This window comes from Psammomys obesus, unplaced genomic scaffold, assembly GCF_907164565.1.
Source record: "Psammomys obesus unplaced genomic scaffold, mPsaObe1.curated_primary_1811, whole genome shotgun sequence".
NCBI classification, from domain to species: domain Eukaryota; kingdom Metazoa; phylum Chordata; class Mammalia; order Rodentia; family Muridae; genus Psammomys; species Psammomys obesus.
The window spans coordinates 208,905-280,993 of NW_026596445.1; positions in this window are offsets into that span (position 1 = coordinate 208,905).

The window sequence follows — 72,089 nt, forward strand, 5'->3', positions numbered from 1 at the left end:
GCCTTGTATGGTGGAGACTTTCCACAATTACAGACTCCATAAAAGTAAACATAAAAGATCTTGAGGAGATCGTGAGCTATGTGCTTATAGTTGTTTTAGAGGCACACCCACTTAAATAATTCATTTATGGAGTCAGGAAAGAAGAAAAACTGGGACACAGGATTATTCTATGAAAATAGAATTTACAAAAAACTCAGCAAACATCCTGGTACTGTTTTTACTATGTAGGTAATTGGTTACTCAGCCAATTACCTACAGATAAAACAGTGGGAATAGGGCCAAATGTGGTTCTGGCTCCAGTTCTGAAACCCCTACCAGAATCTACTACCCTACCCCAGTGCATGCTTTCCCCAGGTTTAACACCTGTTCCTATAGTAACTCCCATATCAGATAAGTCTACTGAGGAGTCTCTTCTAGAACTTGTACAGCATACCTTTTTCACTCTTAACGAATCCAGACCTGAGTTAACTGACTCCTGTTGGCTTTGCTACAATAAAATACCTTCCTACTATGAAGAAATTTTAGGTAGTTTCTCCGTTTCATTAGATCACAGCTCATGTAGATGGCTGCAAACCACTCAAGTTCGCCTAACCCTACAGTGCATCCAAGGGCAGGGGACATGTATTGGTAAAATTCCTGCTTCACATAAACATTTCTGCAATGAAACCTTTAAGAGTATAAATGCCTCAGGAGCAGGACAATATGTAATTCCTCCAAACAATATTTGGTGGGCTTGCTCTGATGGCTTCACTTCCTACTTTTCTGTACATTTGTTGTATGACTCTTACTGTGTTCTAGTACAATTACTGCCAAGATTAACATATTATTCTTCTGACCAGTTTTCTTATCTTTGGGACCCAAAGCAGGATCAAGGCTTGCTACGCCCTAAAAGAGAGCCAGTTACTGCAGTTACACTGGCTGTTCTCCTGGGCTTGGGCCTGGCTGGAATTGGTACAGGAATTTCTTCTCTAGTTTTGCAGGACAGATATTATGGTCAGCTAAGATACTCAATTGACCAAGATATTGAAAGAATGAAAACTGCTATTTCCCACTTACAAAAATCTTTCACCTCTCTTTCAGAAGTAGTCTTACAAAACAGAAGAGGATTAGACCTTCTGTTTGCTCAACAGGGAGGGCTCTGTGCTGCTCTAAAAGAGGAATGCTGTTTTTACGTAGATCATTCAGGAGTAATAAGGATTCCATGAAAAAGGTCAGGGAAAGTTTGGAGCAAAGAAAACATCTGAGGGAACAAGAGCAAGGGTGATTTCAGACTTGGTTTAGAACTTCTCTTTGTCTTACTACCCTTTTACTCTCCATTTTACGACCCCCTAATAGGCTTACTTATTTTGCTTTCCCTTGGTCCAATACTGTTTAATAAGCTCATGGCTTTCCTTAAGCAGCAGATTGATGCCATTAAGGCAAAACCCATGCAGGTTCACTGCCACAGGCTGGAAATGGCAGCTGCAGGTCTCTTTGAAACCTCCCTTACAGAATACTGACTATCCCACTGAGCTTATCTGGTTAGCCAGTGAGGGGTAAGAGACTCCACAGTGGTCTTTTTCCCCACCCTTGCATCCTAAGACAGGAGCTCAGCCAATAGCTGCTGATGTATCCAATGACAGAATAATAAGGGTTAAAGATCCAGGATTCCAACCTAAGTCAGGCACGGTTCCCTTGGGATCACAACCTTAAAAAAATAAAAAAGGGGGACCTGTGTGGAGCCATAAAAATGGCTGCTTGATTCTAGCCTCCTTGGAATCCATGAAGCACAGCGTGCTTAGCATGACATGATGATTTTTCACCCCTGGACCACAGGTGTTCTTTGTTCTTTATATATGTGCTCAACTGTTTAGATTTGGCAGGTTATGGCATGAGAACTTGCCTCCTGCTTACTTGAAAACTTTCCTCCCGCGTTGAGAATATCCTGCTTTGTGGCTTTCACTGAAACTAGTTTCTGAAACTAGTTCCCTTCTCCTCGAATTGGTCATTCTTACCCCTTATAAGCTGTAACTTAAAGATTATTAAATGAGACTTGATCAGAATATTGTCTTGTCTCCATTCTTCACATCTCTTGTTGCATCCCATTCTCATCCCCTCTCTTAGGGTCTCCTTTGACTAACCTGTGGGACAGGTCAGAGTATTGGTAACACAATGAGAAAATCAGACTAACTTCTTTATCTGGATTTATGGCCAAAGAATTGTGAGGAAATTTAATATGTCTAAAGACAAGGACTCATATGCCAGATTGACTTCAAACTCACTATGTGGCAAAGGATTGCTTTGAACTTTTGATTCTCCTTCCTCTATGTCACAAGTATTTATATTACATGTATGCAACTATAGCTTACATACTACTTTAATAGGAACTATAACAAAACAAAGACAATTCATATAAGAGAAGAAATATAATTATTGAAATTGAAAACAATTTATATTCCACTTAAAAATTAACATATTTTTGAGATATATCAATTAATAGAAAAAAACAAAGACCAAGTATTTCTGAAGGTGCTTTAAATACCATTAAAGAGGTTATATATTGCCAAGTATGGATTTAATTTAATTTAATTTCATAATAATTTTGCACTTAGAGACTACTCTTTGCAGCCTGAAAATTAATAAATTAAAATTAAGTTACTTTAAAAAATTTAAAGGTAAACAGAAAGAACATTACCAAACTCATTCTATGAATCCACAGTCACCTTAATACCTAAACCACACAAAGACCGAAGAAAAAAAGAGAACTTCAGACCTATCTCTCTTATGAACATTGATGCAAAAATACTCAATAAAATACTTGCAAACTGAATCCAAGAACACATCAAAGATATCATCCACCATGACCAAGTAGGCTTCATCCCAGGCATGCAAGGGTGGTACAACATATGGAAATCCATCAATGTAATCCACCATATAAACACACTGAAGGACAAAAACCATGTGATCATCTCCTTAGATGCCAAAAAAGCATTTGATAAAATCCAACACCCATTCATATTTAAAGTCTTAGAGAGATCAGGGATACAAGGCACATACCTAAACATAGTAAAGGCAATATACAGCAAGCCTATGACTAACATCAAACTAAATGGAGAGACACTTAAATCAATCCCACTGAAATCAGGGACAAGGCAAGGCTGCTCATTCTCCCATATCTCTTCAACATAGTACTTGAAGTCCTAGCCAGAGCAATAAGACAACTAAAGAAGATCAAGGGGATACAAATCAGAAAGGAAGAGGTCAAAGACTCACTATCAACAGATGATATTATAGAATACATGAGAAAGCCCGAAAAATTCAACCAGAGAACTCCTTCAGCTGATAAACACCTTCAGCAAAGTGGATGGACACAAAGTCAACTCAAAAAAATCAGAAGCCCTCCTGTATACCAAAGACAAAAGGGCTCAGAAAAAAATCAGGGAAATGATACCCTTCACAATAGCCACTAATAACATAAAGTACCTTGGGGTGACTCTATGCAAGCAAGTGAAAGACCTGTTTGAAAAAAAAAAAAAAAACTTCAAGTCTCTGAAGAAAAAAATTGAAGAAGATATAAGAAGATAGAAAGATCTCCCTTGCTCATGGATTGGTAGAATTTACATGGTGAAAATGGTCATCCTGCCAAAAGCAATCTACAGATTCAAAGCCATTCCCATCAAAACACCAACACAATTCTTTACAGAACTTTAAAGAAAAGTTATCAGCTTCATATGGAGAAATAAAACCCCAGAATTTCTGAAAAGATCCTCTACAACAACAGATGGTCTGGAGGTCTCTCCATCCCTGATTTCAAGCTGTATTACAGAGAAATAGTAATAAAAACTGCATGGTATTGGCATAGAAATGGAAAGGAGGATAAATGGAACCAAATAGAAGACCCAGAAATAAACCCACAAACCTATGAATACTTCATTTTTGTCAAAGAAGCCAAAATCATACAATGGAAAAAAGACAGCATCTTCAACAAATGGTGTTGGTCCAACTGGATGTCTACATGCAGAAAATGCAAATAGATCCATATTTAACACCCTGAACAAAACTAAAGTCCAAGTAGATCAAAGACCTCAACATAAAAAGAGATACACTAAATCGGTTAGAAGAAAAAGTAGGGACAAGCCTAGAACTCACTGGCACAGGAGACAACTTCTAGAACAGAAGACCAACAGCACAGGTTCTAAGAGCAACAATCAATAAATGGGACCTCATGAAACTGAAAAGCTTCTCTAAAGCAAAAGACACTGTTGTCAGAAGTATCTTCACCAACCCTGTATCTGACAGAGGGCTGATATCCATAATATATAAAGAACTAAAGAAGTTTAAAAGCAATAAATCAAGTAATCCAATTAAAAAATGGAGTACGGAGCTAAACAGAGAATTCTCTGTAGATGAATATAGAGTGGCAGAGAAACACTTAAAGAGTTGCTAGGAGAGGAGGACCTCCTTTATCAGTGGACTTGGGGAGAGGCATGAGTGAAGAAGGGGCAGGGAGGGTGGGACTGGGAGGGGAGGAGGGAGGGGCTTATGTGGGGATACAAAGTGAATAAAGTGTAATTAACCACAGAGGGCCTCTGAAAGCCTCTGCCCTGCAGACTATCAAAGCAGATGCAGAGCCTGATGGCCAACTGTCAGGCAGAGTGAATGGAATTTTAAGCAAGAAGTGGGAAATAGTAAGAGCTGGAGAGGACAGGAACTCCACAAGGAGAGCAACAGAACAAGAAAATTTGAACACAGGGAACTTCCCAGAGACTCATACTCCAACCAAGGACTATTCGTGGAGATAACCTAGAACCCCTGCACAGATGTAGCCCATGGCAGATCAGTGTCCAAGTGGGTTACCTAGTAATGGGAAGAGAGACTGCCTCTGACATAATCTGATTGGCCTGCTCTTTGATCACCTCCCCCTGAGAGGGGAGCAGCCCTACCAGGCCACAGAAGAGGACAATGCAGCCACTTTTGATGAGAACTGATAGACTAAGATCAGAAAGGAGAGGAGAACCTCCCCTATCAGTGGACTTGGGGAGGGGCATGCATGCAGAAAGGGGAGGGAGGGTGGGATCGGGAGGGGAGGAAGGAGGGGCTTTTGGGGGGATACAAAATCAACAAAGTGTAATTAATAAAAAATAAAAAGTTAAAAAAATTAAATTAAATAAATAAAGAGATGCACAATGTCATTAGCCATCAGAGAGATTCAAATCCAAAGGACCCAGAGATTTCACCATATACCCATCACAATGGCTAAGATCAAAAACTCAAGTGACAACACATGCTAGAGAGGTTGTGAAGAAGGGGAACTCTCCTGCATTGTTGGTAGGAATGTAAACTTGTACAACCACTTTGGAAATCAATCTGGTGCTTTCTCAGACAATTAGGAATAGTGCTTCCTCGAGATTCAGCTATACCACTCCTAGGCATATATCCAAAAGATGTTCAAGTATACAACAAGGAAATTTGCTTAACCATGTTTGTAGCAGCTTTATTTGTATTAGCCAGAACGTGGAAACCGCGCAGATGTCCCTCAACGGAGGAATGGATACAAAAATTGTGGTACTTTTACATAATGGTATACTACTCAACAATTAAAAACAAGGAAATCATGGAATTTTACAGGCAAATGGTGAGATATAGTAAATATCATTCCGAGTGAGGTATCCCAGGAGCAGAAAGACACACGCGGTATATACTCACTTATAAATGGGTACTAGCCCTATAAGATAGGATAAATGTACTGAAATCTGCTCACCTAAAGAAGATAAACAAGAAAGAGGACCATTGTTAAGATGATCAACCCTCACTTAGAAAGACAAATGGGATGGACATTGGATGTAGGAAAAAACAAGTAACAGGACAGTAGCCTATCACTGTGGGCCTCTCAAAATCTTTACCTAGCAGTGTATAAAAGCAGATACTGAGACTCATAAGGAAACTTTAGGCAGAGTATAGGGAACCATATGAAAGAAGGGGGAGTTAGTATGACCTGGAGAGGACAGGAACACCACAAGGACCAAATATATCTGGGCACAGGTGTCTTTTATGAGACTGTTTCTCTAACCAAGGACCATGTAAGGATATAATCTAGAACCTCTGCTCGGAGATAGCCCATGGTAGCTCAGTATATAAGTGGGTACCCTAATAAGGGGAACAGGGACTATTTCTGACATGAACTCAATGTCTGACTCTTTGCCCCACCCTACCCCCGAGGGAGGAGCAGCCTTGCTAGGTCAGAGAGAAGGACATTGCAGCCAGTCTTGAAGATACCTTATAAGGTAATGTCAGATTGAAAGGAAGGAGGACTTGGAAAGGGGCAGGGAGGAGAAGAAGGAGGAAAGGTAGGATAGGATGGGACTGAGGGAGGGGGCTACGGCTGGGATATAAAGTAAATAACCTGTGATTAATATAAAAAATAAAAAAATACTTTAAAAGAAACAATAAATTATGAAAAAAATTAAGAACTTCAATAGTTCACAGAACTCAAGAAAATAAAAAGAAAAAGACATCATATACTGAGGTTAAAACTTCTGAAAATCATCTATCAATAAAGGAGTTGGCATAAAAACTAAAGATAAAACAAGCCACTAAATGGTATAATGAACAAATAATTGTGTCAGATATTTTAGAAAATTATACTGATGTGAACTAAATACATAATCCATAATTATTCATTAATCACATGAAAATGAATAAGTTATAAAATGGTATACACAGCGATTAGAATGCCAAGTGATGAAATTCAACATGATATGTCAAATACTAACAAGGTTCTGGGGTCTCTAGGTATCTCAATCAGTATTGCTGACCAGGAAAACTTATATGATCTGTCTGAAAACCTATTTGGTCATTTCATAATGTACCAATGACTGTTACTATATGACTGACCATGAAATACCCAAAATGAATTAAAGTATATATTAATTTAAAATATTTACAAATGCTTATTAAGTTGGTTTTAATTATCTAAATTGGAAAAATATTTTATATCCATCAGTAATTGATGACTATGAAAATGCATTTTTATGTATCTGTATATTAGTACAAAACACTAAATAATAATCCATAAAGAATTATTGATATCCAGAAAAACATGGTTTGCATTCCAAATCACTTTGCTTTTTTCTTTTTTTAAAAAAGTCAATTGTATATATAGAGAGCTCTAAAGTAATAAAATTAGTTGATAAGAAATTCCAGTAAGCAAGTTGGTGGTTATTAGAGGTTGAGAGCTAATATTGAAGAGTGCAATAGGGTTAATGGAAATATTTTTTGGAATAATGAATATACAAGCACACTATATTGATTGCTGTTACAGATTTGTGACTATAGACATGTCAGTGTTTCCCAATTATATACTTGATTTGTCAGTAGGTATTATATAACACAAACAACTCAATAAGACTTGAAATACATTTAATAGATATATTCAGGACTAGAGAAATAGTCATGAGTCAATGAGTAGAAATCTCTGTAATTTTGCTATTATTTAAAAAAAATTTAAAATTAAACCTATTTTGATTTTTCCTCTCCTTAAAGTCATTATATATCTTTTTCCTCTCCTTATCCAACTTTTAGTTTATTCACAAAAAGCAAACAAAAATTAATAAAACAAAACTTTCAAAACAAAAAAACTAAAAACCACCTAAGAAAATTTAAAAATGAAAACATCAAAACACCAAACTGTAACCAAATAAAGGCACATGTGTACCTGTGGAGAGTCACCCCTAGTTTTGGTAACTGCCTGGGCTGTCTTGTCATTCTCATGGGGTACCTTTGGCCAATAAGTCAATAAGATGTAACCCAATCCTAGTACTTGAAGCTTCATTTTGTGGCAAGAGATGGCTAGTTGGGACTCTGTCTCCTCCCATTTTCTTGAAATTTCATTTAGAGAAATTTAGGCATATATTTTTAGGAAGTTTCTACTGTATTATGTTTCCATAATACCCCACAAATGCTCCTAAATTTTAACTCTCTCTTCTAGTATTTTTCCCATTACTACCTCTCCTCTCCTCTCCTCTCCTCTCCTCTCCTCTCCTCTCCTCTCCTCTCCTCTCCTCTCCTCTCCTCTCCTTTCCTCTCCCCTCCCCTCTCTTCCCCTCCCCTCTCCTCTTTTCTCTCCTCTCCCTTCCCTCCCCACATGATCCTTCCATTCTATATAGTGCCATTATCTAGTCACAGCTATTTGTTCTATTTCTGTTCTCTAACAAAGTCTGTTACAACTAGTCCCTTGCTCTAGCCCATACTCAGTGGTTCTGTGGATTATAGTTTGGTTATCATTGACTTAACAGCTAGTATCTGCATATAAGTGAAAACATACCATATTCATTTTTCTAAGTCTGTGATACCTCACTGCACAAACATGTTTATTGCTGCTCTATTCATAATATCCAAAAGTTAGAAACAACTTAAATGCCCTTCAACAGAAGAAAGGATAAAGAAAATGTGGTACATTTATACAATGAAGTTTATTACTAAGCCATAAAAAAATTCACAAAATTTGCAGACAAATGGATGGAACTAAAATACTTGTAATTTTATCCCCAGAACTTAACTTTAAAAATAATGGTAAGCATAATGGAATACTTTTTTTAAGATTATATTATAATTAGATTTCTTCTTTTCTTTTCCTCCCTCTAATCTCTTCCATATATACACCCCTCCACATTCTATTTCAAATTCATCACCTCTTTTTTTTTCTAATTCTTATTGTATGCATAAATATATATTACATATATATGCATTCCTAGAAATAATAGGTTCAGCTTGTATGATATTAGGTCTTTGTATGTTTTTAGACTAACCATTTGACCCTGGACTTCAAACTGGTGTACTTTTTTTCTGGGGAAGAAGACCTCTTCAGATCACATCTTTTCTCAGTACTGTGGAGGCTGAAATTAGGTAGACAACAACTAATAAAATAGTATACCCAAGGAAGACCTTTGACTTCCAAAAATCTCTCTCTGTCTCTCTCTCTCTCTCAATCTCTCTCTGTCTCTATCTGTCTGTCTGTCTTTCTCTCTTTCTCTGAGATATTCCAGCTTTTCTCAGTGCTAGGGAGGCAGGAATGAGGTAGATCTTAGAGGGGGGGTAGAGGGAGAGGGAGAGAGAAGAGAGGTAAAAGATCTTACAAAGATAATATGAGCACTTATACAGGATTAAATACATGGAAAGGTACAAACCGGCTTATACACTTCTGTAGGTAATTTTTTATTTTCTAAATGACAATGTAAAATAAAGAACAATTCTGATATCTTATTATAAAATATTAATTTAATTACTTTTTGTTTTATCATAATTGCTATAATGATAAAACTAGCAATATAGGAATGTTGCCTGTATGTGCGCAAGTGTCTAAATTTTGTCTCTTCAGCAAGATTTTGTATCCTATAAGCTTTTTATGAATTAATAGTCACTTCTCTCATGCTATCACAGATTTGAATACTCATGACATGTGGGTTAAATTAATTGTATTTTAAAGTTTAACAGAATTTAATAAATTAAGTATTCAAACGCATTTTAAAATGAATGTATTATTTGTCATGAAATAATATGTTATATTAATCCTTTAAAAACACCATCCAAAAGATGATAATTTGTTAAAAAATAAATAAAGCCCCGCAGGGGGAGGTGATCAAAGAGCAGGCCAATCAGATTATGTCAGAGGCAGTCTCTCTTCCCATTAATATGTAACCCACTTGGACACTAAACTGTCATGAGCTACATCTGTGCAGGGGCTCTAGGTTATCTCCATGCATGGTACTTGGTTGGAGTATGAGTCTCTGGGAAGACCCCTGTGTTCAAATTTTCTGATTCTGTTGCTGTCCTTGTGGGGTTCCTGTCCTCTCCAGATCTTACTATTTCCCACTTCTTACTTAAGATTCCCTGCACGTTGCCCAACATTTGGCCATAAGTCTCAGCATCTGATTTGATAGTCGGCAGGGTAGAGCCTCTCAGGGACCCTCTGTGGCAGGTTTCTAGGTTGTTTCCTGTTTTCTTCTTCTTCTGATGTCCATCCTCTTTGCCTTTCAGGATAGAGATTGAGCGTTTTAGTCAGGGTCCTCTCTCTTGCTTAGTTTCTTTAGATGTACAGATTTTAGTAGGTTTATCCTATGTTATATGTCTATATGAATGAGTATATACAGTGTGTGTCTTTTTGCTTCTAAAACAGATCACTCAGGATGATATTTTCTAGGTCCCACCATATATCTGCAAATTTCATGAATTCCTTATTTTTCATTGCTGAGTAATACTCCATTGTGTAGATGTACCACAATTTCTGCCTCCATTCTTCAGTTGAGGGGCATCTGGGCTGTTTCCAGCTTCTGGCTATTACAAATAAAGCTGCTACAAACATGGTTGAGCAAATGTCCTTATTGTGCACTTGAGAATATTTTGGATATATGCCTAGGGGTGGTATGGCTGGATCTTGAGGAAGCGCTATTCCTCGTTTTCTGAGAAAGTGCCAGATTGATTTCCAAATTGGTTGTACAATTTTACATTCCCACCAGCAGTGGAGGAGGGTTCCCCTTTTTCCACAACTTCTCCAGCATATGTTGTCACTTGAGCTTTTCATCTTGGCCATTCTGATGGGTGTAAGGTGAAATCTCAGGGTCGTTTTGATTTGCATTTCCCTGATGGCTAATTGAGCATTTCTTTAAGTGTTTCTCTGCCATTCGATATTCCTCTACAGAGAGTTTTCTGTTTAGCTCTGTTCCCCATTTTTTAATTGGATTACTTGGTTTGCTCTTTTTCAGCTTCTTTAGTTCTTTATATATACTGGATATTAGCCCTCTGTCAGATAAAGAGTTGGTGATGATTTTTTCCCAATCTGTAGGCAGTCGCTTTGTTTTGATGACGGTGTCCTTTGCTTTACAGAAGCTTTTCAATTTCATGCGGTCCCATTTATTGATTGTTGCTCTTAGAGCCTGTGCTGTTGGTGTTCTGTTCAGGAAGTTGTCTCCTGTACCAATGAGTTCTAGGGTATTCCCCACTTTTTTTCTAACCGATTTAGTGTGTCTGTTTTTTTTTAATTTTTTTCTTTATTAATTACACTTTATTTACTTTGTATCCCCCCCGTGGTTCCCTCCCTCCTCCTGTCCCAATCCCTCCCTTCCTCCACCCGCTGCATGCATGCCCCTCCCCAAGTCCACTGATAAGGAAGAAATTTTTCTTCCTTCTTTCTGATCCTAGTCAATTAGGTCTTATCAGGAGTGGTTGTGTTGTCTTCTTCTGTCGCCTGGTAATGCTGCTTCCCCCTCAGGGGGAGGTAATTAAAGAGCAGGCCAATCAGTTCATGTCAGAGACAGTCCCTGTTCCTATTACAATGGAACCCACTTGGATACCGAACTGCCATCTGTGCAGGGTTCTTAGGTTATCTCCATGCATAGTCCTTTGGTTCGAATAGCAGTCTCAGGAAAGACCCCTGTGCTCAGTTTTTTTAGTTCTGTTGCTCTCTTTGTGGAGTTTCTGTCCTCTCCAGATCTTACTGTTTCCCACTTCTTTCCTAAGATTCCCTGCACTCTGCCCAAAGGTTGCCCATATGTCTCAGCATCTACATTGATACATACCAGGCCACAGAAGATGACGATGCAGCCATTCCTGATGTAATCTGATAGACTAAGATCAGAAGGAAGGACAGGAGGACCTCTCCTATCAGTGGACTTGGGGAGGGGCTTGTGTGAAGAATGGGGAGGGAGGATGGGACTGGCAGGGGAGGAGGGAGGGCCTTATGGGGGGAATACAAAGTGAATAAACTGTAATTAATAAAAATAAATAAATTTTGAAAAAAGAATATTTAATGAAGACAAAAATAAATAAAGCAAATTCATATTAGTTTGTCCACCTTTGAATTCTACTCTTATTATTACTACCCTGTCATAGAAAACAAGTAATATTTAGTATTGATATTCTTTTAGTAACGCTGCTGTTAATCCTAAACAGTTGTATACCCAAATCACCACACAAAAACTCGAATTTATTTAATTTAACCTAGATCACAATGCTGGGCAATAGTTACTCCATCCTAAACTTCCAAGCCTTCATAGTTTCTTATCATTTAGATTTCTCACATTATACTTGCTTTTAGTGAAATCCTACCTCTAGTACATTCTCCATATCGTTCCAAGACCTCTCCTCCAGCTCTGTTCTCCCAGCTCTCTCCTCTCCTGGCTTCACTCCTGCTGCTCTCTCCTCCTCTGCCTCCCACACCTTCCTCTCCTCTCTCTCCTCCCTCTCTTTCTGCTTCCTTTCCGTTGCTCAACATTGTGGCTGGTTGTTTTATTTTGGCCTGTTTACACAAAGTTGAGACAGGATGCTTAGAATGAGTATCACAGATACTCATTGAAACCAGAGAGTGGGGGAGAGAAATCAGCATTTGAATGAATAAGGGTAAGGTGTATACATTTCAAAAAAACATTATACCAACACTACCCTAATTTGGAAGGCAGGATCTTGCACATAATTCACCCTTCACATATACACTAAAGTAATATGAAAAAGGATACAGCTAGATATTGATAGAAGTTAACTAGAATTGTATGAGTTCACTTACATTTCTGGTATTCATTATTTAGAATGAGTATTTTATGGCAGCTTTTTCTAGTAATTGTCTTCTTGAAACCGTTATATAAAGCATAGATTCTGCTTGGTTTCAAGTGTTACTTTATAATAAAATATTTTGCATGAAATAGCAACTTGACATGAATATAACTCTATAACCTTCCATGAACCTTTGGCTCATAAAAAGGGATAAAAGCACTCTGTTCTATGTACCAGAATAAAACATTATTATTATTTTTTTTGATTAGTGGTCATGGTGGACTGTTTTATTAGTTAGTCCTCTACAAAAGATTTACTAAAAGTGGGCATAAACACTGTATTTCTGACACAAAATGGACCTTCACAATCATCATGGCAAAATGATGCCATAAATTAGAACTTGGAAAACATTCATATTTGTTTTCCGTTTCCAATGCCAGCCATTGTAAGTAAAATAAAAGAAAAATAAAATGTTTGAGTGTGCACTTGTAACAAGTACATGTACAATCAAGTTAAGCATTTTCATCATGGTGTGAGTAATATTTTGAATGGCAGAGGAGGATAAATTGTCTTTAATAAGAAGAGTTATAGAAACCTTTGGTATCTGAAAGTAATAGGAATCCAGTTTATAAGGTTCTGCCATCATGCTTAAATATGAAAAACATACACCATTCACTTTCGACAGAGGCAATGTCTTCAAAGGGTAAGCAAACTGTTCTTAGAAAAGAAAACATGGTATGAGAGTAGTTAGCAACTTTCATAGGACCATAATGCGGTATATTTATGCCATTAAAATTTCAAATTAATCCAATGTCAGTATAATCCCCATTATTATAGTCAATGTAGCTTTTAGCATATTATTACCATTTATATACTTCTTGTCATTTCTTTCCTTATTATTATATTCACCACAGACAAAAAGTGAACCCACAAAAATGTAAAATATAATTTTATCCATTTTACTCTTTATTAACAGGTGTTTTCAAATATTTAACCTAAAATGACCTATACACATATCAAATTCTCATGGGTGTTTCAAAATGTCTAATATCCTGGTTTCATTGAGGACAGCAATTTCTATTCTATGTTTCCAATACTACAACACTGATAAACATATTTCTAACAAATATGAATATAACTATTATGAAACCATGATGGCTTAAGGGTCAAAACATGTAAAATGTTGCTTTATTTGCATTATTTGAATTGAATGTTGTTATAGTTTGAATTACATAATTCATAATTGTATATATTGAATTCATTGAATTATAATTTTTGATATATATATATGTATATATCTGTTATTTCTCATGTTTTACCTTATACATATATAATGGTAATTTTGAATAGTGGTATCATATATCCTCTTTGCTCTTAGGATGCTGGAGACAAGAGTATCATAGAAGTCATTGTAGATTACCTAGGAAGATCTTGTCTGACAAAAAAGAAATGAAAGGTAAAACCCAATTATATGCAATATTAAAGTAAGATAAAATAAAAACCTTTTTTCTACATTTTTGTTGGGGCCTGAAGGTACTAGGAAAGGAAGGGCCTTACATAGCTCAGGCTTGCCTCAGACTCACTATGTAGATAAGGCTGGCTTTGAACTAACCACTCTCTTGTTTCTAACTCCAGAGTAGTAAGATTTCAGATGTCCAATACCATGAATAGAGGTGTTTCCATTTTTATTCTTTTCAGTTACTGTGATATATCCATTTACTAAGAAAATATTAGAAATGTAATGTTCTCAGTGATCAACTACTGTGAAGTTGTTAAAAAGGACACTAATGAAATGTGAAATCAAGCCATAGTTTTAAATCTCATATCAAGGAATTATAATTGTACTGCGCTCTGAGAAAAAAGAAAAGATTAGGCATCTTGTTTTACAATACATGATAACACACAGGGAATGAATTATTTAAATACTTACAGCTATTGAGACAAAATTTAGAGGAAGTTTAGGAGCTTGTGAAACTTACAGATAACAGGTACTTAGTTCTTTGGTGTGCTCAAACACTTTAAATTTACTTTTCCTTGTCTTATCAAAATCTGAAATGTTTAATTCATGTATTGTGCTACATAATGATAAATACAAGTAGTCATAATCTCTGAGATTTTATTTCTTTATAGAAATTATTCATATCTACAATTAATCTTCATTTGCATTTTCCATATTTGAAAATTTACCCACACATTAATGTTTATTTGCAATTACAAAGTCAATACATATGATAATTTCACTAATTTATAGACATGTAGAGAAGGGCAAAACATTTGAGTCAACTGATGTATATGATTATTTAAGGTTCAAAAAGTTAACCATCTGCCTTCTTGTTTTAAATATAATAAAAACAAATCACTGTTCCACATTCTATTAATGTAATTTTGGTTGGTGGTCATAAGCATATTGTTGAATTGTATGGTTATTACTGATACCATAATATAAAACATCTAATGTCCCCTGTGTAAGATGACTGCAATACACCTTAGAAAAATATTTGTCTTAGAAGAGATCAACTCCTCCGTTTTAGTTGCTGAGTAGTATTCCATTGTGTAAAAGTACCACAATTTCTGTATCCATTCCTCAACTGAGGGACATCTGGGTTGTTTCCAGGCTCTGGATATTACAAATAAAGCTGCTACAAACATGGTTGAGCAAATGTCCTTGTTGTGTACTTGAACATCTTTTGGATATATGCCTAGGAGTGCTATAGCTGGATCTTGAGGAAGCACTATTCGTAATTGTCTGAGAAAGTGCCAGATTGATTTCCAAAGTGGTTGTACAAGTTTACATTCCCACCAGCAATGGAGGAGGGTTCCCCTTTCTCCACAACCTCTCCAACATGTGTTGTCACTTGAGTTTTTGATCTTGGCCATTCTGATGGGTGTAAGGTGAAATCTCAGAGGCATTTTGATTTGAATCTCTCTGCTGCCTAAGGACGTTGAACATTTCTTTAAGTGTTTCTGTCATGAAATTTACAGGCAAATGTTGGGACCTAGAAAAGATCATCTTGAGTGAGGTATCTCAAAAGCATGGTATATACTCACTTATATAGATGTATAAGATAATATAAACGTACTGAAATCTATACACCTAAAGAAGATAAACAAGAAAGGGATCCAGGGTAAGATGATCAATCCTCACTTAGAAAGACCAATGGAATGGACATTGGATGTAGGAGCAAACAAGTAACAGGACAGGAGCCTACCACTGAGGGCCTCTGAAAGACTCTACCTAGCAGTGTATCAAAGTAGATACTAAGACTCATAACCAAACCTTCTGAAGAGTGCAGGGAATCATAAAAAAAGGGCTAGTTAATATGACCTGGAGAGGACAGGAGCTTCACAAGGACCAAATATATCTGGGCAGAGGGATCTTTTATGAGACTGTTTCTCCAAACAAGGACCATGTATGGATGTAACCTAGAACCTCTGCTCAGATGTAGCCCATGGTAGCTCAGTATACAATCGGGTACCCTAATAAGGGGAACAGGGACTGTTTCTGACATGAACTCAATGGCGGGCTCTTTGACCTCCTCTCCCCTCCCCCCGAGGGAGGAGCGGCCCTGCTAGGCCACATAGGAGGACTTTGCAGCCAGTCCTAAAGATACCTCATAAACCAGTATCAGATGAAAGGGGAGGAAGTCCTTCCCTATCAGTGGACTTGGAAAGGGGCAAGGAGGAGATGAGGGTGGGAGGGTGGGATTAGGAGAAAAAGAGGGAGTGGGATACAATAGGGATACAAAGTTAACAAACTAACTAATATTAAAGAAATATAAAAAATTGGAAATAAAAAAGAAGAGATCAACTCAGGCATGAGTTCTAGTGTTGCTAACCAAGAGCTTAATGCTAATAAATCAGCAATCTATGGTAAAACAAGTGTCTTAAAGAATAAATGCACATAAAATAAGTCCATGTGTTGATAAACTAATGGAAATTTAATCAGAGGCTTTCAAGCATATGAACCTATAGATCATTAACAAATAATAGTTTAATATTCATTAATTCTGGACTTTGTGGTAACTTTGTAAAGGATGACTATTTTGAAAAAAATTAACTGTCAACTCTTTGCACAGCACTTCCCTCTATATTAAGACTATTGGTTCACAACTAAGCTGTTTTCACATTGAACAGAAATTGCTTGAGCAATTAGAATGGTACATTTCTATTTAAGTGTACTAAATGACTCCTTCTTGCCTAGAGTTATGTGAGAACATACAAATACTGTTATATTGAGCAGTGACCTACTCAAAAAATAATATTTCAAGTTCAATGCATATCTATTGTCCTTTGTCAAAACTTGCCCCAAATATCGGAGCGTGGAAATTACAATGAATAGCATTTTCTTTATATGCATTTCCATTTACCACTTTAATTTAAGTGACCTTTACATATGTTCTAGATTCTCTACATACTTGTTTTTCTGCCTCAGCAAAAGAAGTCACACAGGCTATTTTAACATTTAGTGATGATTACTATGAATATTAGAATTTAAAATATTATTATATGAGGCTGTCAGTCTTTCTAAATTGAAAGTATATATTAATATAGAAGAAAACTCAAAACAATTATAATCCTTATGTGTATGAGACTGAAATGTGTACAGATAATTATTTTCATTATTTACTTGATGGCTACATGAAAATTCAACTTTTGGATTTTTAAAAAGTGGAGTAGTATTGTTGTATACACACATGTAAAAGACTTGCTGCCAAGAAAACTGTCAAAAGTTTGCTTCAGACATTGTATATATTTAATATATAAACAACTAAAACTTAGTTTTCTAGCTTTCACAGTTTCTAATGTTTTATATTGCTGGCATTCATTAGCTGATTGCTATTTATTTTTAGTGTCAAAATTCAGTGTTATATGTAGCCTCTAATTTTACATTTCAATTTATTTCTACATATATATGTAGATATATTTATAAATGTACATATATGTAGAAACAAATGAAATCATATATATATAGATAGAGAGAGAGAGAGAGAGAGAGAGAGAAAGTGAGAGTTAATGAACAGTTTGCAAGACTCTGTTTTATTGTCCTTTGTGGGTTCTAGAGATCAAACTAATGGCACCAGGCTTGGTGGTAACTATCTTAGTTCACCATCTCACTAGTACCAGAAGTTTTAAGTATGAGAATAAGTGCATTACCAATGACTTGAGGTATAAATATTGTAAAGAAACAAATGTTTTAATAATGCATTTGGCATCTAGAAATATCCAAACAAGTATTTTTGATGATCAATCCTCGTTTAGAATGACAGATGGGATGTGCATTGAACATATGACAGGAGTCTACTGAGCACATTGGAAAGACTCTAACTAGCAGTGTTTTCAAAGCAAAGACTCATGACCAAACTTTTGGCAGAGTACAGGGAATCATAAGAAAGAAGGGGAGTTAGTCTGATGAGGAAAGGATAGGAGCTTCACAAGGACCAAAGATATCTGGGCACAGGGTCTTTTCTGAGACTGACATTCAACCAAGGACCATGTATGGATATAACCTAGAAGCTCTGCTCAGATGTAGCCTGTGGTAGCTCAGTAACCAATTGATTTTCCATAGTGAGGGGAACAAGGACTATTTCTAACAGGAACTCAATGACTGGCTCTTTGACCTCCCCACCCCCCAAGGGAGGAGCAGTCCTGTTAGGCCACAGAGGAGAGCTTTGCAGCCAGTCCTGAAGATACCTGATAAAACAGGATCAGATGAATGGGGAGGAGGTCCCCCCTATCAGTGGACTTGGCAAGGGGCACGGTGGAGAGGAGGGAGGGAGGGAGGGACTGGGAGGGAATGAGGGATCAGGACACGGCTGGGGTACAGAGTTAATAAAATGTAACTGATAAGAAAAAAATAAAATACAAAAAAATAAAAAAAAGAAATATCCAAACAAAGGCAATAACTAATACAATATTACTATGTCCATTTGTTTAAAGACAGATGTCTTTAAAAATATCATAGGAAGATTATATGGAAAATAGGTATTATTAATAGAAAAGTACAATGAGCATAAATAATGTAATTAAAATCTCAAGTATATATATAAAAAAAAAACAAGAAAAAGCGGGGATAAAGGAGTGAAACAGAGAGTTCCCAAAACTTGTATGTACCTCATAATTCTGCCAGAACCAACTTTATCAAAAATGATTTTAAGTCCTCACTTTTTCATCTTTAAACTTTGAGAAAAGGTGTGTTACAAAATTCACAATTTGGGAGTTAAAAGTAACAAGAGAAATGACTTTTGGAAGTCCAAAAAATGATTTATACCCAAAAGCTAAATGTTGCCTAATTTTATTGTTAAAAAGCTAATATCTCTGTACAAGGCTAGTGAGTGTGTGTGTTTGCAAGTAAATGTATGTATGTATATGTGGTAAAGAAAAAATAGTTTGTCAAAAATAAAAACATCTGGTTAAACCAGAGGAATGGAATCAGGAAAAGCCTAACCTGAATATATATAGAATGTTATCGAGGTCAGAGTATATACAGAAAGTCAGAGGCCATATGAACTGTACTTGCTTTGGTTTCTCATGCCTGCAGTATGATTTGAAAAAGAACTGTAAAGTATGTTGAAAATTTGAGCATATTAGATTAATTCTGTTTGGTTTTCTTCATTTAAAATGATGGTGATTCTTCAATGCAAATTGTTTGTTTGTACTCTTTCAAGGGGGAAGAGGAATCCAGCTCCATGTTAGCCCAGGGTTATATTGACTATCCATTCAAGTAATTATTAACCATTACATGAAATATATGCCTGGCAGCCAGTTCCTAAATAGCTGAATTAATGCTGTTTCTTTCTGGCCTACAGGTTTGGTATGGCCAGAATAGACCAAGCACAGTTTTTAAATTTATCTATACTATTGTGTTCTATACTTGGTTCTAAAACTTACTTGATTACAGTGTTAGAACTTGGTTACAGAAACTGTAAATGTTTCACAGTACTATACTGTGGGAAGTGGCAACACCACCAGCAACACCTAATGGCTTTGTTTTTAAATAGGCCTCCACAGCATGTAGCAACACATGGCTCACCACCATGTTGATGTAGGGATAAAGAGTCTCTACATATGCTTTGATACACTGCTGGGTAGTCTTTCAGAGACCATCTGTGGTAGGCTCCTGTCCTCTTCCCTGTCTTGTCCCTCATTCGATTTCCATCCTATATGCCTTTCAGAGTGATCATGTTACCCAGGGTCCTTCTTTTTGCTCAGCTTCTTAAGGTGTATGGATTTTAGTATGATTATCCTATATGTCTAATATCCACTTATAAGTGCGTATATACCATGGGTGGTTTTTTTTTTTTGTTTGTTTTTTTGTTTTTTTTTTTTTTTGGTTCTGGGATACCTCACACAGGACGATCTTTTCTAGATCCCACCATTTGCCTGCAAATTTCAAGATATACCTTGTTTTTAATTGCTGAGTAGTATTCCATTGTGTAAAAGCACCACAATTTCTGTATCCACTCCTCAAATAAGGGGCATCTGGGTTGTTTCCTGGTTCTGGCTATTACAAATAAAACTACTGTGAACATGGCTGAGCAAATGTCCTGTTGTATACTTGTTTGGATATATGCCTAGGAGTGGTATAGCTGAATCATGAGGAAGCACTATTCTTAAATGTCTGAGGAAGCACCAGATTGATTTCCAAACTGGTTGTACAAGTTTACATTCCCACAAGCAATGAAGGGTGGTTACCTTTCTTCACATCCTTAACAGCATGTGTTGTCAAATTGAGTTTTTGATCATAGCCATTGTGATGGGAGTAAGGGGAAATACAAGAGTCATTTTGATTTGCATTTCCCTGATAGCTAGGGATGTTGAACATTTATTTAAGTGTTTCTCTGCCCATCACTATTCCTCTACTGAGAATTCTGTTTAGCTCTGTACCCCAATTTTTAATTGGATTATTCTATTTGTTGTTTATATATACTGGAGATTAGCCTTCTGTCAGATATAGGGTTGGTGAAGATCCTTTCCCAATCTGTAGGTAGTCATTTTGTTTTGACGACAGTGTCCTTTGCTTTACAGAAGATTTTCATTTTCATGAGGTTCCATTTATTGATTGTTGCTCTTAGAGCCTGTGTTGTTTGTGTTCTGTTCAGAAAGTTGTCTCCTGTGCCAATGACTTCAAGGCTCTTCCCCACTTTTTCTTCTAACAGGTTTAGTGTATCTGGTTTTATGTTGAGGTCTTTGATCCATTGGGACTTTAGTTTTGGGCAGGGTGATAACTATGGATCTATTTGCATTTTTCTGCATGTAGACATCCAGTAAGACCAGCACCATTTGTTGAGGATGCTGTCTTTTTTCACTGTTTTGTTTTGGCATCTTTGTCAAAAATCAGGTGTCTAAAAGTGTGTGGATTTATTTCTGGGTCTTTTATTCTATTACAGTGATCTAACATTCTGTTTCTATACCAGTACCATGCAGTTTTTATTACTTTTGATCTATAGTACAGCTTGAGATCAAGGATGTAGATATCTCCAGATGATCTTTTAGTGTAGAGGATTGTTTCAGTGATTCTGGGTTTCTTGGTATTACATATGAAGTTGAGAATTTTTCTTTCAAGATCCGTAAAGAATTGTGTTGCTAAATTGATGGGAATTGGATTGAATCTGTAGATTGCTTTTGGTAAGATAGCCATTTTTACTATGTTAATCCTGCCAAGTCATGAGCACAAGAGGTCTTTCCATCTTCCAATATCTTCTTCAGATTCTTTCTTCAGAGACTGGAAATTTTTTTCATACAAGTTTTTGACTTGTTTGGATAGGGTCACACCAAGGTACTTTATGTCTTTTGTGGCTATTGTGAAGGGTGTTGTTTCCTTAATTTTTTCTCAGCCCTTTTGTATACAGGAGGCTTACTGGGTTTTTTACTTAATTTTTATCCAGCCACTTTGTTGAAGGTTTTTGTCAGCTGTAGGAGTGTAGCAGTGGAAGTTTTGGGGTCACTCAGGTATACTATCATATCATCTGCAAATAGTGATACTTTGACTTCTTCTTTTCCAATTTGTATCCACTTGATCCCTTTTAATTGTATTATTGCTCTAGCAAGGACTTCCTGAGCTTCATTGAAGATATATGGAGAGAGTGGACAGCTTTGCCTTGTCCCTGATTTCAGTAGGATTTCTTTAATTTTCTCTCCGTTTAGTTTGATGTTGGCTATAGGCTTGCTGTATATTGTCTTTACTATGCTTAGATATGTGAGTTGTATCCCTGATCTCTCCAAGACTTTAAACATGAATGAATGTTGGATTTTGTCAAATGTTTTTTCAGCATCTAAGGAGATTATCATGTGTTTTTTTTCTTTCAGTTTGTTTATATGTTAGATAATATTAATGGATTTTCATCTATTGAACCACCCCTGCATACCTGGGATGAAGCCTAGTTGGTCATAGTGGATGATATCTTTAATGTGTTGTTGGATTCGGTTTGCAAGTATTTTTGCATCAATGCTCATAAGGGAGATAGGCCTGAAATTCTTTTTCTTTGTTGGGTCTTTGTGAGGCTTAGGTACCAAGGTGACTGTGGCTTCATAGAATGAGTTTGGTAGTTGTCCTTATGTTTCTATTTTGTGGACTAGTTTAAAGGTATTGGTGTTAGTTCTTCTTTGAAGTTCTGGTGGAATTCTGTGCTGAAACCATCTGTCTCTGGGCTTTTTTAGGATGGGAGACTGTTGATGAGAACTTCTATTTCTTTAGGAATATAGCACAATGTAATTGATTTATCTGGTCTTGATTCAGCATTGGTAAATGAATCAATCAAGAAAATTCTCGATTTTATTTAGATTTTCAAATTTTATGACGTTTAGACTTTTGAAGTAAGTCCTAATGATTGTTTGGATTTCCTCAGAGTCTGTTGTTATATCCCTTTTTCCATTTCTGATTTTGTTAATTTGGATAGTGTCTCTTTGCCTTTGAGTTAGTTGGGCTAAGGGTTTGTCTATCTTGTTGGTGTTCTCAAAGAACCAGCTCTTGGTTTCATTGATTCTTTGAATTTTTTTTATTTCTTTCTAATTGATTGTTTTCAGCACTGAGTTTGATTATTTCCAGTAGTATACTCCTCTTTGGTGTGTCTACTTCTTTTTTCTCTAGGGCTTTTAGGTGAGCCATTAAGTTGCTTGAATGAGATGTTTCGAATTTCTTCTTGAAGACACTTAGTGCTATGAACTTTCCTCTTAGTACTGCTTCCATTGTGTCCCATAAGTTTGGGTATGTTGTGCCTTCATTTTCTTTGAATTCTAGGAAAACTTTAATTTCTTTCTTTATTTCTTCCCTGACCCAGCTGTCACTGAGTAGTGAGTTGTTCAGTTTCCTTGCATGTGTAGGCTTTTTGCTTTTTCTGTTGTTTTTGAGGTCCAGATTTATGCCATGACGATCAGACAGTATACAAGGGATTATTTCAATCTTCTTGTATCTGTTGAGGCTCGCTTTGTGACCAACTATATGTTGTATTTTGGAGAAGTTTCCATGAGGTGTTGAGAAGGTAAATTCTTTTGTATTTGGGTGTAAGGTTCTGTAGATGTCTGTTAGGTCCATTTGTTTAATGACCTCTGTTAGAGTTATTGTTTCTTTGTTTAATTGTTTTTTGTTCACCTGTCCTTTGTTGAGAGTGGGTGTTGAATTCTCCCACTATTAATGTGTGGGGATCTATGTGTGATTTAAGTTTTATTAATGTTTCTTTTACAAATATGGGTGCCCTTGCATTTGGGGCATAGATGTTCAGGATTGTGATGTCTTCCTGGTGGAATTTTCCCTTGATGAGTATGAAGTGTCCTTCCCCATCTCTTTTTATTAAGTTTGGTTGGAAGTCTATTTTATTAGATATTAGAATGATAACTGCTGCTTGTTTTCTGGGTCCAATTTCTTAGAAATTTTTCTTCCATCCCTTTACTCTCAGGTAATGTCTACATTCGTGACTTAGGTGTGTTTCTTGTATGCAACGGATTGTTGGGTCTTGGTTATGCATCTGTTCTGGTAGTCTGTCTTTTTATTGGAGACTTGAGTCCATTGATGTTGAGAGTGTTTAATGACCAGTGGCTGTTAGATCCTTTTATATTGATGTTTGCTGTGGTAGTGTTTTTGTATAATTTTGGCTTCTTTGTCAACAAATCAGGTGTCCATAAGTGTGTGTTTATTTATGGGTCTTCTATTCTATTACAGTGACCTACCAGATGGTTTCTATGCAAGTACTATGCAGTTTTTATTATTGTTGCTCAATAGTACATCTTGAGATCAGGGATAGAGATAATTCCAGAAGATCTTTAATTGTAGAGGATTGTTTTTGAGATTTGGAATTTCTTGTTATTCCATATGAAGTTGAGAATTTTTCTTTCAAGGTCTGTAAAGAATTGTGTTGGTAATTTGATGGGGATTGCATTGCAATGGCTGATTACTTTTGGTAAGATGGCCATTTTTACTCTTTTAATCCTGTGAAGACATGAGCATGATAAATCTTTCCATCTTCTCTGACAAGAACTCAGTGGCTGCCTTTTTGATCACCTCTCCCTGAGTGGGTAATAGCCTTACCAGACCACAGAGGAAGATATTGCAGCCAGTCCTGAAGAAACCTGATAACCTAGGGTCCCATTGAAGAGGAAGACAACCTCCCCTATCAGTTTTTTGCGAGAGAGGTATTGGAGGAAAAGATGGAGGAAGTGTGGATTGGGAGGGCATGAGGGATGGTGTTAGTGCTTGGCTACAAAGTGAATAAATTATAATTAATAAAAAATAAATAAATTAAAACTAGATATGGTCTGAAAACAATTATCCAATGAATAATTCAGTATTAATGATTATCACATTCTATTTTACATGATGCAGTTTAGAGCAGATAACTAAAAAAGACAAAGACTAATCCAGATATGCTTGCCCTCAAGATTGTCAGAAATATGATAAATATGGCATCTAATGTATGTAAGTTTTATTATGACAGAGAGTCCCAAAACCCTGGCAGTAGCTCCTTAAGGTCTCTGAGAAGATTCAGACACAATGACAGATGACTTCAAAACTCTGGATTATGGTGTGCTAACCACTGAACAAGACTACCCAATTGGCCTACAGCTAAGACCCAGCCTAAACTGTGGACACCTGGAGAGTTACTGACTCACATTGTTAAAAGTGAGGCGAGGCCAATCTTTCCATGTTTGTTTTTTCCACAGAAACAGTCTCCCATCTTCTGTGCCTGATGGCTGGTCTGCCTCTGCTCATGATGCCATGAGACCCCAGGTGTCAGGGACAACAGCCTGGGTGGTAGACTGCCTAGTCAACTCTGTCATTTTGATTGATACATAGATTCATTTAGATTATGACTTATCCTTCTCAGGTCTCTGATCACATTTATGACTAAGCTAAGCTAATGAAAGCTTTGCAGTTAAAAAGCAGGCAATTAGATCCACTGCTACTTCATTGGTCAATTTATTAGCTAATTAGAACTGCTAGATATTAAATCTCTTTTTTTGATGGAACTTAGAGTAAAAATGTAATTAGGTTACATCCCTGAAGTCTGTTATATCTTTTTTTTTACATTTTTTATTTATTTTTATTATTAGTTAGATTTTATTAACTCTGTATCCCAGCTATATCCTGCTCCCTCATTCCCTCCCAATTCCACTATCCCACCCTCATCTCCTCCCTGACCCTTTCCAAGGCCACTGATAAGGGAGGACCTCCTCCCCTTTCATCTGTCCCCGTTTTATCAGGTATCTTCTGGACTGACTGCAAAGTTCTCCTCTGTGGCTTAGTAGGGCTGCTCCTCCCTTGGGAGTTGGGGAGGACAAAGAGCCGCCATTGAGTTCCTGTCAGAAATAGTCCCTGTTGCCTTACTAGGGAAACCCACTTGGTTACTGAACTACCACGGGCTACATCCAAGCAGAGGTTTAGGTTATATCCATGAAATTTTCAAGTAAATGTTGAGATCTAGAAAATATCATTCTGAGTGAGGTATCCCAGAAGCAGAAAGACACACATGGTATGTACTCATTTATATAGACCTATAAGATATGATAAAGATAATCAAATCTATACACCTAAAGAAGATAAACAAGAAGGAAACCCGGGGTAACATGATCAATCCTCACTTAGAAAGACAAATGAGATGGGCATTGGACATAGGAGAAAACAACTAACAGGACAGGAGCCTACCACAGAGGGCCTCTGAAAGACTCTACCTAGCAGTGTATCAAAGCAGATACTAAGACTCATAACCAAACCTTCAGCAGAGTGCAGGGAATCATATGAAAGAAGGGGGAGTTAATATGATATGGAGAAGATAGGAGCTCCACAGGACCAAATATATCTGGGCACAGGGGTCTTATATGAGACTGTTTCTCCAACCGAAGTATTAGATCTCTTATTTAGAAAGGCAAAGAGGTTTTCCTTGCTCAAAAGCTTCATGTCAATTGCCTGTGTCTTACAATGAATAACTAGATTAAAAGATATAACGTTTATGTAAGGTCTGACGATATAAAAGTATAACATATGAGGATCTAAAAAATTAGTTGAGGGTCTAGAAAAATGTTTCAATATTAATAAATAAAAGCTATAATGACTCCCACATCAGTGGACTTGAGGAGAATATAGGGGGAGAAAAGGGGGGAAAGGTGGGATTGGGAGAAGTTGAAGGAGGGTCCACAGCCAAGATACAAAGTACATAAATTGTAATAAATGGCATTAACCTTTGAGTCAGAATACTTAGGTCTATAAGTTAGGTGAGATAATGCCTGTAATTACAAAGTAAGATATGCTAATGGAAGATTAGAGAGCTGAAATGTTTGCTATTTCCTCCATGAAACCTATTGAATCAATAATAATACATCAAAATACAAAAAAAAAAAAGTTATAAAGAACAGCCTCTCTAAGAAAACTGATAAAAGATTGGAGGGTCTCAATAGGTATTTTAAGGTTGGTAAATGCAAGTTATACTGATACATAAATAATTTAAAACATATTTAAAATGGGAGATATTTCAAATTTCTCCCCCATGCTATTGTTTTGCTTATGTTGTTATAAGATTTCAGAAGTTCAGAGTTACAACAGTGATCATAAGAGTTCTGATAATCTGATAGAACACTGACTGCTTATTATCCAGTCACAAGCTCAAGATTTCAATTTCCCTTTGGTTATCTTCTGGAGATAGACAATCAAAGGAAGCTTAAAAGAGCTTCTAATTATGCTAAAATAAAAAGCAATAGCTTTTAGTAGATCTTAATGGCATGAGTCTACTTCTTCAGCCTATAGACACCTGTAACCTGTTTTGTTTTGTTTTTTTTTCTAAAGTTTGGATCTCAATACAATGGTGATACTAATATACTTCCGTTTGTAAACTAAAATTCATATGAGTTTCAGGAAATTAAAAAAAAAAGTCAGAAGACCTGGATTGACCATACCTCAAATGGACTACAGATGAGTTTTTCCCTCGGTCTTGGGATTCCTCACTTTCCCCATTTACTAGACAAATTTTAACATCTGTCTCTAGTCTGAATTTGTCTTAGTAGATTTTCACCTGGCTGACAGACTCCATTCAAGGATCAGCTATGGACTGCAAGCTGAAATCTGGACTTGAGTAAAGCTGAAATACACCAGTCCAGGAGATGTGATGGCTCCCTGTCTCTTCAATGGGATGGCTAATTAGGCGGTGCCCTCTTGCCTAGATTTTTTTTTCATTAGGTTTCCTTTTTAATTTTTATTAATTACAGTTTATTCACTTTCTATCCCTCCTGTACCTCCTTCCCTCCTCCCCTCTCAATTCCACCCTCCTTTTTCCCCACACGTGTCCTTCTCCCAATCCACTGAAAAGGGAGTTCTTCCTCCCTTTCCCTCTGAACCTAGTCTATCAGGTCTCATCAGGTGTGGCTGCATTGTCTTCTTCTGTGGCCTGGTAAGGCTTCTCTCCCCTCGGGGGGAGGGGATCAAACAGCAGGTTAATCAGATCATGTCAGATACAATCCCTGTCCTCATTACTATGGAAGCCACTTGGATACTGAACTGCCATAGGCTACCTCTGTGCAGGGGTTTAGGCCATCTCCATGAGTGGTCCTTGGCTGGAGTATCAGTTTCAGGACAAACCCCTCTGCCCAGACTTTTAGGATCTGTCACTGTCCTTGTAGAGCTCCTATTCTCTCCAGGTCTTACTATCTGACACTTCTTTTATAAGATACCCTGCAATCTGCCCAAAGTCTGGCTATGAGTCTTAACATCTGCTTTCATATCCTGCAGGGTAGAGCATTTCAGAGGCCCTCTGTGATAGCCTCCTGTCCTGTTCCCTGTTTTCTCCCACCTCCAATGTCCATCCACTTTGCCTTTCTGAATGGGGATTGAACATCTTAACCAGAGTCCTCTACCTGATTACTTTCCTTGGGTGTACAGATTTTAGTATGTTTATTCTACATTTTATGTCTAGCATCCACTTATGAGTGAGTATATGCCTTGTGTGTCTTTCTGCTTCTGGGATACCTCACTCAGGATGATGTTTTTCTATTGCAACCATTTAACTGCAATTTTCATTATTTCCTTGTTTTTTTATCACTGAGTAATATTCCATTGTGTAGCTAGATGTACAAAAATTTCTGTATCCATTCCTCAACTGAGGGGCATCTGGGTTGTTTCCACTTTCTGGCTTTTGCAAATAAAGCTATTACAAACATGGTTGAGCAGATGTACTTGTATACTTGAGCATCTTTAAGATATATGTCTAGTAGTGGTATAGCTGGATCTTGAGGAAATGCTATTCCTAATTGTCTGAGAAAGTGCCAGATTGATTTCCAAAATGGTTGTATAACTTTACAGTCACACCAGCAGTGGAGGAGGGTTCCCCTTTCTCCACATCCTCTCCAGCATGTGTTGTCACTGGAGTTATTCATCTTACCCATTCTGATGGGTGTAAGGTGAAATCTTAGGGTCTTTTGATTTGCATTTCCCTGATGCCTAAGGATGTTGGACATTTCTTTAAGTGTTTCTCTGCCATTCTATATTTTTCTGCAGAGAATTCTCTGTTTAGCTCATTTTCTATTTGGATTACTTGATTTGTTGCTGTTTATATTCTGGTTATAAGCCCTCGTCAGATATAGGGTTGGCGAAAATCCTTTGCCAATCTGTAGGCAGTCGTTTTGTTTTGACGAAAGTGTCCTTTGCTTTACAGAAGCTTTTCATTTTCATGAAGTACCATTTATTGATTGTTGCTCTTACAGCCTGTGTTGTTGGTGTTCTGTTCAGGAAGTTGTCTCCTGTGCCAATGAGTTCAAGGCTCTTCCCCACTTTCCTTCTAACCGATTTAATGAATCTGGTTTTCTGTTGAGGACTTTGACCCACTTGGACTTTAGTTTTGTGCAAGGTGATAAGTATGGATCTATTTGATTTTTTCCACATGTATACATCCAGTTAGGCCAGCATCATTTGTTGAAGATGCTGTCTTTTTCCATTGTATGGTTTTGGAATCTTTGTCAAAAATCAGGTGCCCATGAGTGTATGGGTTTATTTCTGGGTCTTCTATTTGCTTCTATTGATCCACCATTCTGTTTCTATGCCAGTACCATGCAGTTTTTATTACTGTTGATCTATAGTACAGCTTGAGATCAGGAATGGAGATACCTCCACATGATCTTTTAGTGTAGAGGATTGTTTTAGTGATTCTGGGTTTCTTGTTATTACATATGAAGTTGAGAATTTTTCTTTCAAGATCCATAAAGAATTGTGTTGGTAATTTGATGGGAATTGCATTGCAACTGTAGATTGCTTCTGGTAAGATGGCCATTTTTACTATGTTAATCCTGCCAAGCCATTAGCATGGGAGAACTTTCCATCCTCTGATACCCTCTGCGAATTCTTTCTTCAGAGACTTGCAATTTTTTTCATACAAGTCTTTGACTTGCTTGGTTAGGGTTACACCAAGGTACTTTATGTCATTTGTGGCTATTGTGAAGGGAGTTGTTTCCCTAACTTCTTTCTCAGCCTTTTTGTCTTTTGTATACAAGAGGGCTACTGATTTTTTTGATTTAATTTTGTATCAAGCCACTTTGCTGAAGGTGTTAATAAGCTATAGGAGTGTAGCAGTGGAATTTTTGGGGACACTCAGGTATTGTATCATTTCATCTGCAAATAGTGATACTTTGACTTCTTCCTTTCTAATTTGTATCCCCTTGATCACCTTTAATTGTCTTATTGCTCTAGCAAGGACTTCCTGAGCTTCATTGAAGATATATGGAGAGAGTGGACAGCTTTGCCTTGTCCCTGATTTCAGTGGGATTTCTTTAATTTTCTCTCCGTTTAGTTTGATGTTGGCTATAGGCTTGCTGTATATTTTCTTTACTATGTTTAGATATGTGGCTTGTATCCCTGATCTCTCCAATGCTTTATACATGAATGGATGTTGGATTTTGTCAAATGTTTTTTCAGCAGCTAAGGAGATTTTCATGTGTTTTTTTTTTCTTTCAGTTTGTTAATATGGCGAATCACACTGATGGATTCCTGCATATTGAACCACCCCTGCATACCTGTTGTTCGTAGTGGATATATCTTTCATGTTTTCTTGGATTCAGTTTGCAAGTGTTTGTTGAGTAACTTTGCATCGATGTTCATTAGGGAGATTGGCCTGAAATTTTCTTTCATTGTTGGGTCTTTGTGAGGTTTAGGTACCAAGGTGACTGTGGCTTCATAGAATTAACTAGGTAGTGTTCCTTCTGTTTTACCTCCAGTTTCTATTTTGTGGACTAGTTTAAAAGTATTCATGTTAGTGCTTATTTGAAGTTCTGGTAGAATACTGTGCTGAAACCATCTGGCTCTGGGCTTTTTTTGGGTGGGTGACTGTTGATGTCAGCTTCTATTTCCTTAAGGGATATAGGACTATTTAACTGATTTTTCTGGTCTAGATTCAGCTTTGGAAGGTGGAATCTATCAAGAAAATTGTCCATTTCACTTAGATTTTCAAATTTTATGGCATATTGACTTTTGAAGTAAATCCTAATGATTGTTTGGATTTCCTCAAAGTCTGTTGTTATGTCCCCCTTTTCATTTCTGATTTTGTTAATTTGGATAGTGTCTTTTCCTTTTAGTTAGTTTGGCTAAGTGTTTGTCTATCTTGTTGGTTTTCTCAAAGAACCAGCTCTTGGTTTCAATGATTCTTTGAATTGTTTTATTTCTTTCTAAATTATTGATTTCAGCCCTGAGTTTGATTATTTCCTGCAGTCTACTCTTTTTTGGTGTGTCTGCTTCTCTTTTTTTCTAGGGCTTGTAGGTGAGCCATTAAGTTGCTTGAATGAGATGTTTCGAATTTCTTCATGAAGACACTTAGTGCTATGAACTTTTCTCTTAATACAGTTTTCATTGTGTCCCATAAGTTTGGGTATGTTTTGCCTTCATTTTATTTGAATTCTAGGAAGACTTTAATTTCTTTCTTTATTTCTTCCCTGACCCAGCTGTCATTGAGTAGCGATTTGTTCAGTTTCCATGTGTGTGTAAGCTTTTTGCTATTTCTGTTGTTGAGCTTCAGCTTTAGTCCATAGTGATCAGATAGGACACAAGGGATTATTTCAATCTCCTTGTATCTGTTGAAGCTTCCTTTGTTACCAAACATATGTTCTATATTGGAGAAGGTTCCATGAGGTGCTGAGAAGATAAATTCTTTTGTGTTTGGGTGTAAGGTTCTGTAAATATCTCTTAGGTCCATTTGATTAATTCTCTCTGTTAGAGTTAGTGTTTCTTTGCTTAATTTTGTTTTGTTGACCTGTTCTTTGTTGAGAGTGGGGTGTTGTAGTCTCCCACTATCAATGTGTAAGGACCTATGTATGGTTTAAGTTTTATTAATGTTTCTATTTGCCTAGCTTTTGATGAGCTTTTCAACCTTCTTGATTCCCCAATATCCCCATCCCAATGACAGTCTTAAGAAGTTACTTTAGAAGAGAAATTCAGTGACCTTTATCCTACCTAACAGTATAAAATGCTAAGTCAAAATGGACTCCCTGATATTAGCTATTATCTTTGGGATGTGCTTAACTGGTGCAGAAACTGGTATTGCAGAACTGGCTGTACAAAGTCAGAATGATAATAGCTTTAAGGCAGATATTGATAAAGATATACATTGCCTTGAGAACTCAATCACCCTTTTAGAAAAGAATATTGATTCTCTGGTAGAAGTAATGTTGCAAAACAGAAGGGGCTTGGATCATGTGTTTTTACAGCAGAGCAGTCTATGTGCAGCCCTTAAAGAAGAATGATGTTTTGACACTGACCACCCTGGAATATTCAGAGAGTCTACGTTTCAGGAAGCCCCCTGGTTGGGCCTTCAAGGAACATGTCAGAGGGGTGAATGAGGGAACAATGAATTAAAAAGTAGATTTTGAGGTGTAATGAGCTAAAAATGTTTAAAATATATCAGGCAGGTTGACCTTGCTTCTTCTAGGCAGATCCAGCCAACTGCAGGGGAGAGCTGAGCTTGCTGCTCATTAGAGATATCCTGCAATGAAACCTGCCTGGATGGCCCCTGACTCTTTCCAACTAGTACTATTGTTCCTGAAAATAGCACAGACTACCTAAGGATGCAAATTCCTCCAACAAGAGAGAGAATAAAGAAAGCTGGAACCCTTCATGGTCCTTGTACTTTCCCAAAGCAAACAATTGTGAAATGTAGCATCCCCTTTTTCTGTATTAACAAATAAAAGCTTGTCATGCTTTAATCCCTTTCTTTGGTGCACTGGGAGGGACTGGGACCTATAAGTCACCTACAATCTGGCTGGATGTCAGTGTCTTGGTGTCTGTGTAAGTCCAGTTCACACTGTAAATAATGATCCTTGTGTGTTTTGCGACATACTCAACTCCTAGTGGTCTTTGGGGATCTTGAAAATCTGTCACAACAGTGCCATGGAAGCCAGAAAACTGTACTGAATTTTCCAGAAATGGAGTTACAGATGAGTGAAATTCAGCATGCGGGTGCTGGAAATCAAACTGGAGGCTTCTAGAAGAAGAGCCAGTACTATTAACCACTGATTCCTTAATGCAGAAAATTTGAACACAGAAAGTACTTTTTATTTTTTATTTTTTCAATTAAACAGCCTAAGTGTAAAATTAGTTCATTAATAACAGCTTTGCCAGGTCACAGAGGAGGAGAATGCAGCTAGCCTTGATGAGCCTGATAAGCTAGAGTCAGATAGAAGGGGAGGAGGACTAGGAAAAGGGCATAGAGGGAGAAGAGGGTGGGTGGGTAGGACTGGAAGGAGATGAAGGAGGGGGCTGCAGAGAGGATACAAATTGAATAAATTGTAATAAATAAATTAATTTAATTTTAAAAATAACCATACTTTTATCCACCAACCTGCCAATACCATGATTTCATTTTCCTTACCTAGAATGATGCAAAAAAATTAAACATACAATGGTCTTCTTCCTTTCACACATTACAGTAGGCAGAATAAAGACAAGGAGATTGTTACATGAACAACTCCTATATAAATAAATATATTTAGATCTCTCTGCTGTTTCCCAGGACTCACTGGTAATCTTTCTGAAAACATATAGCTAGTTCCCTCAGGCAATCACAATCAGCAGAAAAAAGTACAGTTCTTAAAAATATATGAGAATGAATTTCATTTATACAATTTCTCCCTATTTTTAATGGTTCATATTAATTTTTAATTTGACAATATCTAGAATAACCAAACAGACAAGTTTCTAGACATATCTAGGACAGATTATCTATATTAGGTTAATTAGAGTAGGAAGACATAGCCTGTATACGAGAGCACAATTTCATGGCCTGGTGGTTCAGGCTGAAGGACTCCTAATCATTTTGTACTTAATAACATAGCAACATGCTTGTGGTGGTTTGAATAAGTCTTCCCCCTAACCCCATTGGCTCATGTGTTTAAATGGTTAGCCCCCAGAGAATGGCAGTATTTGTGGCCATGCTGGAGGAAGTGTTTCAATGTGGGGGTAGGCTCAACCTCCACCCAGTGTGGAACAATCTCATCCTGGCCGCCTGTAAAAGACTGAATAAAGATATAGAACACTTGGCTCTTCCAGTACCATGTCCTCTTGCATGCTGCCATGCTTCCCATCACAATGATAATGGACTGAAACAGTGAAACTGTAAGCCAGCCTCAATTACATGTTTTATGATAAGAGTTTCCTTTGTCATGGTGTCAATGCACAGAAAAAACCCCCACAAAAAACAACAAAAAAACCCAAAAAAACTAACAAGCAAAAACAGGACAATTCTTGGAGTAAAAAAATGATACAGCAGTAACAAGAGATATCCAAAAACCATATTTATAACTAAATATTTTACTATTTTTTGGTAGCTGGAAAATGTTGACTTTAAAATATACTAATCATATTTTTCAATAATCCATACACAAATGTTAAAGTCATACAACATGACAGAGATGAAGGCAGATTGGGTAATATCAGTAATATGTCTCTGTAGGGGAGTATTCTCAGGTTTCAGTCACAATGGAGGAGGAAGCTGTGTTTAACAGTTTCTGTATACACATCAACACTCAGAACAGGGAATCTGCAGTTGATACTTTCTGTACACACTATCAACATCTGTCCTCTAATCAGGGCAAAGTTTGAGCATTTCACTGGGCTTGAACTGGGAAGGCCTTGACTTTCCCATGAATCACTGGGATCCTTGGAATGACCATGCTCATGTCCATAATACTTATTCACTCTGTACTTCACTTGCTCTCCACAATACAGACAACCTAATTTTGAAAATATTCATAAATAATATATTTTTTCAGTTACTCTCGCAGGAATAAATGGCTATTAATATCGTGATGGTTGATCTTAGTTGCCAATTTGATTACTTATAGAACCAATTAAGAGACTTACCTATCATTGGGTCTTTGGGACTATATCCTTGAAGGACTACATATAAAGACACTTTCCAGATTGAGCAACACTTTCCGGAAGCATCCCAAGTATAAAGATGATAGAGTGTCATAGAGGAGGACATTACAGCCAGTCCTGCTGAGACATGATAGGCTAGGGTCAGATGGAAGGGGAGGAGGACCTCCCCTATCAGTGCACTTGGAGAGGGGCGTGGGAGGAGATAAGGGAGGAATGGTGAGATTGGGAAGGAATGAGGGAGGGGGTTAAAGCTAGGATACAAAGCCAATAAAATGTAATTAATGTAAAAAATTAATTTAAAAAGATGCTACATTGTGTATTATAAATATTTATAGTTTATCTTATGTTAATTAGACTTTAATAAAGTTGCTAATTATTTTTACTGTTGTTTTATAATATCTTGTGTGTGTTTGTGTTTTTGTTTATGCCCTCACACACACATACACTTGCATATTCACTTGCCCATGAAAATACTTCTGTTCATATATCACATTGTACCTTGGGGATTAGAGAGCAATTTATAATATTTCTTTCGCTCCATGAAAGTGTCAGGAATCAAATTAAATTCATCAGGGTTGGTAGCAGGTATTTTTATCCACTGAGACTACTTACTGGCCCCCAAAGTTGCAAATCACTAAAGAAAATATTACAGTCATTAATTTAATAGCTCCTCTAGTTATTTTAATATATTAGTGGTAGCAAACGTTAGAGATTTTTGAATTTTACCTCAGGGACAATACAATTGATTCCCCAAAAAATCTTCATAAAATCTTCTCATTTGTTTACTTAGTAAAAAATATACTATTTTTAGTTTAATAAGAGCCCACATTGAAAATAGGCATATTTTAGTGATCTTTAAGTCTCAGAAATATTATCTTTAATGTTGTGCTTAGTCTTGCAACATTAAAGGTATAAGACAACCCTACAGATCATATTTTCTCTATAATTTGTTAGGCTCTAGGTGAGAGTAAATTTTTATGAATACTGAAAAAAGATTCTGTATTAGTGAGATTTTAAAAAAATATTTTAAATTACTGCCTTTTGCCAAGTGCAGTCTAATAGGGGTACAATATTATAGCTAAATTTCAGAACACAGTCCAAGAATGGAGTCACGTGAATAAAATTCTGAGTGCTTGTGAAAAGACTTCAAGAAATCAAGAGTCTTGTGTCCTTAGTTTCTTCAAAACACAGAATTGTTCCTGGAATGTGTTTTTGAGCTTTTCCCAGGTGTACTGGATAGGGTGCTATTTACTACAGATCAATCATCTTTGCTTGTTGGGGTTTATCAATTAAATTTTAAAATGTTTCTTTATGCCTCTATGGAAAAACACATTTTTACTGTGTGTCCTTGTGATTGCATACAGCTTGAACCATGTGACCCTCCTTAACCCTCAGAATATAAATTGTCTAAGGCTCTGAATAATGATGCCTATTGCAGGAGATTTTAGTCTGAGTTATTTGTTGACTACATTCTCTCAAGTCCCAACACCTGTAGAGTGGTGACTTTCCTAGGTGATTCTAGATCTTGTCAAGTTGGCAGTATAAAATATCACAGTTTGGAGAGGTTGTGGAGAAAGGGGAACCCTTCTCCATTGCTGGTGGGAATGTAAACTGGTACAAACAGTTTGGAAGTTAATATGGCGCTTTCTCAGACAATTAGAAATAGTGCTTCCTCAAGACCCAGCTATACCACTGCTAGGTATATACCCAAAATTTGCTCAAGTACACAACAAGGACATTTGTTCAAGCATGTTTGTAGCAGCTTTATTTGTAATGGCCAGAACCTGGAAACAACCCAGATGTCCCTCAATGGAGGGATGGATACAGAAATTGTGGTATTTTTACACAATGGAATACTACTCAGCAATCAAAAAGAAGGAAATCATGAAATTTTCAGGCAAATGGTAGGATCTAGAAAAGATCATTCTGAGTGAACTATCCCAGAAGAAGAAAGACAAACATGGTATATACTTGCTTATATAGACCTATAAGATATGATAAATGTAATGAAATCTATACACCTAAAGAAGATAAACAAGAAAGAGGACAGGGGGTAAGATGATCAATCCTCACTTAGAAAGACAAATGGGATGTGCATTGGACTTGGAAAGGAGCCTACCACAGAGGGCCTCTGAAAGACTCTACCTAGCAGTGCATCAAAGCAGATACTAATACTCACAACCAAACCTTTGGAAGAGTGCAGATTGGAATCATATGAAAGAAGGGGAGTCAGTATGACGTAGAAAAGAAAGGAGCTCCACAAGGACCAAATATATCTGGACACAGGGGTCTTTTCTGAGACTGACATTCCACCAAGGACTATGTATGGATATAACCTAGAACCTCTGCTCAGATGTAGCCCGTGGTAGCTCAGTAACCAATTGGTTTCCCATAGTAAGGTGAACAGGGACTATTTCTGACAGAAACTCAATGGCAGGCTCTTTTACCTCACCAGTCCCCAAGGGAGGAGCAGTCCTGCTAGGCCACAGAGGATGCTTTGAGGCCAGTCCTGAAGATACCTGATAAAACAGGTTAAGATGAAAGGGGATGAGGTCCTCCCTAATCAGTGGACTTGGAAAGGGGCAGGGTGGAGATGATGGAGGGAGGGTGGGATTAGGAGGGAAAGAGGGAGTGGGATACAGAGTTAATAAAATCTAAATAATAATAAAAAAATATACCACAATTTGTGCATCCATTCCTCCAATGAGGGGCATCTGGGCTATTTCCAGCTTCTGGCTATTACAAATAAGGCTGCTACAAACATAGTTGAGCAAATGTCCTTATTGTGTACTTGAGCCTCTTTTGGATATATGCCTAGGAGTGGTATAGCTGGATCTTGAGGAAGTGCTATTCCTAGTTGTCTGAGAAAGCACCAGATTGCTTTCCAGAGTGGTTGTACAGGTCTACACTCCCACCAGCAATGGAGGAGGGTTCCCCTTTCTCCACAACCTCTCCAGCATGTGTTGTCTCTTGAGTTTTTGATCTTAGCCATTCTGATGGGTGTAACGTGAAATCTTAGGGTCATTTTGATTTGCATTTTCCTGATGGCTACTGAGGTTGAGCATTTCTTTAAGTGTTTCTCTGCCATTCGATATTTCTCTGCAGAGAATTCTCTGTTTAGCTCTGTACCCCATTTTTTAAATTGGATTACTTGATTTTTTGCTGTTTAACTTCTTTAGCTCTTTATATATACTGGATATTAGCCCTCTGTCAGATATTGGGTTGGTGAATCTTATAAAAGAAGTGGGAAACAGTAAGATCTGGAGAGGATAGGAACTCCACAAAGAGAGCAACAGAAACAGAACCAAAAAATCTGAGCACAGGGGTCTTTCCTGAGACTGCTATTCCAACCAGGGACTATGCATGGAGATAGTCCAATCAGTCTCTGACATGAACTGATTGGCCTGCTCTTTAATTACCTCCCCCTGAGGGGGAAGCAGCATTACCAGGCCACAGAAGAAGACAATGCAGCCACTCCTGATGAGACCTAATTGACTAGGATCAGAAGGAAGGAAAAGAAGTCCTCCCCTATCAATGGACTTGGGGAGAGGCATGCATGCAGAGGTGGAGGAAGGGAGGGATTGGGACGGGAGGAGGGAGAGAACCACAAGTCAGATACAAAGTGAATAAAGTGTAAAATTTAAATAAAAATATATATATATTTAAAAAACATCACACTTGTTATGCAACCTTTCATTAAAATGGGAAACAAAGGGCTACCACATGACAGCTAATGAAATACCTCAGATTTAGACAGGTATAGAGGTTGCAATAGGCAAAGTGCTTGTCACAAAGCTATTAGTACTTTAGTTCAGATCTCCAGTTCAGATTTTCAACCAAACACAAGCAATACTAGCACTAGTGAGAAAAAGACAGTATAATAGTTGGGTCTTATTGGTCAGCTGTTCTAGCATAATTGGAAAGTTACGTGATCAGTAACAGATTCAGTCTTGAAAGCTGAGGTGTGGAGTTATAAAACAATTCATCCCATATGTACTTCTGGCTTTCACACTCACATGCACAAATGTTCATGCCAGTATTTGCATCCATTAACACACAAAGATACACACAGAGAGAAACACAGATATACATATCGATATTCACACACACATATATACACACACACGCACAAATATATTTTCACTGTTATTTCATGGAAGCAAAAGCTCTCAGGACATCATGACTTTATCCCATCTCTAAAGATGTTAGGAAGTGCCCTGTTGCTGTGGCTATCATTCAGCATACACATATCCAGCAATCGACCAGCAGTGTGAGTTTTGACAGCTCCTGCCAAGGTAGTAATATTGCTTGTAATTGCTCTCAACTGGGCTTTCAATTCTGATGTTCCTGAGAAAGGCAGGAACATCAAGAAAGTCAACTCATTTATCTACAGTGAAAGTGGCACTAGCCTATTATGGGAGTACAAAGAATATGGGCTTTAAAAACCATAGATTTAGAAATAGAACTAAGAAAAATGTAGTGACAAAAAATTTCAAAAAACTTTTTCAATAATTTTAAATGGATTTCAATAGGTATAATATTATAATAGCTTTTTAATTTTAATTTTATTTTTATTAATCACAATTTATTTACTTTGTATCCCAGCTGTGGCTGCCTCCCCCATCCTCTCCCAATGCCACCCTCCCTCCCTCTTCTTCTACTATGCCCCTCTCCCAGACCAATGATAGGGGAGGCATCCCTCCCCTTCCATCTGACCCTAGTCTATTTATAATAAGATAAAAGTCAGTGTATATGCTATCTTTGTTTTCAGAAACAGAAGCTAAGTATGCTGATATCAATTTTATTTATCTGCAGTGTTTGAAGTCCTACATTATTTAGATACATTTTCCTTTCCTTTTTTGTCTTTATTAATTACAATTTATTCACTTTGTATCTCCCCTGTAGCTCCCTTCCTCCTTCCCTCCCAATTCTACCCTCCCTCCTCCTTCTCCACCAATGCCCCTCCCCCAGTCTACTGATAGGAGAGGTCTTCCTCCCCTTCCTTTTGATCCTAGTCTATCAGATCTCATCGGGAGTGGCTGCTCTTCCTCTATGGCCTGGCAAGGCTGCTCCCCACTCAGGGGGAGGTGACCAAAGAGCAGGACAATCAGTTCATGTTGGAGACAGTCCCTGTTCTCATTACTATAGAACCCACTTGGACACTGAACTGCCATGGGCTACATTTGTGCAAGGGTTCTAGGTTATCTCCTGATAAAGCTATTAAAATCTGTACACCTAAAGAAACTCATCAAGAAGGAGGACTCTGGCTAAAATGTTCAATCCCCATTGAGAAAGACAAAGAGGATGGACATCAGAAGAAGGAGAAAACAGGAAACAGGACAGGAGCCTGCCACAGAGGGCCTCTGAAAGGCTCTACCCTGCATGGTATCAAAGCAGATGTTGAGATTTGTGGCCAACTGTTGGGCAGAGTAACTTTATAAAAGAAGTGGGAGATAGTAAGACCTAGAGAGGACAGGAGGTCCACAAGGAGAACAACAGAAAAAAAAATCTGGGCACAGGGTTCTTTTCTGAGATATATTTTCAATCAAATAAAATTGCATCATGATTCAGTAAGCAAATTATCCTGGATATTTATTTACCCAGAATTTAAGGCTCTATATACATGTACTTTGCAAAATTGGCTGTGTTTATTAACATCTTCTGTTTTGTGATATTATCTGTGTGTGTGTGTGTGTGTGCTGTATGTGCTTGTGCATTAGTGTTGTATTTGTGTGTGTGTGATACTGAAGACCCTTCCCAGGGGAAAAAATTCTCACATGGTTGTTTTTCAGGTGTTTTCCACTTTTAAACACCCGTGGAGTAAATATTCATATTAGTCACTAAACTAGTATCTGCATATCCATGTATGTGTACTTAGAAATAAAATTCATAGAGAAAATTATATGTCAGAAATATGAAAAATTGCCTAATGCAAATTCTTATAAGTGATACTGAAATTAGGTTATTGTTTTTTTCTAATGCAAAAAAATATAGTTTACTAACTTTCCACCAGAGAATATAGAAACATAATGTTATGTCACAAAAACAAGTGGAAGCAGTCTGATTCTACTGATAGCCATAAGAAATAATTCTTAACTTGCCTTTCTTTACATATGTCTAAAAATGAGTAATTCCTTGCCTTTATAGCAGATAAATAATTTAATGATCAATTGATGATGTTTTTACAAAGCTCATTAATTTCTATGAACAGGTATTATATAACTATCCCTTCATCATTTTTCCCAAATATTTCCTTTTCAGAAATCAAAAATTCTCACATCCCTGGAGTGACTCGGTTTTATAGTTTTCCATTGCTGAGCTTTCAAACTATGTTCATAATCCAAGCAACACTATCTTTATTGTGGTTCATTACTTTGAAGTCTGTATACCACAGATGTCAGCTCAATAACCATAGCATGAAAAGTTACTTTGTTCATGAGTGATTGAAATGAAATGTCATTTAGAAACATTATTGTATTCGCCAATGTCAAGCAAAATTGTTCAAGGATTGAAAATGTCTGAGATTTTCATTGGATTTGATTGAGTGATGAAAATGTGCACATATAGTGTTGTCTAAAAGCAATGATGCTGATAATGGGCTGTAAAGGTGTTATTTTTTGTAATTTATGTCTTTTTTATTTTTTATTAATTACACTTTATTCATTTTGTATCCCCCCATAAGCCCCTCCCTCCTCCCCTGCCGATCCCACCCTCCCTCCCCTTTCTGCATGCATGCCCCTCCCCAAGTCCACTGATAGGGGAGGTCCTCCTCTCCTCCTTTCTGATCTTAGTCTATCCGTTCTCATCAGAAGTGGCTGCATTGTCCTCTACTGTTTTTTCATAATAATCTAGGTAGTGATTCCATGGATGAACACAATGCTAGATACCATAAAAGATACACACTGACATGTGTTTTGGATATTTTATGAATTGTGTATTCTAAACCCCAGTACAAGAAATTTTAAAGAATAAGTCATTCAACAGTAAGCTTCATTATAAAATGCAAGTGATATGAGGTTTGTTGAAATTCTGCAACACTGCTTTCAGTTTTCCACTGTCACATTCTCAAATCTATATTTTTGCAAAAAGAAATAATTGGCTACTAAACATCTATTTTTCCAAACATCTATTTTTACAGTAGTTTCAGTTCTCGACAAAGGTGTTACTACAATTTTGGACTTTTAGAAAACAGTAGATATTTATTAGCTTTTTCAATACTCTACTATATGGAGTAGTAAAGGAAATAAGATTTTCACTGGTCTTTTAAAATATTTTATTATTTTAATTGAAAATAAATTTTTATGCAATATATACTGATTACAGTTTACACACCACCATCGATTTACAGATTTCCCCCTATATCTCACTCACCCTAATCCACATGTTCTCTTTTTTTCTCTCAATTAGAAAACAGACAAAAGATGATGGTGGCATTGGTGATGGTGATGATAAGATAAGATAGAATATAGACAAACAAATCAGAATATTCAACAGATCAGGACAGCACCCAAAAGATCAAATAGATGTCTCAGAGGTTAAGAGTACTTAATACTCTTGCAGAGGACACTGGTTTGTCTGACAACACCACCTTATAGCTCATAATCATCTCATCCCTTTGGTTCAAATCCACAGGCATCATGCACATACTTGGTGTACATGGATACATTGAGGCAAAACACATTTACACATAAAATAAGACAAATAAATCTAAAAAAATAAAAATAACAACTCTCAAAACTGGCATAGTTTACTAGCACATTAACACATGCTTTTAATCCAAGTACCTCTGAAAGCAGTGGCTTGTGGATCTCTATGAGTACAAAACTGTCCTTCTCTTTATTGTGAGTTTGAGGCCACAAAGAGATATGTCATGAGACTCTGAAAAACTGTCTCTCTTTATCTCTCTCTCACACACTCACACACAAACACACACATGAAGGAAAGTTTTTTTCTCCTTTCTAATCTTTTTTAGTTAATTATTATTAATTATTACAATTTATTCACTTTGTTTCCCAGCTGTGTCCCCCTCCCTCATCTCCTGCCATTCCCACCATCATAGGGGGAGAAGAGGGAGGAAGGAAAATTTTAATTGAGCAATTAAGTAAAGAACATGAACTTAGTTTACACAGGAGAATAGGAAAAATATATATCTTGATATATAGAAGATGGGTTAAGGGAATAGTACAAATGACAAATCATATTTATGCATTTTCATAAGTAGAATTCATATTGCACACATACATACATACATACATACATACTAATTAAAGGCCAACATGAGCAAATTACAATTATATATGTACGTATAATTATGTAATAATATATAATATATATATGTATGTATATAATATATATATATATGCATGTCATAATGAAACCTTGAAACTCTGCATGCTCACTAAACAGAGTGACTGAGAAAAACAAAATTAGAAGTTCAATGATGATATCAAGACTTGGATCCTAGCAACCAAAAAAAAATTGTGTAGTCAAAATGTACAAAAAAAAAATCTTTTGATCAGTCTGGTTTGGGTAGCAATAATGGGCTCCTTTTAGAACAGAAATGACAAATGTCAGCCTATCCATAGGGCAAAAACAAAACAAAAAACACTTTATAGAAATAAAATTTTAATGCCAAACATATGTGGATAGTCCAGGCTGGACTTGAAAGCTTTGCTATAGAATCACATTGAAATAATATATAATAGACCAGAGAGATAACTCAGAAGGTGAAATGCTTGTCATGCAAGCACTACAACCTAAGTTTAGGTTCTCGGAATTCATGAAAAAGTCTGATAATATAGAATGCTTCAAAAATCCCAGTGTTTCTACTCCAACCTGGGAGTAGAAGGAGACAGGACAATCATCCAGAAACTCATGAACCACCAAGCCTGGATTACACAGTACAGGGAAAAATCAAGAGGAAAACTTGCCACAATCAAGCTAGGAAGGCAGAACTATGTCCTAAAATATGATCCTCTGGCTTCTACATAAGTGCTGAGCAGATTCATGCCCACCCTCACATTTTTAATTTGTTTATTATTATTATTATTATTATTATTATTATTATTATTTACAATTCATTTGTTTTGTATTCCACTTGTAGCCCCCACCCTCATTTCCTCCTGGTCCCACCCTTCCACTGTCTTTCTCCGATATTTTTCTTCCCTTGTTCATTAATACAGGAAGTCCTCCTCCCTTACTGTGTGACCCTAGCCTAACAGGTCCCATCAGTACTGCCAGGATCCTCTTTTTCTGTGGGATGGCTACGTCTCCCCTCCAGGTAGAAGTGATCAAAGAGCAGGCAACCAAGTTCATGTCAGAGACTGTCTCTTCTCCCCTTACTAGGGAATCCACATGAAGACTGAGCTGTCTATGGACTACACCTGAGCAGGTGGTCTGGGTGCTCTCTATGCATGGTCTTTGGTTGATGCATCAGTCTCTGCAGTACCCTGTGGGCCCTGCACCTTTTTTTTTTCTTTGTTGGTCTTCGTGTGTAGACCCTGTTCCCTCCTGGTCCTTTAATATTCCCCTTCTTTCATAAGACTCCCTACACTTTATTCAAAGTTTGGATGTGAGTCTCTGCATCTGCTTTAATACCCTGCTTGTTGGAGTCTTTTAGAGGACATCTGTGGCAGGCTCCAGTCCTTTTTCCTTTCTTCTACCACTTCCAGTGTCTATCCTGTTTTCTCTTCTGAATGAGAAATAGCCATCTTCCCTAGGGTCCTCCTTGTTGTTTACCTTTTTAGGTCTGCAGATTTTAATATGTTTATCCTATATTATACGGCTAATATCCACTTATGAGTATATACCATGTATGTCTTTCTGGTTCTAGGATACCTCACTCAGGATAATATTTTCTAGTTCCATCCATTTGCCTGCAAATTTCATGAGGAACACAATGTATGATTTTTGGGCCAAAACAAGTATTTCAATGAAAATTTCATAAAATCTTATTGAACTCATGGCTTATAGAAACCATGGTTACTTAATGATATATCTCACAAGTTACACCTTTCAATGTACTCACTAGATAAAACCCAAATACATTAATGTGAATTAATACTATTCTCTACTTTTGGTTAAAAACATGTAGCAAATATGTTTCTATGTGGTCAACTGAATAAAAGTCAGAGGTAACTAGTATGGAAAATTGTGTCCTTGTATTTTCTATCTTGTGAAAAATTAACCCCTCAATGTTTCAGACAAATCTGGTGCTGAATTGCTGTTGTAATCACAATGTAAACAGAAATTAATTTATGTACACAGCAGAGGCAGGAATAGTTTTAAATATCTTATTTATTTACCACAATAATCAATGGAATAAAAAGTGATGCCCAGGATTCACTGTAGAATTGTAGTAGTCTTTGAAAATAAATGTAATTTCCATAAGCATTATTTTGGTTTGGCATATTCTTTTGCAGTCAAGTTTTAAAAGCTAAATCAATGAGTGCTATATGGGATGTTTTTTGATCACTTGAAATCACACAAAAATATTAACAATGCAGCATAAACATAAATTCATGTCTTTGCCATGCAAATAGTAGTATTAACTGAAGTAATATTAAAGAGAAAAAACTTGTAACCAGTCTTCTCATATACAGTACAATATTGATGTTGATATAAGAAATTATTTGAAAAAGGTACATTTCATTGAGTTGAAAATGAAAGTGACTAGTTTCTAAATTTAACTTTTATTATCAAAGCTTTGAATTCAATGATCTCTTTCATGAACATCGTTCATGTTAAATATTGTTACTTTAAGCTATAACCCTTTCTTTACTTTTAACGTATTTAAATAAAGCTCTTATATCTCAATGTATATATAAACTCATTTAAAAATAATTAATAGGCACATCCTGCAGGCAAATGTACAGTGATTTCAGATAATTTTAAATGGATTATGTAACTTCCTCAGTGCTGGCTAGTTTTCATAGTACAGGAAGTTTCTGTGCAGGCTGCTAGGGAAGAATAAAATGATAGTTTTACCTGAGTTAGGCTCTGTATGCAATACAGATGTACAAAGCAAGATATAAATGTTGGTGCAATAGTGACACACTGCTATGGGTAACTAACCACTTGATTATTAGAAGAAAACTATATTCTATAGGAGAGAATATCTTGCCTAGTACCTTAATCCTGGTCAAGCCTATGGCTTTGGAAGTCAAAATCTTTAGAATAGAGCCTAATATTGCTTTGTTAAATGGCTGTGCTCTAAACTTTGCTTCTAAATGCAGACATGGGTTAAATGGCTTAACCTCTGTCTTGGTCAGAGAATATACTTTTTTGCAGTGGACAACACTCAATAGAGAGCAGTGAAGAACTTTTCAAAATACTGAGAATAAGAAAATCCAGGTATTTACCACAAAATGAAACAGTCATATTACTATTCCCAGCAACAAGGTAGAACACTGAAAAAGGAGGAGGAAAAAATATAAGAGCTGATAGAAGGTAAGGAGTTTTGTGCAATGCTCTCTTTTGAACATGACATGGTTATCAAAATTATGATTCAGAGTTAGCTGTTGTTACCTACATAAGACATATACAGAGTCAGGCCAACTAAGTCCTTGCATAGATGGCGGAGGTATCCTCCAAGCCTCATCCCTCTATAAGAAGGTACTGGAAGTTGATAGCTACTTGGGAAAACAGAATAAGTATTTATTATCAGCTGTTGAACAACTAAAGCCCAAACTAAAATCTTGCACTTGGGGATTTAAAAAAAAAAAACAAACACATATTTACATAACATAACTGAGCTTTAAAAGAAACCAAAACTCCCATTACAGGTTATTTCAAAATTACTCTTCCATTGATAGGAAAAAAATATTATGTAATGGATAGTAATGCTGAATTTAGAATCACATACCCTAAGTTGAGATATCTGGCTTTGTTAATAGACATCTCTGTGCCAGTGAATAAATGACTAATCAATCCAGAGTTTTTTAAAATCTATAAAATGGAAGTTCTAAATAGTAAAATGATCAAGTGAGATGATAAAAGATGCTTACAATTATTAACTATTTTTCATAGTTTTGGTTACATACAAGTAATCATAGTCTATGGTTCCCCATAGTTCATTTATGGTAAGATGTGTAACCTCAACAACTCATAAAAGTATCTTGAAACTCTAGTACCATGTTTGCTTCGTTTTGCCATTTTTTGACTCCTTTGGGAGGTGATTTTGAACATTTGTTCAACTAATCAAGGAGGGTACTGCTCATAGAAATCAAATAGTTTAGTTTCTTGATTATTCATTTTTCTGTCTGAAGGTCAGTTCAGTTGATCCATCTATCATCAATTCATTAGTGAGAAAGTTCAAAAACGTTCTGATTTATTGGTCTATGGAGACAGGCCTTCTACGAATGTGTGAAAAACACGTTTGCTTAAAGTACTGTCCTTTTGTCAAAATCTAAACAAAACAAAACAAAATCTAGGGAGAAAGTGAAAAAAACATTTGTAGGTGATTGAATTTCATAAACCCAGACCCAGAGAGCTGCAATAACCCAGAGTGATTAATAGGTATTTACTTAAAATTATAATTCTGTGATCTTCTGCCTTTGAATTAAGGTTTATAGATGTTTATAATACATGCTTATTTATATCATACTAACCCCACACTTAAGCACAGGAATGAATATTAGCATCTTACTTTGAGAATACCTCAGGATTAAAATTTCAATTATGTAAACAACAAAATGACCTTTATCTGTGTGTAATAATTAAAATCACATTTTCAAATTAATATCAATAACTACTATAGATTTTTTATTGACCTCATCCATCCCAGTCTCCTTAATATTTCATCATCATCAGTAGGCTTGCAGAGCATTATTTTCTCAAAAAATAAATAGCAATGAATCTTTGGTAAATGGAAACCAAACTTTGGGTGTTTAGTTATGGTGTCATCATTGACACTTACCTTTTCTGTCTTCTCAGTTGTATAATATGTGTCACTTCTAATGACCGTACCTCCTAGTTGCCCTCTGGCTACTCCTATTCCACAAGTGATTAGTAGTCCATTAGTTTTTCTTGCCCTCTGGTATACTAAATTATATATCATATTCCTAAAGCCAAGCAAGTATATAGAGAGAATTTCAATACATGAACATACAAGTACAAATAGAATAAAAACCTAAACTTCCATATCTGCTGCATGAATTATATAAAAATGGAGAAGAAATGAATTTTAGTTGACTTATTTGATTAGTTGCCTAGGATATCTAAACTAATTTCATCTTGTGCCAGCCTTCTACTGACATTTATTCTAGATAGATATTAAAGTGCAATCTCAGAGTAATTAAATCCATTATGATTATGGGTTTCTGCTTCTTTGTATTAGACGAATATAGATTGTAAAAGGACAGGAAACATTAGCTTCCTTATAATAGGTCATACAGAAGAGGTTAAGGCAGAGGTTTTCTATCCAAGAGGGACTTTGTATTATGATTACAAAGGAGTACTGTCTCTTATTAAATCATGTCCACTTCGCTCATGATGTCAACCCAAATTTTGATATCTTTCCTTTAAGACATTCTCATTCTCTAATTGAGAGAATTCTGAGATAGGAGAAGACAACTGATAGGACTTTAGCACTTTTAAAAGCATGTTTGGGTGAATAAAATGTTGACAACTTTAGAATTTGATTATTTAAGATAAACTTATTGCATTCCTACTAGGTGACACACTTTTCAAGCAAAAGGTAAATGCAGTAATATTGAAATGAAAAAAATGATTATATGCATAAAATATTAGGAAGGTTTTTTTTTCTTTTTTTCCAATTCTCAAAAATTATTTAAGAGTCAATGAACTCAGCTTGTAAACCAAGTAATCCACTTAAAAAATGGGGAACAGAGCTAAAGAGAGAATTCTCTGTAGAGGAATATCGAATGGCAGAGAAGCACTTAAAGAAATGCTCAACCTCATTAGCCATTAGGGAAATGCAAATCAAAACAACCCTGAGATATCACCTTACACCCATCAGAATGGCCAAGATCAAAAACTCAAGTGACAACACATGCTGGAGAGGCTGTGGAGAAAGGGGAACCCTTCTCCACTGCTGGTGGGAATGTAAACTGGTACAACCACTCTGGAAATTAATCTGGCGCTTTCTCAGACAACTAGGAATAGCGCTTCCTCAAGATCCAGCCATACCACTCCTAGGCATATACCCAAAAGAGGTGCAAGTACACAAAAAGGACATTTGCTCAACCATGTTTGTAGCAGCTTTATTTGTAATAGCCAGAAGCTGGAAACAACCCAGATGCCCCTCAACTGAAGAATGGATGCAGAAACTGTGGTACATCTATACAATGGAGTATTACTCAGCAATGAAAAATAAGGAAATCATGAAATTTGCAGGTAAATGGTGGGACCTGGAAAGGATCATCCTGAGTGAGTTGTCCCAGAAGCAAAAACACACGCATGGTATATACTCACTCATATAAACATACAACATAGAATAAACCCACTAAAATCTGTACATCTAAACAAACTAAGCAAAAGAGAGGACCCTAACTAAAATGTTCAATCCCCATCCTGAAAGGAAAAGAGGTTGGACATCAGAAGAAAAAGAAAATAGGAAACAACCTCGGAACCTGCTACAGAGGGCCTCTGAAAGCCAGAAGAAAACAGGAAACAACCTTGAAACCTGCCACAGAGGGCCTCTGAAAGCTTCTGCAGTATAGACTGTCAAAGCAGATGCTGAGCCTGATGGCCAACTGATGGGCAGGGTGAATAGAATTCTATGTAAGAAGTGGGAAATAGTAAGAGCTGGAGGGGACGGGAACTCCACAAGCAGAGCAACAGAATAAAATAATTTGAATACAGGGAACTTCCCAGAGACTCATACTCCAACCAAGGACTATTCGTGGAGATGACCTGGAACCCCTGCACAGGTGTAACCCACGGCAGTTCAGTGTCCAAGTGGGTTACATAGTAATGGGAACAGGGACTGCCTCTGACATAATCTCATTGGCCTGCTCGTTGATCACTTCCCCATGAGGTGGGAGCAGCCTTACCAGGCCACAGTAGAGGACAATGCAGCCACTTTTGATGAGAACTGATAGACTAAGATCAGAAAGGAGAGGAGAACCTCCCCTATCAGTGGACTTGGGGAGTGACATGCATGCAGAAAGGGGAGGAAGGGTGGGATCGGGAGGGGAGGAGGGAGGGGCTTATGGGGGGATACAAAATGAATAAAGTGTAATTAATAAAAAATAAAAAAAAAGAATCAGTGAACTCAATTTACAGATTTTGGTTTATCTTGGGGAAAACCTGTTGAAAATGTAAACAATGAAGTGGTTTTACAAATCATCAAATATATTTATGCTCATACAGATATTTGCCACAAAATGTATACTTTACTGACATTGAGACTTATCTCAGTGATAATTTATACAAATGAAACGATGAATAATGTAATTACCAAATCAATAGATAACTTGTCTGTATATCTAGCTCTTTAATCCTTTTGATTTTAATTACAGTGCAGATACATTCAAACTATTTTCTTTCCCTTCTTCGCTTTTTTTTATTATTATTATGATTCTTTTGCGCCAACCAAAACTTGTTTTCTAAAGCTGAATACCTCCTTCTCTCGACTTTGATATATCATAAATTTGAGTGGCAGGTAAAAGGTCTTTCAAAAGTGGATTTTACAAAACACTACACAAAACATTTTTAGGTTATGTAGGACTGATAACCTTGAGAATTCCCATTCTATTCCTAAATTACAAATCATTTATATGTAGAAACATGTACATGCCCATATTCCTCCTTCTAGATAGTGCCCACTCTCAAAGACTGCAACAGCAGGCAATATGCAGACAAAAAATAAAAATAAAGAATTGGAATTCTATTCAAAAAGGAAAGAGGGGCTATGCAACCGCTAATGTTTTCTATATTTTATAGAAGTTGACATTGCTTCTGTTGTGTAAACAGAAAGTGGCAGCTCTTTTGTAACATATTCATAGAAAAACAACCCTATTTCTCTTGATAAGTACAAGACGTGGGACTGTTCAATTCCAAACATTTAACTTGGATGAAAGACTTCTATATTATATTGTACTCAGAAATTACAGAAACAGCCAATTTCATTTTTTTACAAATTCATGCTCTTATACTTAACTTGTTCTCAATAAATAATTCTTGAAAGAAAAACAGAAGTATAAATGGCTGCATGGTATTTGACTTGCTATAGTTCCTCACCATTTTGTCTTAAGCTGAGTCAAATCCTCAGTCAAATAGCCAAAGTGAAAAGAAAACCCTCACTGTAAAATGTTTGATGGAATAAAAAAAAATATGCTAGTTGCTGTAAACAAGGGGCAAAGGAAGAAACTACTGGAATGGTTGTTTCGTAATTAAGGGGAAGAATTTTAAGATATTTTAATAGAGAAAATATCCAAAGACATCTGGAAGAGGGCATATCAGAGAGAAAAATAAGCAGACTGGACATGACTAGGGCTATCTAAAATCAACAACAACAACAACAACAAACAAACAACAACAAAAAATTAAAGAAGAAAAACAAGGGCAAGGTTAAAAATTTTGCTAAAAAGAATAGTGACAAAGGATGCTGGAGAAGTTGTGGAGAAAGGGGAACCTTCCTCCATTGCTGATGGGAGTGTAAACTTGTACAACCACTTTGGAAATCAATATGTTGCTTTCTAAAAAAAAAAAAAAAAAAACTGGAATAGCAGCACTGCAAGATCCAGCTATATAAATCCTGGGCATATACCTGAAATAATCCCCAACATTCAATAAGGATATTTGCTCAACTATGTTCATAGCAGCCCTATTTGTAAAAATAAGAATCTGGAAACAACCTAGATGTACCTCAATGAAAGAATGGATACAGAAATTATAGTACGTTTACAAAATGGAATACTACTCAGCTATTAAGAACATTGAAATCATGAAATTTGCAGGCAAATGCATACACATAGAAAAGATCATCCTGTGTGGTACCACAGAAGCAGAAAGACACATTTAGCATATACTCACTTATAAGAGGATATTAGCCATATTATATAAGATATTATATAAGATAAACATCTACAGATCTAAAAAAGCTAAATGACAAGGAAGACCGTAGGGAAGATGCTTAATTCTCATTCACAAGGGAAAACAGGATAAACAACAAAAAGCGGTATGTTGCTGATTATTAATATTTATTATTGATTTGTCTTTTAGTTAAAGAGCTGTTATTCCAAACCAGCTGTATACCCAAATCCTCACACAGAGACTAGCATTAATTTAATTAACCTAGAGCACAATACTGGGCAATAATTGCTCCATCCTAAACCTCCAGGCTGGCATAGCTTCCTCCCATTCAGAATTCTCACATTGTACTTGATTTTTATTCCTATTTTAGGTCGAGTTCATCTCTCCTGGTGTTTCCAGATCCTCTCCTCTCAGATACCTCCTCTCTGAACCCTCCTCCCACTAGCTAGCTTCTTTTTCCTCCCCTCCTGACCAGGATGTCCCACCCTATTCTCTCCATTGCTCAGCATTGGCTGGTTGTTTTAATGGCAATACAGAGAACACATTGTAGAATGTTCACACAAACTTGAGACAGGTGATGCTTAGAATAAGCATCACAATTCAATGTCCAGACTGAAACCAAATAGTGGGGTAGAGAAATCAGCATGTGAATGAGCAAGGATAAATTTCACACATTCCACAAGAACCTTATACCAACATTTCCTCCTTTAAGTCTGATAAAAGGCTCCTTTTCTTTCAGTAGAATAATTATAAAACAGTTATGAAAACTATTAGGTAAGATTGACATGTTCAATGTCCAGTCCATGTGCATTTGGCAACTTAGGAGAAACTATTTGAATATCCTATCTTGACAAGTTTAGAGTTCTATTCCTAAATTAACTTTTATTCTTATTGGTGTTACCTACATTAAAAAAAAATTTTTAAAACAGCTTAAGCTAAATTGTGGAACTATAACTATTTAGGTTTCAAGCACACCAGAGACTTGAGAAGGAATAAAATTAGATACCTGAGTAAATAGCAAGTGCATGTTAACAGCCTCCCCAAAATAGCAAATTTACAGAGACTCTTTGCTGCCTTAACAGTCACCCAAAACTCTCTATAATGCTGGAGCATCATCTTCAGCCTTTTGGCTCAGTATATTTGACAGACATTTATATTAAACAGGAACTATTTAAGACATGATTACCTCGTACTGGCAGATTTTGGCCATTGACTTGACCTGTATTTAAACTTGCCCATTTTAGGCGAATTCTGTCATGAAATGAGGGCATTTTCTTTTTGCTTGAGTGGTTCTTTTACACATTTGAAGCCATTTCCATATAGAAGTTCTTTGATGTTCATCATCTTCTTTGAGGTAGGTTGGGTGATGCCAGGAGACAACCTATCTCATTGTCAAAAAATCTTTAAAAAATAAAATATTTTTCAATGCCATATTTAGTAGGTCTCTGAAGTTTTTGAAGACTTACCTATCTTTATATACTAGACCTGTCTATAGAAGGATATCCATCTATTAATCCTAGGATATATACTCCTGTGATAAATTAGACTACTGTCTAACATGACTGTGAGTTAACTAACAATTAACTTGCATTACCTAATATCCTAACATAATTTTCTTTCTGAATAAGATCATTAGTAACTAATAATCATCTCACAATGACAATAAACATTCATAGAAAATAACCAAAAACTTACCCAACCCCTTTTAAGGCAAATCGAACTTCATTCTCATGAATATTTTCTAGTTGATTTTTTGGAAACGCAGAAATCCTTTTAAGTGGCCCAAAGGAAATTGAGAAGAATGGTTAATTAAGCAAGCATTAACATTTTTGGTCCAGTCTTTGAATGTTGAGAAATGTCAGGCTTAATAGAAGTCCTATTAGGAACAGTCTAAAATGTTAGACCAATTGAAATTAGTGGATTTCTTCAATGCTCTATTGGGAGCAGGCTTTAATGAGAAACAACAACTGAAGCAGTTGAGGAAGGAACAGGCAGAATGCTAGAACATGATCAATGCTAGAACAGATGTGTCAACATCTTAGCATTCTGGAAGGATGAATTCAGTCAGGTTTGATCCAACGCCTCTAGTGTCTGGTCCTTTTGTTCTGCAAATGTTTAATTTCTCACAAGCATTATATAGTCCTAAAAGTATCAATGTATGAGATGTGCAGGATGAAACTAAACTGTAAAAGAATTTTATCTATGTCAGTTAAAAGAATGGCATAATACATATTGAGGATATTGTAGCCAAGAATTCATTGGCCATGCATTGTTGAAGTTCTGGGTAGAGATATTTTTATGTCTCAGTCAGTTTCAGAATTGTTTCCATATTAAGGGATCAGTAATTTAGGTTGTAACCTGTTCTGTTTAGTCTTCTCAATTCCTCTCGTCTTGTGGGTGACCAAGATCTTCAGGTGGTCTTCTGAATTTTTAATTATTAATTACACTTTATATCCCCCCTGTGGTTCACTCCCTCTTCCCATCCCAATCCCTCCTTTCCTTCCCATTCTGCACTCATAATCCTCCCAGAGTCCACTGATAGGGGAAGTCTTCTTTTCCTTTCTTCTGATCCTAGTCTATTAGGTCTCATCAGGAGTGGCTGCATTGTCTTCTTCTGTGGTGTGGTAAGGCTGCGCCCCCCCTCAGGGGGAGGTGATTAAAGAGCAGGCCAATCAGTTCATGTCACAGACAGTCCCTGTTCCTATTACTATGGAACCCACTTGGACACTGAACTGCCATGGACTATATCTTTGCAGGGGTTCTAAGTTATATCCATGAATGATCCTCGGATGGAGTATCAGTCTCAGGAAAGACACCTGTGCTCAGATTTTTTTGGTTCTGTTGCTCTACTTGTGGAGTTCCTGTCCTCTCCATCTTATGGTTTCCCACTTCTTTCATAAGATTTCCTGCACTCTGCCCAAAGGTTGACCATAAGTCTCAGCATCTGCTTTGATAGTCTGCAGGGCAGAGCCTTTCAGAGGTCCTGTGTGGCAGGCTCCTGAATTGTTCCCTCTTTTCTCCTTCTTCTGATGCATGTCCTCTTTGCCTTTCTGGATAGGAATTGGACATTTTAGCAAGACTCCTCACTCTTGATTAGTTTCTTTAGGTGTACAGATTTTAGTAGGTTTATCCTATATTATATGGCTATGTAAGTGAGTATATCCCCTGTGTGTCTTTCTGCTTCTGGGATAGCTCACTCAGGATGATCACTTCCAGTACCCACCATTTACCTGCAAATTTCATGATATCCTTGTTTTTTTTATTGCTAAGTAATATTCCACTATGTAGATGTACCACAGCTTCTATCTCCATTCTTCCGTTGAGGGACAACTGGGTTGTTTCCACCTTCTGGCTATTTCAAATAAAGCTGCTACAAACATGGTTGAGCTAATATCTTTATTGTGTACTTGAGCCTGTTTTGGGTATATGCCAAGGAGTGGTATAGCTAGATCTTGGGAAGTGCTATTTCTAGTTGTCCAATGAAGCACCAGATTGATTTCCAGAGTGGTTGTAAAAGTTTGCAGTCCCATCAGCAATGGAGGAGTGTTCATCTTTCTCCACAACCTCTCGAGCATGTGTTGTCACTTGAGTTTTTGATCTTAGCCATTCTGATGGGTGTAAGGTAAAATCTTAGGGTCGTTTTGATTTGCATTTCACTGATGACTAATGACGTTGAACATTTATTTAAGTGTTTCTCTGCCATTTTATATTCCTCTGCAGAGAATTCTCTGTTTAGCTCTGTACCCCATTTTTTAATTGGATTACTTGATTTGTTGCTGTTTAACTTCTTGAGTTTTTTATATATACTGGATATTAGTCCTCAGTCAGATATAGGGTTGGTGAAGATCCTTTCCCAAACTGTAGGCAGTCATTTGTTCTGACGACAGTGTCCTTTGCTTAACAGCTTTTCAGTTTCATGAGGTCCCATTTATTGACTGTTGCTCTAAGAGCCTGTCCTGTTGGTGTTCTGTTCAGGAAGTTGTCTCCTGTGCAAATGAGTTCAAGGCTCTTCCCCACTATTTCTCTTAAGCGTTTTACTGTGTCTGGTTAAATATTGAGGACATTGGTCCACTTGGACTTTAGTTTTTTGAAGGGTGATGAGTATGGATCTATTTACATTTTTCTACATTTAGACAACCAGTGAGACCAGGACCATTTGTTGAAGATGCTGTCTTTTTTCCATAGAATGGTTTTGTCATAATGGTTTTGTCAAAAATCAGGTTTCCATAAGTGTGTGGGTTTATTTCAGGGTCTTCTATTTGATTCCATTGATCCACCATTATGTTTATATGACAGTACTATGCAGTTTTTAATATTGTTGCTCTACAGTACAGTGTGAGATCAGGGATGGAGATACTTCCTGAAGATCTTTTACTGTCCAGGATTTATTTAGCATTTCTGGTTTTCTTGTTGTTCCATATGAAGTTGAGAATTTTTCTTTAAAGGTCTGTAAAGAATTGTGTTGGTAATTTGATGGGAATTGCATTGAATCTGTAGACTGCTTTTGGTAAAATGGCCATTTTTACTATATTAATCCTGCCAAGGCATGATCATGGGAGGTTTTTCCATCTTCTGATATCTTCTTCAAATTATTTCTTTAGAGACTGGAAATTTTTTTTTTTTTATACAAGTCTTTGACTTTCTTGGTTAGGTTCACACCAAGGTACTTTATGCCTTGTGTGGCTATTGTGAAAGGTGTTGTTTCCCTAATTTCTTTCTCAGCCCTTTTGTCTTTTGTATACAGGAAGGCCACTAAATTTTTTTTTACTTAATTTTGTATCCAGCCACTTTGCTGAAGGTGTTAATCAGCTGTAGGAGTTCCCTGGTAGAATTTTTGGGGTCACTCACATATATTATCATATCATTTGCAAATAATGATGCTTTGACTACTTCTTTTCCAAATTGTATCCCCTTGATCTCCTTTAATTGTCTTATTGCTCTAGCAAGGAATTCCAGAACTATGTTGAAGAGATATGGAGAGAGTGGCCAACCTTGTCTTGTCCTTGATTTCAGTGGGATTGCTTTAAGTTTCTTTCCATTGAGTTTGATATTGCCTATAGGTTTGTTGTATATTGCCTTTACTATGTTCAGGTATGTGCCTGATCTTTCCAAGACTTTAGAAATGAATGCATGTTGGATGTTATCAAATGCTTTTTCAGCATCTAAGGAGAAGATGAAGTGGTTTTCCTACTTCAGTTTGTTTATTTGGTGGTTCACATTGATGGATTTCCATATACTGAACCACTACTGCATGCCTGGGATGAAGCCTATTTGGTCATAGTGGATAATATCTTTGATGTGTTCTTGTATTCTGTTTGAAAGTATTTTGTTGAGTATTTTTGCATCAGTATTCATGAGGGAGATTGGCCTTAAAGTCTCTTTCTTTGTTGGGTCTTTGTGAGGTTTAGGTACCAAGGTGACTGTGACTTTATAGAATGAGTTTTGTAGTGCACCTTCTGTTTCCATTTTTTAATAGTTTGAAGAATAATGGTGTTAGTTCTTCTTTGAAGGTCTGGTAAAATTCTGCGATGAAACCATCTGGCCCTGGGCTGTTTTAGAATGGGAGACTTTTGAGGACCACTTCTATTTCCTTAGGGGTTATAAGAATGTTTAATTGATTTTTCTGTTATTGCTTCAGCTTTGGTAAGTCAAATCGATCAAGAAAATTGTCCATTTCATTTAGATTTTCAAATTTTGTGGCATAGAGATTTTTGAAATAAGACCTAATTATTGTTTGGCTCTGTTTGTTGTCTGTGGCTATGTCCCCCTTTTTGTTTCTGATTTTGTTGATTTGGATAGTTTCTCTCTGCCTTTTAGTTAGTTTGGCTAAGGGTTTGTCTATCTTGTTGATTTTCTCAAAGAACCAGCTCTTGGTTTCATTGATTCTTTGAATTGTTTTATTTGTTTCTAATTGATTGATTCAGCCATGAGTTTCATCATTTCCAGCCATCTACTCCTCTTTGGTGTGTCTGCTTCTTTTTTTTTCTAGGGCTTTTAAGTGAGCCATTAAGTTGCTTGCATGAGATGTTTCAAAGCACTTAGTGCTCTGAACTTTCCTCTTAGCACTGCTTTCATTGTGTCCCATAAGTTTGGGTATGTTGTGTCTTCATTTTCATTGAATTCTAGGAAATGATTTATTTTGTTCTTTATTTCTTCTCTGACCCAGCTGTCATTTAGTAACAAGTTGTTCAGTTTCCATGTGTGTGTAGGCCTTTTGCTATTTTTGTCATTGAGGTCCAGCTTTAGTTCATGGTTCTCAGAGAGGGTACAAGGGATTATTTCAATCTTCTTGTATCTGTTAAGTCTTGCTTTGTGACCAACTGTATGGTCTATTTTGGGGAAGATTCCATGAGGTGCTGAGAAGAAGGTAAATTCTTTTGTATTTGGCTGAAAGGTCCTCTAGATGTCTGTGAGGTCCATTTGATTCAGGACTTCTGTCAAAGTTATTGTTTCTTTGCTTAATTTCTGTTTTGTTGACCTGTCCTTTGTTGAGAGTGGGGTGTTGAAGTCTCCCACTATTAATGTGTGGGGGTTTATGTGTGGTTTAATTTTTATTAAAGTTTCTTTTACAAATGTGGGTGCTTTTGCATTTGGGGCATAGATGTTCAAGATTGTGATGTCTTCCTGGTGGAATTTTCCCTTGATGAGTTTGAATGTACTTCCCCATCTCTTTTGGTTAATTTTGGTTGAAAATCTATTTTATTAGACATTGGAATGGCTACTCCTGCTTGTTTCCCAGGTCCATTTGCTTGGAAAACCGTCTTCCAGCCCTTTACTCTCAGGTAATGTCTATCTCTGTGATGTAGGTGTGTTTCCTGTATGCAACAGATTGTTCTGTCTTGTTTATGCATCCATTCTGTTAGTCTGTGTCTTTTTATTGGGTGATTTAGTCCATTGGTGTTGAGAGAGATTAATGAGCAGTGGCTATTAAATCCTTTGATGTTGATGTTGGCTATGTTAGTGTGTTTGACTACTTTTTGTTTTGCTGTAGTGAGGTTATTTATTTCCTGTGTTTTCTTGAAAGTAGTTTTCTTGGGTTGTGTTTTTCCTTCTAGTATGTTCTGTAACACTGGATTCGTGTGAAGGTATTGTTGAAATTTGCTTTTGTCATTGAATATCTTGTTTTCTCTGTCTATGAGGACTGAGAGTTTTGCTAGATATATTATCCTAGGCTGACACGTGTTCTCTTCGGGTCTGCATGATATCTGTCCAGGCCATTCTGGCTTTCATATTTTCTGTTGTGAAGTCAGGTTTGATTCTGATGAGTTTGCCATTATATGTTACTTGATCTTTTTCCTTTACAGCTTTTAGTATTTTTTCTTTGTTCTGTACTCTTACTGTTTTGATTATTATGTGACAGGAGGATTTTCTTTTCAGGTCCAATTTATTAGGTGTTCTGTAGGCCTCTTGTATTCTTAATGGCCTCTCCTTTATGTTTGGGAAATTTTCTTCTATAATCTTGTTGAAAATATTTTCTGGGCCTTGATAAAGGGAATCTTGTTTTTCCTCTATTCCTATTATTTTTAGGTTTTGTCTTTTTATGTTGTCTTATATTTCTTGTATGGTTTGTGTCAGGAATTTTTTAGATTTAACATTTTCTTTGACAGATACATTGATTTCTTCCATTTTATCCCCACACCTGAGATTCTTTCTTCCATCTCCTGTAGTCTGTTGGTTATGCTTACCTCTGTAGTTCCTGTTTTCTTTCCTAGGTTCTACCTTTCCATGATTTCCTCCATTTGTGTTTTCTTTAATTTTTCTAATTCTATCTTCAAATCTTGAACTGTTTTGTTGATTTCCTTCACCTGTCTTACTGTATTTTCTTATTTTTCCTTCAATTCCTTCACCTGTTTCATCGAACATTCCTCTGTTTCTTTTATTTCTTTCAGTGATTTAATCATTTTTTCTTTGAAAGCCACAAACTGTTTGGCTGTATCTTATCTTTCTTTACGGATGGCCATAATCTGTTTTATTATATCTTCCCCGAATTCTTCATGCATTTCATTTGCTTCCTCCATTAACTTCTTCATAAACATAGATGTAAGGTCATCTTCTTGACTTTCACTTATGTTAGGATGTCCAGGGTTACTTGCCTCTGGGTAACTGGGTTCTGGTGATGCTATATTGCTTTGCCTTTTTTTTTTTTTGTTGTTGTTGTTGTTGTGCTTTTTGCTGGCCTCTTCCCATTTGGCTATATCAGGTGTTGTCTGTTAGCTTCTGGTGCCTGTTGGGTCCTGGGGTGGGGAAAATCCAGTTGGGGGGGGGTTCTGAAGGAGAGCTCCTCAGCTTTTGGGGTATGTTCACCTGAATGGTGGTGCTTCTCAGGAATTGTCATAGTTCACTTCAGGCATATGTACCTGTGTGGTAACTGTCGTGTTCAGGAATGCTCTCCTCTCATCAGGAGAAATCCTGGTGATGGCTGCCCTGCTGCTGGGTTTCTTGCTCTTAATTTAGTGAGCTGCAGTTGTTGCTCTTAAGGTGTAATTGTTGGGTGCAGCCCTCTTGAAGAAAAAGGGAGTTCCACAGTTTTGTTAGTTTAGCTAGGGAAAACTGGTTGAACCTTGGAGCAGTATCTGAAGGCTGCTGTAATGGCTCTCTGGCTTTTGTAGGTATGAGGATGCAGCTGTGTGCCCCAGTACCTTAGAGGTACTCAACAATGGCAGTTGAGTATAGCACTCAGGCCTACAGTAGAAGGCTAGAGTATACAGCCCATGTGAATCCAGAAAGTCTTCTGGAGCTAGGTGTCCTGAGTGTTGGACCTGATGATCCCCCTGCTGTGTGGTTTCTTCCTGACAGAGACACCTAGACTATTCTTTGGGGACCACCATTCTGTCTGGGATGGCGAGTACAACCCGTAGGCACAGATGTGTATGGCTCTCCCTTTCTGGCAATTGGGCACCTGGGTGTCTGCTGAAACTGGGTAATTTTTCCAGAGACCTTTTTGGGGTTGTGATATTGGCTGAGTGCTCTGAGATCAGACCTGCTGTTCCCTTACCTGTGGGTTTGTACTGTCAAAGAAACTCAGTCTTTGGTGCCAGGGGACCCACACTTCTATCTGGGGCAGCGAGTCAGGTGCGCAGGCAGGACTCTGTGCTGGTGCCTGTGTGCCCTGCTCGGCTCAGGGTTGGTTTTTGGGCATGGAACCCCGGGTCTTTTCCAGGGATTGTCTGGGTGACCTTAGGTCGGTCCAGATCATTTCCTGCACCGTGGGGTTATCTCTCGACTGGAAATCCTAGTATTTGATGTTGTGGGGCTCCCAGTTCAGTCTGGGACAGTGATCAGAGCAAGCTGGCCTGTGGCTCTGGGCTGGCGACCACGCGCCTGGTGGAACCAGGACCTCTTCCATGGTTTAGCTGGGTGAGTCGAAGCCAACTGAATCCCCCACCATGGGGTATCCTCTGACTGCTGGTCACTGTGCCAATCCTGCTGTGCTGCTGGTCAGAACCAGAGTTGTCCTGGCACCGCCATCTTGGATCCCCTCCCTTGTTTTCTGATTTTTATTAGTTTTGATGGAACCCATAATTTATTTTCTCCTGTATGGATATATGCAAAACCTTTTTCCCAGTGTAACACATTCCCTGCTCTCCCTTGTGAGGTTAGGGTATCTTTGAAATATATAGGCTGAAATAATTCAGCAGTTTTTTTCTATAATCCAGTGTCTCTAGGAAGCCATTGTTTGTTGTTCATTAACATTTAAAAAACTTAAGGTCAATAAAGTGTTATGTAATCTATCTCTGGGTTCTTTGATACCTCTCTCTGATTTGTAAGCATGTCCCTTAAAGTATGATTGGATCTTTCAGTGACTCTTTGACTGGTAGGATTGTGTGGTATACCTGTGATACGTTTTGTCTTATAATATGTAAAAACATCATTTCATTTTATTAGAGACATACACTGTAGCATTATCAGCCTTAATTTGTTTAAGTATACCCATGAATGCCATCACTTCTAATAAGTGTCTAATAACTGAATCAGCCTTTTCATAACTTAAGGCTGATCGTAACCCTGAATATGTGTCAATAGTATGGTGCACATATTTCAGTTTACCAAACTCTGTAAAATAAAACACACCCATTTGCCAAATTCCATTTCTGTGGTTACCTTTACTGTTACTTCCTGCAGGGAGAGGAGGCGGGTAATATAAGGAACAAGTGGATCATTCTCCTACATTTTTTTTTTTTTGGCTTGTTGCAAGGTGATAGAAAACTCTATTTTGAAACCTTTGCTGTTAACATGCTTTTTTTTTTTAATGAAATTCTAAGGCCTCTAACACACTTCCCATCAATAGTTGATCAATTTCATCACTGCATTGTGCTAGAGGGCCTGGTATACTCATATGAGATCTGATATTTGTTATATACAATGGGTTATTTCCGTTTCTGATTACTGGTTTTAATTGAAGAAACAGCAAAATTAAGTCCGAATCATCCTGAATTAGATCAGTAGTTTCTATAGGAAGAACAACTCTTTCTGCATATTCAGAGTCATTGACTATATTAAGACATTCTTGAAATTTTGATAACACCAAGAGAATTACATATAATTCTGATTTTTGAACTGAATCATAGGATTCTCTATCACTTTACTCACATTTTCTTCCTTATAACCTGCCATTTTTGGTTTATTGGCATCAGTATAATGTGGAAGCTCCAGAAACTGAAGTTTCTTTTATCCCACCTGTAGGCCCCTCCTTCATTCTCTCCCAATCCCAACCTCCCTTCCTCCTCTCCTTCTGTGCCCCTCTCCAAGTCCATTGATAGAGGAGGGCCTCCTCCCCTTCCATCTGAACCTAGCTTATCAGGTCTCATCAAGACTGGCTGCATTATCCTCCTCCATGGCCTAGCAAGGCTGCTCCCCCCTCAGGGGTTAGAGTGCTCAAAGAGCCTGCCACTGAGTTCATGTCAGAGACAGTCCCTTTTCCCCTTACTAGAATACCCACTTGCATACTGTGCTGCCATGGGCTACATCTGAGCAGGGGTTCTAGGTTATATCCATGAATGGTCCTTGGTTGGAGTATCAGTCTCAGAAAACACCCCCATGGCCAGATATATTGGTTCTGTTGCTCTTCTTGTGGAATTCCTGTCCTCTTCAAGTCTTACTATCTCCCCCTTCTCTCCTAAGATTCCCTGCACTCTGCCCAAAGTTTGTTTATGAGTCTCAGTATCTTCTTTGATACAGTGCTGGGTAGAGTCTTTCAGAGGCCCTCTGTTAGGCTCTTTCCCTGTTTCCTGTTTTCTCCATTCAGTACTTTTTATAAATTGAAGTTGTTTGGTTTTGGGATATCTGTTGTTGATTTCTCCTAAAAATTCACTGCAAACTCTTTGTCAATATTTGCTGTCTTCCCATAATGAGGCAATCTCAGCATTGGTAAAAGGCACCAATGCTGATCTATTTTAGCTGAATCTATTCCAGCTATATGACGAAGTCTCATTTTTCCTTTTAGGATCAATTCAGAAACCTTTTCTAGGTAGGTTTTTAATTTTTTGATTGTGTGCCAAAAATATCCATTCTAAGACCTAATCGTACTTCTGCATAAAAATTCCTTTGGGAAAATGAGTGGAAGGCAAGATAACCAAAATACAGGCCATCTTTGCATCAATGTGGTCTATATATGCATTTTCTAATTTCCTTTCTACCAGAGCCAATTACTTTTCAGTTTCAGCTGATAACATTCTTGGGCTATTTAAGTCCTCATCACCATCTATTGTTTGAAATAAGTTACTTAGCTCTTGTGTAGCTAAACCTATAGTAGGACATAACCAGTTAATATCTCTCAGCAGTTTTTGAAAATCATTAAGATTTCTTAATTGGTTTCTTCTAATTTGTACCTTTTGTAGTTGAATTTTTCTGTAAACATATTTTGAATCCTAGGTAATTAAAAAATCTCTTTGTATATTTTTCAGGAGCATTCTGTAATCCCCAACAAGGCAAAGTTCTATTTGCTTCATCAAAATTTTTTCTAATGTTTTCGCATCTGAATCAGCCAATAAGATATCATCCATATAATGGTAAATTATGGACTGAGGAAATTGCTTACACATTTTCTCCAAAGGCTGTTGTACAAAATAGTGGCACAAAGTAGTACTGTTTATCTTCCCTATGCTAGACCCAGCAGTGATATCTCTTTAATGGACTGCTTCTATTCAAAGTGGATACTGAGAAAGCAAACTTTCCCTATCATATTAATGTAAAGGAATAGTGAAAAAGCAATCCTTTAAATCAATCACTAGTGTAGGGCCATTCCTTAGGTAACAAGGAAGGCAATAATATTCCAGATTGTAACGATCCCATCGGCTGACTAATTCTGTTAGTTGTTTTGAGATCTATTAACATTCTCCATTTGCCAGATTTCTTTTTGTTATCAAATACAGGAGAATTCCAAAGGCTGTTGGACTCCTCTATATGTTGAACCTCCAGCTGTTCCAGGACTAGCTGTTCTAGTACCAGTAATATTTCTTTACTCATAGACCATTGTTCAATCCAAATAGGTTGGTCAGCCAACGACCTTAGGGTAAGGCTGTTGGGGTTTAACAACAGTGGCTTCCCAACATGAAGTTGAAAAGATGGCCTCTGCTGTAATTTGTTTATGGACAGCCTGGACAGTTTATAACTGTTTTTGATGGCGTTAAAAAAATTAACTTCTTTATCAGGAGTATTATCTGTTTTTTGGCTTGCCTCTGAAATTGAGGGGGATATTAATCTGGGTTTTCCATTGTTGTAACAGATTTCTTCCCCATAAGTTTATGGCTATTTCAGCTATGTATGGCCTTAATTTTCCTGTTTGACTTTCTAGTTCTGTACTTTAAGCCATTTGATATTTTGTTTTAGTATAGAAAAAGTTCCTACTCTTTGGAATTGGATATCCACCTCTTGAAGTGGCCAATCTAGGGGCCAGGATTTAGGAGTGATAATTGTGACATCAGCCTGAGTATCCACCATGCTTTCAATTCAATATTATTTAACTATTAATTATCTTTAACTTTGGACTTTGATCATCTATAAAGGTTTGCCAATATATTTGGGTTTTTTTTGTTTGTTTGTTTGTTTCCTTCCTTGTTTTTTGATTTATCCATAGAACTTGCTCTGACCCCGCTGTCTGATTTTTTTTAATGTTTATTCCCAGAGCAGTGGTGTTTAATTTTCTTATTGAAGTGTATCCCTGTCCTGTATTGGGACCTGGGAGATGCCCCTTAGGCGTTTTTTAATAAAGGATTACTCCATTTATCTATTACTGCTCTACATTCACTAGGCCACATCTTCTGCATATTCTAGGAAGCATAGGCTCCCTTTTTGAATTATTTTGGTTTTCCTTGTAATTTCCTTGTTAGTAACTTCAACTGCAATTAAGACATTTCACAATATTTTTAGGAGTAGCTTGTCCTGTTAAGGTCATACTGTGCGAGTGATATCTGATGTCAATCATATTTCTAATCTTGGTGGTGATCTTGCTCTTAATGGCCTTATTGCATATTTGCATTCAGTATTAGCATGTTCAAAAGCTAAAGATTCTATTAGTGCCTTTCTAGCTAGTGGATCTGATATACTACTATCCACAGCTGAGGTCAGTCTTTGCAAAAAGTTAGTGTATGTTTCATTTGGACATTGTATGGCTGGAGAGAATGACTCAAGCTTTTTTACTGTTTCCTCAACCTTATCTCAGGCATTTAAGGCTGCTAGGTGAATAATGTTAAGGTTTCTTCAGTATATATAGCTTTTATCTCTGTTTCAGCATAATGGCCATTACCAAGCAACTGTTCCTTAGAAACACCAACACCTCTGGCTCTATTTATATGCTATTTCTCTAGCCTTTTCTCTCTACTATGAAAGCCATTGTAAATATGGTCCAGGTTCTAATATTGCTTTTTGCCATATCCTCCCAGTCTTTTGGGATTACCTTACTTTTGATTGACCAGGAAGTCTGCATTTGTTTTACAAATGTTGAATGCATTCCAAAATTAGTGACACTTTCCTTAAATTTCCTCTGATCTAGCACTTCCATAGGGAGCCATTCAGTTTTGTGATAATCCTGTGGATGATCATCATCTGCTGGTTGCTGTTGTATACTGACTGGATAAGCTAAGTTTGTTTTCAAACCACTTTTGATTGGCTTTCTTTATTTTTATCTTTTGCCTCTGCCTGAGCATTTTCTTTACTTAGCATTCTAAACTCTTCTCTTAAGGTCTGCACCCATATTTCATACCTATCTCTCTTTTGATTGTTTTGTTCAATAATCCCTTGAATCTTTTACTTTATGCCTTTAAATTTACTTTATGCCTCTCTTCCAACTTTTAATTTTTTCTTTATATTGTTCTATCATTGTTTTTGTGTTGTTCCAGTATCTTTTCTAAAGGCTCAAACTTTGAGAAGCCATAAAAGGCTAAGGCAATGATTAAATTGAGGACTATGAATGGAACCATAGTCATAGTTTCTAAATTTTCCTTTATTTCTGTTTTAAAACCATAGAGAAGAGTATCAGGCAAGCTCCAAGAACTCTGTTATTGTCTTTCCCATCATGTCCATTTCGTTTACTTAAATTTTGTGAACAGCATAAAAGTGTATTAAACAATTTACCTGATCATAATATCTGTTCCAGTTTTGCATTCTTTTATGCTGTGCTGTGTCTCACAATGTACCTGTTTATCAGCAAACAGAAAAAGAGGTGTGGCTTTGCCTCCCATTTGTAACTTAGAATTATTTTATCAGATTCCTACTCCTCCCCTAAACGGTTGAGTGCATGTCTGATTTGGATGAGCACTTACTTTGGACCTATTAAACTGGTCTTTTTCCTTTGCCTAACTTTTAGTCCTGAAAAAGCAGTTTAAACAGCCTGCCAGGTTTTTTTCTAGACCTTACCAGTTTAGATGCTTAAGGCTTCTCAGTCTGTCTTTGGCTCCTGATCCAAGGGAGAGATATTTTTTTCTGCCTCTCTCACTGGATCGTGACTCTTTCCTCACTCTGAGAAGTTATTGGGTCCACAAATGTTTGCTCCTCAGACTGGCAAGAACATTTTCATAAAGAGATTTTGCATTTGTCTTTCTGAGTGAGGATTGAGCATCTTCCTTAGGGTCTTCCTTGTTGTTTAGCTTCTTTAAGAGTATAGATTTTAGTATGTTTATCCTATGTTATATGTTTAATATCCACTTATGAGTGAGTATATGCCATGTGTGTCTTTCTGCTCTGGGAAACCTCACTCAGGCTGATCTTTTCTAGTTCCCACCATCTGCCTGTAATTTAATGATTTTCTTGTTTTTAATAGCTGAGTAGTATTCCATTGAGTAAATGTACTAGTTTCTGTAGCCATTCCTCCACAGTAGACATGGGAAGCAGAAGACAGTAGCCTACCATAGATGGCCTCTGATAAAGGTGTCGAAGTAGAGCCTGAGACTCATAGCCAAACTTTGTGCAGAGTGCAGGGAGTTTAGTGAAAGAAGGGAGGGATAGAAGGACCTGTAGGAGACAGGAACTACAAAAGGAGACAAACAAAGCCACCACCACCCCCAAAAAAAACAACACCCTGAGCCCTTGTGGCCCTGCAGAGACTGATACTTCAACCAAGGACATAAAACCGAGGCTGTGATTTAACCACTAGACTCAATATCCAAGTGGGATCCCTAATAAGGAGAGCAGGGGTTTTCTCTGGCATGAACTCAGTGACAGGCTCTCTGATCACCTCCCCCTGTGAGGTGCAGCTTTGCCATGCCACAGAGGAAGACAATGCGATCAGTCCTGATGAGACCTGGTAGGCTAGGGTCAAACAGAAGGGGAAGAAGACCTCCAATGTTAGTGAACTAAGGGAGGGGCATAGAGGGATAACAGTGAGCTAGGGTGGCATTAGGAGGAGAAGAAGGAAGGGGCCACAGCTGGGATACAAATTGAATAAACTGTAATAAATGATAATAATAAAAATATATTTAAAATGGATTTTGCTTTCTGACTTGACTAGTAAATCTGGCTTTGAAAAGCTTCCTTGTTAAAGAGCGACATTTTTGTTTGTTTGTTTGTTTTTGTTTTTGTTGTTTGTTTGTTTGTTTGTTTGTTTTACCTGAAGATACTGCTTCTCTGGAGTTTTTATGTATCAATTTTTTGTTTTACTGCAGAGTGTTGAAGGCCTTGCTGCTCTGCAGGAAAGTCTGTCTAATCAGAAATTTGTGAGCAACCTTCTAGTTGGGACTTCTTTTGCTTTTTTTATTTTTGTGGTTGCTGTTGTTGTTGTTTTGTTTTTTGTAACATTTTATTGTTATAATTTATTACAATTTATTCAATTTGTATCTCAGTTGTGGTCCCTTCCTTATCTCCTCCCAATCCTACCTTCCCTCTGTCTTTTCCCCTATGCCCCTCCTTAGTCCACTGGTAGGGGAGGTCCTCCTCCCCTTCTATTTGACCCTAGCCTACCAGGTCTCATCAGGACTGATTGCATTGTCTTCCTCTGTGGCCTGGCAAGGATGCATCCCCCAGGGCCAGATGATCAGAAAGCCTGTCACTGAGTTCATGCAAGAAAAAGACCTCCCCTTACTAGGGACCCTACTTGGATACTGAGTCAGTGGGCTACATCTGAGCAGGGATTTTAGTTCCTCTCCATGCATTTTCCTTGGTTGGGGTATCAGTGTGTGCAGGGCTCCTAGTTTTTTTTTTTTTTTTTTTTTGGCTCTGTTGGTCTCATTTTGGAGCTCCTGTCCCCTGCATGTCTTTCTATATCCCCCTTCTTTCAAAAATTTACATTTCCTCTGCCCAAGTTTGGCTATGAGTCTCTGCCTCGATCAGTAGAGTCTTTCAGAGGCCCTCTGTGGTAGGCTTCCGTCCTGTTCCCTGTCTTATGCTTCCAATCTTTATTGCATTTGTCCTTTGGAATGAGGATTGAGCATCTTCCCTAGGGTCTTCCTTGTTATTTACCTTTGCTTTGTTTTTAAGGACAGAATGAAGAAATTGCTCTATAGTTTTACTCTCTATGCAAATTCTTGCTAGATTACTGTAAATTTGGCTAGATTACTGTAAATTGTACACCACATTGGTATGCATTTGTTGCTGAGTATTGATATTTATTGTTGATTTATCTTTTGGTTAAACAGCAGTTATTCCTAAACAAACTGTATATACAAATTATCACACAGAGACTAGGATTTATTTAATTAACTTAGAGCACAATGCTGGGCAATAATTACTCCACTCAAAACCTCCAAGCCCACATTGCTTCCTCCCACTTAGATTTACCACATTATACTTGCTTTTTAGTCATATATTAGGTCCAGTTCCTCTCTCCTGGTGTGCCCAGGTCCTCTTTTCTCAGATCTCTTCTCTAAGAACCCTCTTCCCACTTGCTTCTTTTTCCTACCCTTCAGAACAGGATGTTCCACCCTAGTCTCTCCATTGCTCAGCATTGGCTAATTGCTTTTTATTGGCAATACAGAGACCAAATGGTACCATGTTTACACAAATTTGAGGCAGATGATGTACAGTTCCAATGTCTGGATTGAAACCAGACAGTCGGGTAAAGAAATCAGCATGTGAATGAACCAGGTTAAATTTTATACATTCTACAAGAACATTATACCAACAGGAGTGGAAGAGAAGAAACAAGACTGGAGCCTAATACACTCTCTCTAGCATGTGTTACCACTTGAGTTTTTGATACTAGCTTTCTAATGGGTGTTGAGTAAATGAAATACAATTATTCAACACTGTTTATCCTCAGTACCCTATACTGTATTATCCACTTCTTTTCTTTTCTGAAATTTTAATGTAATTTTATTTTTCTTCACAATTTATTCATTACATATACTGATAGAAACTCCTTCCCTCAACTTCCCCCAGTCCCACCCTCCATCATCCTGGACTGACTATCTGGACTTAGATCCTTTAGATTTTTTTGGTCTCCTTGTGGGGCTCCTGTCCCGTCTATGTCCCTCTATCCCCAGGCCTCTCTTCTTCCATAAGACTTCCTGTGCTCTGCCTAAGGTTTGGCCATGAGTTTCAGCATGTACTTCAATACCCTGTTTGTTGGATCCTTTCAGTGGTCCCTGTATAGTAAGCTCCATCCTGTTTCCTCTCTTCTACTGCTTATGGCGTCTATCCTGTTTGGCATTCTGAATGAGATTTAAGTATCCTCCCTAGGTCCTCCTTATTGTTTAGATTCTTTAGGATGGAACTATAAAAGATCATTCTGAGTGAGGTAACCCAGAAACAGAAAGACAGGCATGGTAAACACTCACTTGTAAGCAAATATCAGTTATATAATATAGGATAACCATACTAAAATCTAGAGACCTAAAGAATCACAATCTACTTCTACAGTAACAATTGTGGCAGCTGGTTAACTGTTTGAAGAAGCTGCAGTGTCTTATCACTCCAAATTACCTCTCCATGACCACTAACACTATTCTAATAAACACACACACACACACACACACACAAACAAACACACAGAACTTTTCTGTATATTTCTTATCAAATGTCGACTGTTCTGTTAAGCATTATTCTTTTTACTAAGTATTCTAGTAAGATTTTAATTCCCTGAAGACAATTAACACATTAAGTCATTCACATATTAATTTGACTGAACTTGTCTGAATCTGTTACTTTAGATTGATAAAGGTTCTGCTGAATGAGTCTCTTGGATTGCTACTGAGTGGTCATTTTCTCATGACAATAAACTATACTACACCTTCGTTTTGTCTTGGCTTACTAGCCCTGACACATGTTGTTATGTTTTCATATGAAAAATAACAAGAAAATTTCTTTACAAAAAAGTATACTTTTGTGGTTGTTTTTTAATATGTACTGAAAAAGGAAACACAAATGTGAAAATCCTTATAGAATATTCCTGAAAACATTGTCTAAACAAAAGCAAATATTAGAAAAGGATCATCCTTAAATAAAAATTACCTTCCATTTATTTAAAAAAAATAGAAAAAGTAAGAAAAAAAATCATGCAGCATTTTGTTATCTGCCAAGAAAGTGCTCAGAGGAATCTTTAACTTGCATAGTTGTTTGAGTTTCAAATTGAAATTAATATTTGCTTCCCCCTCCACATACATACTCATTACCTCTTTCACTGAGAGAGGTCTCTCATTGGCCTAGCAGTTTACAAATAGCTTAAACTAGCTAGCCATAAAACCCAGGGGTTTACATGTTCCTGCTATCACAACACTGAGATTACAAGTATGTACCCATATTGGGCTTTTTAAAATGGTTCTATGGATATAAACTCTAGACCTCATGCAAGGTAAGTAAATTATGGACTGTGCCATCTCCCCAGGCCTATTATGGTAATTATTGTATTTTATCTTTATTTTACATCTCAAATCACAACCTCACTCCTTCTTCTCCTCCAAGTCCCAGCCTCCCACCCACTTCCCCCATACCCAGCCATCTACATTTGTTATTTAATTGGAATAAATTTATTTTCAAACCCTTCTGCTATGAAGGTCTCTGGTTACATGTCCTATTATTCAGTAAGTGAGGTTATTCTGTTCTTTCCTCAGCACAAGGATACTAAAAGTTCAGTATCTATCTCCCATAACATGAATATAGTGGTCTAAAAAGCCATTAACACAAATGTCCTATGGGAAGGGGGAATACCATAGAATGAACAATGTTTTGTGCTTCATTTTCTTCTATGATTTTGACCACCATTTTTGGAAAATGGGAGCCAGTCTTCTTAGGTGTAGAGAACAAATTATAAGAAAGAGAGGATAGACTAGAATGGGGGAGTACTAGAAGTATGATTGCCTCGCTTGATGGTGTCTCTATGTATGGGGGAAGTCTTTATGTCAGTCAATACAATATCATAAATTAGCCACCACCACATCCATGTCACACCCTTCACAGAAGTAACGGTTTTCTGTATTTTCAAAATAACCTTGGATATAGCCACATTGCTAATTTTACCTCGGATTCCATCCATTTGTTTCAGATTTTACTTAAGTGACAGCCTTTCTTAGTCCTTTTAGAACTCAGATCCATAACATAACCTTTATTTTAATTATCATTTTTATTTTTTCTTCAGAATTTATTCATTATATGTCTCAATTGAGGCCCCCTTCCTCAACTCCCCCTATTCTTATCTTCTCTCCCTCTTCCCCATCTCCTTTCCTTAGTCCACTGAAGGGGGGAGTTTTCTACCATTGTCATCTGCCCATACTCTTTAAGTCTCATCAGGACTGCCTAGATCCTCTTCTTCCTTGGTCTGGGAAGGACACATCATCAGGGGCTAGTGATCAAAGAGAAGTCAACTGAATTCATGATATAGTCAGCCAGCCCCTGCTCTTTTCACTACAAGATCCACATTGACACTGAGCTGCCAATTGGTCACATCTGAGCAGGGGGTCTAGGTCCTCTCTATGCATGGTCTTCTGCTGGTACATCAGTATCTGCAGGATCCTCTGGACTCAGATGCTTTAGCTGTTTTTGTCTCCTTGTGGGGTTCCTGTCCTCTACATGTCCCTCTATCCCCACCCCTTTCTTCTTCCATGAGACTCCCAGCTTCTGCTCAAAGTTAAGCCATGAGTCTCAGCATCTGCTTCGATCTCCTGTTGGGTGGATCCTTTCAGAGGACCCACTATAGCAGGCTCTAATCCTGTTTCCTCTCTTCTACCTCTTCTGGTGTAGATCATCCTGAGTGAAGTAATCTAGAAGTAGAAAGACAGGCATGGTATACACTCACTTATAAGTGGATATTAACCATGTAATATAGGATAGCCATCTGTAGACCTAAAGAATCTACATACTAAGGAGGACCCTA